This window comes from Pelodiscus sinensis, chromosome 15, assembly GCF_049634645.1.
Source record: "Pelodiscus sinensis isolate JC-2024 chromosome 15, ASM4963464v1, whole genome shotgun sequence".
Lineage (NCBI taxonomy): Eukaryota > Metazoa > Chordata > Testudines > Trionychidae > Pelodiscus > Pelodiscus sinensis.
The window spans coordinates 22723176-22784123 of NC_134725.1; the positions used below are offsets into that span (position 1 = coordinate 22723176).

A 60948-nucleotide genomic window follows, 5' to 3' on the forward strand; every position below is an offset into this window, starting at 1 on the left:
GAGGAACTGAGATTAGCGAATGGGGTAGCGGTAGTTTCCTCACTCTGGAAGGAAACGTGTGAAAATGCACCCAATCAGAGTGAAGGTAGCAATAGCCAGTCAGGCTGCAGAAGGACACTAGTGCTGACATCCGGATTAGCAAAGGAGAAAGAACTCAGTATGTGTAGGAGAGGAAACCAGCAGCGCCTTGGATAGAGATGTGCACGGCTGGCTGAGGGCAGCCAGAGAGAGACTCCTAGCACCTTTACTACAGCATAAAAGAATCTAGAAAAAGGAGGCTGCTATTTGCGAGCTTGAGAACGATTCCTGTGCTATCCCCATGCCTTAGCAAAATGCCCAAGCCAGTTAATGGCCAATAGGAGCTGAGAAATTTTGCTGAAGGGACAGTCATGACAGAAGCCTCACTCTGTCACCTCGCCTCCTGGCAGGCGGTGCAGCAGTCAGCCCTCGGTGTGCTGGAGCAGAGGCATGTGGAACAGCCCATATGACTGGAGTTTGCCTCGCTGCTGGATGGGCAGTGCTTAACCTTACTTAATTCTTTGACCCTGCACTCCAAATCCCTCCTTTATCCAAACCCTGTCGCAGCTCACACTGCCTCTTGCACGCCAGTCCTTTCTACCCAAGCTCGCATTTACACCCTAACCTCTGGCGCAGAACCGCCCCCCCCCCCCACCATGTGCCTTCCACAGATGTGTGGCCCCTGAACATTTATCAAATTCTAATTGTGGCTCTGGGCCCAGGATCCTGGTTGCTCGGACCAAGATTGTGCAACGGTCATGGGAATGTTGTCCAGCAATTAAAGGTAAAGTCGAGAAAAGGTGGGCAGGAACTAGCTGTGGCCATGCGGGTCCCTGAGTCAGGATCCATACATACACAGACACTTCCCTCTTGCATGAAAGAGCATGTCCCTTACAGACTTCAGCTTTCCCCTCAAACTAGGCCTGACGCCACTTTACCTGCCTTCCACCACCCTGCCCCCCCCCCCCCCACCATGGCAATTGCCCAGCCATCTGCCGTCCCTGCTATGCTGCTCCTCCCACCCCGTGCCATACCTGTGCTCCCTCGCGTCCCAATTCCCATCTCCCTTCTCCAAGTGAGGCCTGTGACCCCCTCTCTCCTGCTCTCACCCCCCCCCCCCGGCCAATCCTGACCCAGGTGAAGAGGCCCCTAGTGCCCAACACTTTCTGGTCCCCAAAACTGAATACGTCCCCGCAAGCAAGGCGGCAGAGCAGCCCACCCCCACTAAGCCTCTCAGTCCTGATCACATTCCCAGTTCAGACATTTCTCTCCCCCCCCCCCCCCCCGCCTATCCCGCCTCTTTTCGTTGATTAATAAAAACAAATGCATTTTATTTTCAAATCAAACATGTTTGTTTATTGGAAAGTGGAGAAAGGGGAGGGCGTGAGAGATCAAGAAAAGACCCTGTTAGGACGGTACTGGGCAAAATTACTGGCGGTGGGTGGGGGGGGCGGCTCTCCCTCAGGGCTTCCACGATGCGCAACTGATGGGCCTGCTGAAGTGCACTGAGCCAGCCTCTGACACCCACCACGGGATGATGGCCTCTGCCTTGCTCGCCAAAAGACTGCAGCCCACACAGCACACTGCAACCACCACAACGCTATTGCACTCCCTGACATACTACTGCGTGAGGAAGTAATGGGAGCCGTCCCTTGAGGTCCTCACTGTGATTCTAGTGGCTGGTGTAGCTTGCGCATGATGGGTATGCCACTTCCCCCACTAGTGACATTGGCATGGTCTGCTCACACACTGCAAAGCCCCGGAGAAAAAAGTTGCCCACCTCCAAACTCGGGCATCGTGTGCCCTCTCCTAGCACCTAGTTAAGTGGCCCCAGTAGGCCAATATGTCCTGTAGAACTCCTGAGCAACTAGGCCTTTCTGATGATAAATGATCACTACTTGTGCCAAGACTAGAATGGGGCAATACATGCCGTCGATAACTCGTGTGCAGTTGGGGCTACGAGGGTAGTAAATCGGCCCCTGATTGTATCCAGATCTTGGAATAGGACGACTATGCATAACAGCAAGGAGTTGATGTCACTGATGAACTGTAGAAGGAGACAAAAACACACATAGACCAGAGACTGAAAGCGGTGGAATGAGCTCTAGGGCGTGGCTATTCCCCCTCCCCCCCCCCCTCTGTCCTCCCAAATTTGCAGCTGCTGCTGGTCATCCCATCACTCCCTGCATGACCAGCTGGTTGCAAGACTCCAAACCCTTCTGTGGTGCGGCAGTAAGATTAGCGGAGCCGCAGCCATGCAGAGAGAGAGAGGAGGAGCCTTTCTCGGGCCAAAAAAAAAGCGATGCGCTTTTAGGGGTAGACAGGCTTCTTCCACAAAACTACTGCAGTGTAGAGGTAGGCGGAGAGAGAACATGCAAGCCTTTATGCTACAGGATGTTGGTTTGTATTTATTAGAGCTGCTATCTCGCTAAGCATTATACTGTTGTTAGTAGAGAATATCATGGAATCAGTAACTGTAAAATACATTTTCATTAGAAAAATATAGAATGACAACTTTTAAGACATGGAAAAATGCATTTAATGATGGTTGCTAAATTATGCATTAGTCAGAGTCTCACCCTCTCTCTCGCTCTCTCTGTCTAAGTCATAGCTACAGTATGGGATGTTTCTATACTGCCTGTGATGGGGTTTCTGCCCCACACTGGCCCTTTTTGGGTGCAAACCAGCCCTGGGAGGGTGATAAGAGCGCAACTTTGTCAGATAGCTAATTAGGGCCCAGATGGGGTTACATAAATAAGGGCGTAGATGGGACAGAGAGGACGAAAGACAGTAGATCTAGCTGGAGAGCAGGAGGGACTAGATGCCAAGACTCTGGGGGCTTCCTGGGACAGAACAGTGGTGGGGGAAAGGCAGACCATGGACCCGTGACTCATCCAGGAGTTCATGTCGCTGATGACATGATACAAGGCTTCAGCGGTTCAGGTCTGGGGTTCTGTGGCCAGCACTGCTGGAGCGAAGCGGCCACAGTGTACTGAGAGTAACACGGATCTGAGCCAGAGTGTGATGACACGCGCCAGAGGGAGGCGACGAAGAACGTATCTGGCAGGAAAATACGCGCTAATTACCAATGCTACCAGCTAGCAACACCGGGCATGAGTCCACCCTGAGATTCTGCCCCACAAATATGGAGCAACTCTCACCTGGAGGGAGTGGTCAGTTTGACGGTTCTAAGGGAAACATACATCTAGTCATTGAGCTTTCTGATTAGCGTATCAACAGAGTACCTTTAAGAATCGGTGTAGTTTTCTATAAGAGACACCACTGAAACAGACCTAGCAACAGACATCGACCGGTCCTGGGCAATGTCGTGGAGGGGTGGGGGGAGCTTAGCTCTAGCTTTGGGAGGAAGAATGCTGATGCTTGCTATAGTGTTTTACAAGGTGAGTTTGTTCAATTGGGTGACTGGCTGCCTCGCAAGCACTGGGTCTGAAGCCCCACCCCACCTCGGGCTCTGACACATGCCTGATGCTGGGCTTTCCGCTTTGAAACATGGCCCAGTATCAGGCTCCACATAGATATTCTGACAGATGCAGCAAGTGGGGAAAGAGGCAACTTCGTCTTTTCTTTGGCGGATAGTTGGCCACATCAATAATCGCAAGCGCCGTGCTACACGGTGCCCAGGGTCCCAGACCCTGTGACCTCACCACATAGTCCTGGACCATTTACCAAAATCATAGAGTGCCTCCACCCTGGTGTAGATATAGTTTACAGGGAACAGGCAGAAGAATCAGAAAGCCTCAAATAGTCCCTTATCCTCGTGAACTATGCTATGAAACTAGTAATAATACAAAAAAGTAGGGGAAAAAACGAATAACGTAGTAGCATTTAAAGCCTAACAAAACAAACAGATTGTGGTATGATGAGCTTTCTCCGGCGCAACCGCTTCTTCAGATGGCTTGTGCGCCAAAGGGCAGGAACAACACCTATCAAGATATTGCAGCAAAGCATGACATAAAGTTGCAAACTCAGGTTTCTCCTAAATGAAATGAACTTTTTTAATGATACTGTTAATTCAGCACAGTATTTTGTATATGGCCACTAGTGGCAGCGTTCCACACTGAGTTTTCCCTGAACTTGGGTTGACGGCAGCAAAAGCAAATGCTGAGCACACACCTACACCGCTAAAACCACTCCAGAACCACTAATTCCTTTCCCTGTGCATTAGTTTTCCATGAAATAAGAAGCAAAGAAGGTATTAAGTACTTCACCTTTTTATATATTTATCACTAGGCTACCGCCAAGGCCTACCACCACCACCGCGTGCCAGGTCTCAACCAATGTATGAATTGTACCTGGTAATATTTTTTAGCCATGTGCAGAATTAATTTAGCTATGTGCACCAAAGTATGTGTGGCTGTGTACCAGAAAGACACTCTGCTGAATTAACTAATTTGCCTCTATGCGTGAAACCTCTGAGTGGTGCAGCAATCTTTTGTAACGCCTCAAACAGGAAACTGGATGCCCCCTCAGGACAAGAGCCTCTGCTGAGGGATGGGAAGCTTGAGCTCCATTTTTCCCCAGCAGACTTACCGATGTAGTGCTCCGAGGACCATGACTTGCACATTATGATGCAAAGCTCTTATCAGAACGATATCATAATAATCTGAGCATTGGTGAAATAATAATTAGTTTTATATTTTTCTTTTCACATTGTGAGGACACTAGATGTATAAATTGCAGGAAAAATAGGCAACATTATTCGTCACACGAAACCATGCATATTATTTAAATATGTAGCAATTGCGTTTAAGGGGGGGAAAAACGAAAAAAACTTCTTAGCCTAAAATTCACATTAGACATCAATAATGAATTTTTTTAACACTCTGATTCAGGAATAAATAGCTAGCCCAGATTAAAGACCAATAAATTTTGTATATGGCCACTAGTGGCAGCGTTAAACACTGAGTTTTCCCTGAACTTGGATTGACGGCAGCAAAAGCAACTGCTGAGCACACACCTACTCCGCTAAAACCACTCCAGAACCACTAATTCCTTTCCCTGTGCATTAGTTTTCCATGAAATAAGAAGCGAAGAAGGTATTAAGTACTTCACCTTTTTATATATTTATCACTAGGCTACCGCCAAGGCCTAACTGCTTGTACAACCCGCTCGTTAACCTTCACATCCCTTGTTAGCTTCAATTCCAACCACACGTTCGCATTTTTGATAATTCCCCTGCATGCTGGAGCAATAGATTTATACTCCTCTCTGGTCAGTATGTTTCCACTTTTTTAAAGCTTCCGTTTGATGTTTAAGCTCACCAAGGATGTCCCCAGTAAGCCTACAACAGTTGCTTTTTTTGATTGTGCAGGGCTTTTGCCTTTTCACTTTAAAATACTGCCAGCTCTCCTTTCCAAGGGAATCCTGCCCATCAGTTCGCTGAGTGTGTCAAAGTCTGTGTATGTATTTTGCTACTCTCTTTGCTTCCTTTGGTCCGAGGACCTGAAATCTACCATCTCATGAGCACTGCTTCTCTGGTTGTGACCCACCACTACTTCCCCTGCTAGTTCCTCCCTGTTTGTGAGTAGACGGTCAAGATGAGCATGGCCCCGATCGGTTAGTTCAGCAGGTATACCAAGAGCTTATCCCCAGCATAATCCAAAATCTTCCTGTTTTCTCTGAATATTGGTCCCCCAACAGCTGTCAGGGTAACTAAAAACTGCCTTGAGAAACGGGGTCTGCGATCTGGAAGTTGCTGTCAGTTGTCCGCCTCATCCACCTGACCAGCCGGTTTACAGCACCAGACCGCAACAACATCAAACCTGTTGCATTAACCGCTGAACTAAACCCGTAGATTCGCAACAGGCTTTTTTTTTCCCTTCTAAATACTGAAGCTCTGAGTATCGTACCGGTACTGCAAAGACACCTTGTCTCCCTGAAGAAGTTAAATATTTCCATGAGTCTGCTGGAGTCATCCCATCAAGACTCCGTTATGCCAATTGAATTGTAGTTCTTTAACTGGGGACTAGAGGGCCAACATTTGGGGACTAGCGGGCCAACATTTGCCCTGGAGTGAGCTCAGCTGTACATAAAGGAATTGTAAAATGAGACTTGCCACTGCTGCAAGCCTCTTCCAACCTCCTCCCTCCCCTCCGCCCACCACCACCACCGCGTGCCAGGTCTCAACCAATGTATGAATTGTACCTGGTAATATTTTTTAGCCATGTGCAGAATTAATTTAGCTATGTGCACCAAAGTATGTGTGGCTGTGTACCAGAAAGACACTCTGCTGATTTACTAATTTGCCTCTATGCGTGAAACCTCCGAGTGGTGCAGCAATCCCTTGTAACGCCTGAAACAGGAAACTGGATGCCCCCTCAGGACAAGAGCTGCTGCTGAGGGATGGGAAGCTTGAGCTCCATTTTTCCCCAGCAGACTTACCGATGTAGTGCTCCGAGGACCATGACTTCCACATTATGATGCAAAGCTATTATCAGTACGGTATCATAGTAATCTGAGGTTTGGTGTAATAATAATTAGTTTTATATTTATTATTTTTTTCACATTGTGAGGACACTAGGTGTTTAAATTGTAGGACAAATAGGCAACATTATTCGTCACACGAAACCATGCATATTATTTAAATATGTAGCAATTGCGTTTAAGGGGGGAAAAAACGAAAAAAATCTTATCCTAAAATTTACATTAGACATCAATACTGAATTTTTTTCACACTCTGATTCAGGAATAAATAGCTAGCCCAGATTAAAGATCAATAAATTTTGTATATGGCCACTAGTGGCAGCGTTCCACACTGAGTTTTCCCTGAACTTGGGTTGACGGCAGCAAAAGCAAATGCTGAGCACACACCTACTCCGCTAAAACCACTCCAGAACCACTAATGCTTTTCCCTGTGCATTAGTTTTCCATGAAATAAGAAGCGAAGAAGGTATTAAGTACTTCACCTTTTTATATATTTATCACTAGGCTACCGCCAAGGCCTAACTGCTTGTACAACCCGCTCGTTAACCTTCAAATCCCTTGTTAGCTGCAATTCCAACCACACGTTCGCATTTTTGATAATTCCCCTGCATGCTGGAGTAATTGATTTATACTCCTCTCTGGTCAGTATGGTTCCACTTTTTTTAAGCTTCCGTTTGATGTTTAAGCTCACCAAGGATGTCGCCAGTAAGCCTACAACAGTTGCTTTTTTTGATTGTGCATGGGTTTTGCCTTTTCACTTTAAAATACTGCCAGCTCTCCTTTCCAAGGAAATCCTGCCCATCAGTTCGCTGAGTGTGTGAAAGTCTGTGTAAGTATTTTGCTACTCTCTTTGCTTCCTTTGGTCCGAGGACCTGAAATCTACCATCTCATGAGCACTGCTTCTCTGGTTGTGACCCACCACTACTTCCCCTGCTAGTTCCTCCCTGTTTGTGAGTAGACGGTCAAGATGAGCATGGCCCCGATCGGTTAGTTCAGCAGGTATACCAAGAGCTTATCCCCAGCATAATCCAAAATCTTCCTGTTTTCTCTGAATATTGGTCCCCCAACAGCTGTCAGGGTAACTAAAAACTGCCTTGAGAAACGGGGTCTGCGATCTGGAAGTTGCTGTCAGTTGTCCGCCTCATCCACCTGACCAGCCGGTTTACAGCACCAGACCGCAACAACATCAAACCTGTTGCATTAACCGCTGAACTAAACCCGTAGATTCGCAACAGGCTTTTTTTTTTCCCTTCTAAATACTGAAGCTCTGAGTATCGTACCGGTACTGCAAAGACACCTTGTCTCCCTGAAGAAGTTAAATATTTCCATGAGTCTGCTGGAGTCATCCCATCAAGACTCCGTTATGCCAATTGAATTGTAGTTCTTTAACTGGGGACTAGAGGGCCAACATTTGGGGACTAGCGGGCCAACATTTGCCCTGGAGTGAGCTCAGCTGTACATAAAGGAATTGTAAAATGAGACTTGCCACTGCTGCAAGCCTCCTCCAACCTCTCCTCCCCCCCAACCACCTGGTAATATTTTTTAGCCATGTGCAGAATTAATTTAGCTATGTGCTCCAAAGTATGTGTGGCTGTGTACCAGAAAGACACTCTGCTGATTTACTAGATGACATGATGCAACGTAGCTATAGTCTGAACCACTACCTCAACCATGCTTGTAGCTGCTTCCAACATTTCACCCTCATGTACAGACAATTTAGGTTCCAAAGTGATACAGAGTGACATTCTCGGAATTGTACTTAGATTCCAACTGAGTTGTGATGCTTATGTGCATTTAGAATTTACAGTTGCTGGACTGACATGCCTGGATACTCAACATCAGGGAGTTCAAGGCCAGAAGGGGCAACCAAATCATCCAATTTGAAGTCCTGTGTATCACAAGCCACAAGTCCTTCAAGCCCAGCCATCAGAATTAGACCTAAGTATTACAACCATCAGAAGCTTTAACTTTTAAACAAAGAATGGGGACCTCCCTCTGTTGTGCAGGTGCGCCATACTCACCTTGCTTCCGAAGAAAGGGGACCTCTGCGACCTTCGGAACTGGCGTCCCCTCTCGCTCCTCAGCACGGACTACCAGGTTGTAGCAAAAGCCATCTCGCTGCTGGCAGATGTGATCCATCCAGACCAGATCTACACCGTCCTGGGCAAATAGCATCCTTGATAATCTGTACTTGGTCCAGGATCTCCTGGAGCTTGGGTGTTGGGACAACTTGTTGTTTGCCCTCCTGTCGCTGGACCAGGTGAAGGCATTCAACAGGATGGACCACGGGTATTAAGTCAGTGTACCTGCATTGCTCAGGATGTGAATTTTTTACACCCCTGAGCAACAGTCATACCAATGTAAGTTTATACTTCAGTCCTGACCTTAGAAGCCAGAGAAGATTTTGCTTTTATTACATCACAGCTGGAAACAAGCAGCTCCTAGCAGCCCTTTGTTCATGGCCAGCCAGGATCCAGGGTCCACAGATGATGCTGTACAGAGATTTACCCTGTCCCTCAGTTCTAAGCAAATATAAAAGAAAACCAGCTGTCCATGAACTCCTTTTTGGATTTATGTTTTTATCACAGCTCAACACAATGCCAGTGTCTAGATTGAATAGCTCTCTCTTAGAGAGGAGTAGAGTGCCACAACTTGCAGCCTGCAGGGATCTGCAAAACACCATTTGGGAATTGCAGCTTCTTGAAAGCATAGCCTCCCTTTCCCAGCAAGTCACCCATCTCCAGCCAAGGAGGAGATAATGGAAATTTAAATCTCCACTTTGTCCTCTGTAAGGAATTGATTTAGGCAACAAAAGGGATGAACACTCACTTGCTATCTGGGAGATTGATTCTCATTCCTCTAAATGACAATTCAGAAATCTCCCTCACACCAGCCTAAACATTTGACAAAAATTAAAAACTGCCAGTGATCTATGCTTCTCCTGGCATAAGCATTTCAACCCCACTCTTGTGGTTCACACTCAGTGTTATTAAAGCACCAGTTATCTTTAGCTCAAGCTGCATTAGCAGAACAGTGGTCTGCTCCCTTTGATAAGGTTTTCTTTGTTGGTTTATCAATGGAGGAAAGGGTCCTGTACTTTTTAATTCAGTTAGGAGGGAGTTTGCTGTGAGGATCCAAGATCTTCATGTCCTTCAATGCACATACTTTAAATGAGATTGCACATTGTGAATGGTTGCAGTTTATTGCACGTGTGTCTGAGAGGGAAATACTGTTTTATATGGGGAATTCACACTTGTGGAAAAGGTTGGATGGGTAGAGAGGATAAAGGTAGCATGGAGAGTGACACTGAAGCTTTCTTCCTAGGGTTGAAGGCGCTACCCCCCACCCTCAGGCCAATCAGGGTCTGGGGGCGAAGGAGTTGTGCAAAGCTTCCTTTACCTGCCCCGGCCCTGCGAGGAGTGTGTGGCACATCAAAGTGCTACATGCTCCTCACAGGGCAGAAGGAGGCTTCGAGTGCTACCTTGCCCCCAAATCCTGGTTGGCCAGGGGGCTGAGGAAGCTCCCAAAGCCTCCTCTTGCCCTACCTCCACCCTGCGAAGAGCATGGGTACCTAGTAGGAGGGGGGAGGCAAAGTGGTTGGGGTAGCCCAGAAGCATCCTGGCCCCACCCCTTCTGGCTTAGGCCCCACCTCTTTCGGGCGGCCAATGGGCACTTCATAACTTTTTGAAGTGGCCTCCAACCAAAAATGATTGTGCACTAGGGGGTTTCATTAACAGACAACTAGTACTGCAAGGAGGGGAATTTGAGCAACCAACTCCTGCCAAAGACTTTCCCATCTAAACAAAGCATTTGTGGATCCCCAAAGTTGCTAGAGAGGAGGGAACACCACTCCCCACAGCTTGATCCTCACTCCACTTGAGACAAAGGACAGCAATATCAATGCCTCTGCACTGGGACACTGAGTCACACCCCACCAGCTGTCATGGCCCCTCAACTGCTTGAAGTGTTTCCCCTTTGGTTTATTGTTACTTTGCTTCACTTTCAGCAGCCAGCTCTGGGGACAGACCCACACTCTCCTCCTCAGTCTAAGGCTGTAATCTCCTTCAGTACTTGAGAGCTTACATGTTTTACTGCTGCAAAGACTGTCCCAAGGAGCTCTGAAGAAAAGCAAGTTTGTTTTTTTAAACAGACCCTTCATGAATTGCACACACCAACATCTGAATGATCATATATATAGCAGCCCAATGTCTGTGACTCTGTAATGCTGAAATGCTGGCTGTTCCCTCTCGGCAGTGCTGTTGCCTCCCAGGCTGTTCCCTTTGGGTGGCAATGTTGCCTGAGTCACGTCCTTCTCCTCCCACAGTGGCACTCGGCTGACTACTGCGCTGCTCAGCCAGGCCGCCGCGGGGGAGCAAGCGACGCAAGTGGCCGTTTGGGCGTCACGGTCCCCACGAAGCACGGGGGTGCTGCATGGTAAGCACGGGGCCCAAATGGCCACTTGCTCTGCTTGCTCTCCTGTGGCGGCCTGGCTGAGCAGCGCAGAAGTCAGCTGAGCACCACATCAGGAGGGGAAGAGGTGTGGGGTGATGACATACATGGCCAGGGGGTGGAGCCTGACTGTGTACGTCACTGCCCCCCCCACACACACCTCCCTTCGCCTCCTGCCGTGGCTCTCGGCTGACTTCTGCGCCACTCAGCCAGGCTGCCACAGGGAAGCCCAAACGGCCACTTGCTCTGCTTGCTCCCCCGTGGTGACCCGGCTGAGCGAAGCAGAAGTCAGCAGAGCACCACGGCGGGAGGTGAAGGGGGCAGGGCGGTGACATGCAGCATGACAGCAGCTCCAGGTCCCACACCCTGGCTGGGAATGTCACCGCTCCACCCCCTTTCGCCTCCCACAGTGGCACTTGGCTGACTTCTGCCCCAGTTAGCCGGGTCGCCGCAGGGGAGCAAGTGGCACAAGCGAGCATTTGGGCTCCACACTCCCCATACAGCACAGGAAGCACGAAGCCCAAATGGCCGTTTGGGCTCTGTGGTCCCCCGAGTGAGAAGCAGGAGAGGGAGGAGAAGAGAAAGAGAGAGAGAGAGAGGCAGGAGACAGAGAAGAGCTGAGAGAGAGTGGAGGAGAGGCAGTAGGAAGATGAGAGAGAGAGAGAGAGAGCCGGAGCTGGAGCCAGAGCCGGAGCCGGAGAGAGAGAGACCAGAAGCTCAGGAGAGAAGACTGATATGGAGGAGAGACCTGAAAATCCTGTCTTATGATGGGCTAATTGGCTAGTCAACAATAGTGACTCTTCAATACTAACAGATTTCAGTTAATGAATACTGATAACTGTGTTGGAAAAGGCAAGCACTCATTGAACTGAAGGTGGTCTCATATTCCCTATTTCTCTGGTTCACATTGTAAATTACCTCCGGTACAAATCTCGTCTTCAAGTATGTTTTGTGACATAGTGGTAAAAATGCAGGGAGGGCAGTGCTGAAAAACAGCTGTAAGCCCACTGTCAACTGATGAATTGCAATCCAGTTTTCTCCTAGTTTTATTGACAGAGCTCTTAGAACATGCTTGGACACTTAGTAGCTGACTGCTTATTTACAAATCCTGATTTCTGAATGTTGGGCATATGCAATCATTATTCATAGAAAGATAGAACTGGAAGGGACCTATCTAATCCAGTCCCCTGCACTCACAGCATGACTAACTTGTCTCTGGACAACCCAACATAATTCCAGCACCAGTTACTGTGCTTTTTTCGAGTTGGAAAACCATTGCTAATCAGAATATTAATCCCCACTTTCTAATGCATGTAATTATTCAACGGGCTCCTCCTTTGGAATGTGATCAATGTATGCATTTTTCCCTATCTTCCTTGCCAGTATACATAGCAAAACAAATCTAGCTGCCCCATAGCACCAGCTGCTATTTACACATTTCTGTCTATCCGTAGCTCTTAATGAAAAAAGAAAAATATTTTAAAAAATAACCCTCCCACCAAACTAGCACATTCAAATCCTCCCAGACCACTTGGATTTAAATAGCAAAACAGTAAAATCTCATCAAACTCTGGTAAACTACTCTCTCCCTTATCTGGAGCCTTATCTGGCTTTGATATTTATTGCCTGTAAATGAATAGAAGTGTATAAAAATAAACCAAAGGCATTATATTGACACAAAAGCTCACCTCCAGGAATGGGGAGTTTGACTGAAGTAGTGCTTTCATGAAGGTGCCTTTTATGCTATAATATCCCGTCCCCATATCTGATAAAAAACAAATAATAGCAGAAGTGATGTATGCCCCTCTCTGCCTGTACTTCAATCTTGCCTCCAGTTAATACAAAGTATGATTAAAACATCTCTCTAATCATTAGTTTGCAGTGACCTGTGGAATTGTAGCAGCAGCGGGTGTGCAGTCTGATAAGGTTTATTCTGTGAGAGCAGAAAGAGCAGCCAAAACTTAATATGTTGATTTTCTGATTTCCTCCCATGTGGGGGGGGGGGGGGGGAATTTAAAGATAAAAGCTGTTTGTAGGGTTGGAAGAATTCTTTTCAAGGACACGATGGTTTGTAGGTGGAGAAAGAACCTTTTTTTATACCAAAGTACTCAGTTTAAGAAAGCGCTCTAGGCAAGATAAGAAGCTTCAGGAGTAGCTGAATTAGTCTGTACAGGATAAACTTAAAAAACAGGAGGTCTGGTAGTACTTTATAGAGTAACAAAACACGTGAATGATATCATGAGCTTTTGTGGGCACAGCCCACTTCTTCAGGTGATCGGAGCTATGAGTTTAGGATGTGCAGACCCAAAATAAATAGGGGAGAAAGGAGGGGGAGGGGGGGAAGGAAAAAGAGATTGGGGCAGGAAACAAGGATCAGAGGGAATGAAAAAATCAAAAGGAAAAACAAAGTAGGCAGAGCTGGTGCCTATAAGCACCTGAAGATTGGATAGTTAAAAGGAAGCAGATAAAGATCAAAGGGAACTAACACAAGAATCCAGAGAACTGTTGGCACCTTCATTAAATGTTAAGTAGGTAATGTCCAAGTCGTACATTGTCCTGACTGAAGAGATGATAATCAGAGTGAGAAATGAATTTGTGGATGAATTGTAATTCCAGTGCCTCCCTCTGTATTTGACTAGTAGAACTGGTTTGTGACAAGACAGCCAGGCACTTGAACACAGAGATCGATACATTTAGAAAGATCATCGCACTATGAGGCAAGGACTCTGTTTTTATTCTATCTGTATGGCACCAAGAACAGTGGAGCCAGGAATAGGACCTTAAGCACCGTCATAATAATCTACTAACAAGATTTATTATTTTTGTCACATTAAAGCCATTTAAGCATATGCTCAAAATTAAACACATATGCTTCTTCTGAATCAGGTTTGGAAAAGGCAGTTGTGATGCCCCCTCCCACATTATGAAAACTGGCTTATGAATATGCATAACTTGAAGATGCTTAATCAAAACAGATCATGTAATGTATCAATTTTAGTTACAATCTGCTGAATCTATATAACATTTTTGTACATGTATCATTCTTGTGTGTAAAGTTAGAAATATGAAGTGTGGATCTGTTCATAGTCCTAAATATGTTAATGAGGGCCTGTAGTGAACAGGGTTGGCCACTCTCTGACCCTGAGGAAGAACCACTCCCCTCTGAGCCCAGGTGGGCTGAGCCAGAGCCTGCCCCTCTAAGTCCAAAGAGGCCTGAGAGAAGGACCATCCGGCCTAAGCCTTGAGAAGGAGACTTTTTTTTCTCTACGCCTAAACTTGGACTATGCAGAGCCTGCTGCTGCTGGAGAGCCAAGTACAAACTGAGGGGAGTCTGGAAGTGACCCAGGGGAAGTGCAGGATGGTCAGGTGGACCTGATAGCCCTTTAGTCTGCGTCAATGTGTTTCAGAGCCTGGGCCACCATTTTGACTTTGGGAACTGCTTGTTTGCCTGCCCGCTGACCCCAGTGACCACCAAGACTGCCACTGCTAGGGCCCTGGGCCAGGATGTGGTGGAGTAGGGTAGGCCTGCACCCTTCTGCCACCTCCATACTGGGTGGTAATCTCCCCCTTCCCGCTTGTGCTGTAAAAGCTGTTTGTTTACCTGCCAGGGGCAGCCCTAGACTAGCTGCCAGCAACTAGCGCCCTAGGCGAACCATGCAATTGGCATCCGTCTCCCCAACGGCAGATATCGACTGAGGGGTTTGGTTCTGTGCTGGGGAGAGGAGGGCTGGGGATGGCGTTCTATTGGCTGGTGCCAAGGGGCTGGGAATGGAGTTGGAATTCTGGGGCTGGGGGCCAGAGGGCTAGGGATGGAGTTCTGTGGCTGGTGACCGAGGGGCTAGGGATGGAGTTCTGGGGCGGGGAGCCGGGGAGAGGGAACAGGGTGCCAGTCGGGGGAGAGAGTCCCCTGCACCTATCTCCTCCCAAGAACCCATCGCTCCAGAGAGAAGCCGACATGCACCTCTCCTGGGGCGACCCCCCCCGCGTTCCTCTTCCTTTGGGGCTGACCTCCCCTCCCGCAGCTCAGGGGAACCCCCCCGCGATCCTCCTCCACCAGGGCCAACCCCCCCCTCCCGCGGCACAGGAGAAACCCCCCCACGTTCCTCCTCCCCCGGGGCCAACCCCCATGGCACAGGGGAAACCCCCCCACGCGCTGCATCTCTCAGGACTTACCCCACTCCTGGCCGCAGGGAAGCTGTGCTCCAGGTAAGGCACCAGAAAGGAAATGGGAAATGGAAGGGGCAGGGTTTGGAATTTGGCACCCCATGCAACTTGGCACCCTAGGTGACTGCCTAGTTTACCTATAGGCACTGGCCACCCCTGTTACCTGTTCCCCCACCCCCAGAACCAGGGCCTGGGCCACCATTTGACTTTAGGAACTGTTTGTTTGCCTTCCCTGCCCTGAACCAGGGTCTGAGCTGCCATTTGTCCTTGGGAACTGTTTGTTGCCTGCCTGCCTTCAGGGCCTTGGTCTTAAAGGGGCTGCCAGATGAGGAAGTACAGGCCTGAGCCCTGGACAAGTGCTCAGGACTGAGCAAGTTTGCTTACATGTGGTGGAGAAACCTGAGCATCAACCCAGCTCCTGAAGTGAAGGGTATAGGGACTATTGGGGTTCACACATAACCCCCCCCCCCCGTTAAAAACCTCCAGAAGATAGGTAAGTGGGAGATTTAAGATGGATCTGGATAAGTTCTTTAATTTTTTTTCTGAGAATCACCAACAGCAATATCAACAGATGCTGCAGCAAATGGGGGTGCAATATCAGCAGCAGCTGATGCAACAAATAGGGGAGCAGCAGCAGAGACTCCTGCAACAGCTAGTGAACCAGCAACAGGAGGTACAGCAGCAGTACTTTTGGCAGCTGGACAATCTCGATCCCCACCCTGGGAGTAACACCCTGCCCCTGGCCAGAGACTCCAGGATGGCCCTCACACCTGAGTGCCTCACCAAGATGGGAGTGAACGCTGCCCACGAGGTCTTCCTAGAAACAGGGGAATGGGTGGCTGGAGCAGCTGGGTGGGCTCCAGATCTCAGGGCTACCATAGTAGGCTCCACCTGCTGGCAGTCTGAAAGGGGGGCCCAGGAGGCATGGCATAGCTCCCCACCAGATGAACCTGCCCAATGGACTTGCCCAGAATTCGGGCCATTCTCTACCTGTGGGCGCAGGGGCCACCTACAACAGGAGTGCCCAGAACAGAGCTGTAGCTTTAGCCAGGTATGTAAGGCTGAGACCTGACCCACAACCAGCCCCACCCAAGCTGACCCACCAGGAAGGGGTGGGATCACAAGAAATTATTGCTCTTCTTGACTTGGGCTGCGGCCAGACTCTTGTAAGAAGGGGGGTGACACCTGACACCATAGAGATAGTTGGGGAGATCTCAGACTCCAATGTATACACAGGGATATCGAGACTTAGCCCAGTGCTAGAGTCTTCTTAACTGTAACTGGGGTCACTGAGGAGATGATAATAGGTGTGGCCTCTACTTTAGCTTACCCTATCATTCTTGGTTGGGACTGGCCCAGGTTCACTGAGCTGTGAGAGGCCAGCCTCTGAGGGCTGGGGCCCTGGAAGGAGAGCCCAGCCAGCTCCCAGACAGAGGACCTCCCCACAGAGAAGTTGAAGAGAGCTTCCTCCCTCCTCCCCCCACCCCATGATTGAAGGGCTGGAAAGACCAGAGGAGCCCCAAGAAAATCCTGGGGAGGAACCGGGAATTGCCAGCCAGGCCAACTTCCCCCAAGACCAGCAAGATGATCCAACACTGCAGTTCACCTATGACCAGGTAAACCATATTAATGGAGTGATGGTGGATCCTCAAAACCCTGAGCCCTGGCCTCACTTCACACTGGTAGCAGACTGTTTTCTTTGTGTCTCCCAAGATCCACAAACCCAGGAGATTCGATCTCAGTTCATGCTTCCCCTTTGTCACAGGAGGGCCATCCTGAAGCTAGCTCACGACATCCCAGCCGCCGGTCATCTGGGGCAGAATAAGACCTTGGTGTGAGTCCTCGGGTTTATTAGCCCGGGATTTATCAAGAAGTAAGGGACTACTGCCGCTCCTGCCCTGAATGTCAGCTAGTTTCAAATGCTGGGATCCAGAGAGCCCCACTGGTCCCCTTCCCCTTAGTAGAAACCCCCTCTGAACAGGTGGCTCTCAATTTTGTGGGCCCACTACCGCAAAGCCAAGCCGGGTATTGATGTGTTCTGGTCCTGGTAGATTATACAACCCGGTTCCCTGAGGCCATTCCCTTCCAAAATGTGGGAGCGCGTACCATCACTGTGGAGCTGGTGAAAATTTTTGCTCATGTAGGACTTCCCCAGGAGTTGTTAACTGACCAAGGAACCAATTTCACCTCCTGGCCTCTCCACCAAGAGTGTGCTCTATTAGGCATATGGAAATTACAGATATCAGTCTACCACCCCCAGACTGATGGGTTGGTTGAATGGTTTAATTGAACTTTGAAGGGGATGTTGAGAAAGTTCCCTCCTGCTAACATGCAGCATTGGGACCAACTCCTCTCACCTTTGTTACTTTGGTACCCTAAACTTCCACCCACTTCTCACCCTTCAAGCTGCTCTATGGGCGTCAACCCTGCGGGGTGCTTGATTTAATGTGAGAAGCCTGGGAAAAGACCCCCTCACCTTCCCAGGGCTTGCTGCAATATGTATTATAGGAATGGCTGGACCAGGTTGGAGCACTAGCTAGAGAAAAACCTTCAGGCCACCCAGGGGACCCAGGAGAAGTATTACAATCAGAAGGCCTGGGAAAGAACATTTGAACCAGGGGACCGGGTGCTTCTCCTTTTCCCCTCAAAGGAGTCAAAATTGATAGCCCAGTGTCAGGGCCCCTATAATGTCACCCATCAAGTGGGCCCAGTCACTTATGAGGTCCATCAGCTGGATCTGAAAAGGAAGCGGCAGATCTATCATGTTAACCTTCTGAAACCCTAACAAGCCCGGGAAGAATTACTCATTAACCCCTATACCCCGGAGCCAGCACTGGGACCCCAGGTTTTGGAGTTAGATGAGGAAGGACCCCAGCTGGAAGACACACTGTTGACACTCAACAGAAGCAGGCTCAAAAATTGATAGCAGCTTTCAAGAATACTTTTACCACCCTACCTGGCCGGCAAACAGTCATAACCCTCTCTGTTCATATACTTCTGGGCCAGATAGTGTGAGAAGGGACCCTCCCTGCTGAGATGGATGAGGGAGACCAGGGAGTGTGAGGTCCAAACTATACTTGACCTAGGGGTGATTGAAAGATCAACCAGTGAGCGGAGGAGTCTTCTGGTTCTTGTTCCAAAGTCGGATGGTAGTATATGCTTCTGCATCAACTTTCACAAAGTTAACGTGATATCAAATTTTGATGCCTACCAGATGCCGAGACCTGAGGAACTGCTCGATCCATAGTCACCAACTGGTCGATTGCAATCGACTGGTTGATTGTGAGGCCTCAACCAGTCGATCATGAGGCGTTCGGAACCCCCCTCCCTCATTTTCCTCCCATCCCCGAGAAGCTCCACTACCTACCTCCAGTGTAGTGCCGGCTTCCCATGGGATGGACGGAAGTCCTGCCTGCAGCTTTGCGCCACCTCTGGGAGTTCCGGAAGTGCACTGGCTGCTCCCCTTCCACAGCTCTGTGGTGTGCCGGGAGCGCTGTGGGAGGGAGCATCGGCCCCGAGGATTGCGGCAGCTTCCCTGTGCTGCAGGAGGGGTGAGTCGAGCGCAGGTGTTTCCCTGTGCCATGGGAGTGGGGGGTCGGCCCTCAGGCTGGCATGCACAGGGTTTTGGCTGCGCTGCAGGAGGGGGGTTTGGCCCATGGCAGGCACGTGCAGGGGTTTGGCTGCACCACGGGAAGGGGGGTTGGCCCCACGGCAGGCATGTGCGGGGATTTGGCTGCACCACGAGAAGGGGGCTTGGCCCCAGGGCAGGCGCATGTGGGAGGCACGCGCCAGCCCAGGGGGAGGTACACTGGCTTCCCTTGGGGGGGGAAGGGGAAAATCCTGGGAGCAGGCGGATGCAGGGGACTCTCTGCCCGCATTCCCTCTCCCCAGCCGCCTCTCCCCACTCCCCAGCCCGGTTCCTTCTCCTCACTCCCCTCTCCCCACTCCCCAGCACCCTGTTTCCTCACCCCTCTCCCCAGCTTCAGAAACTTGTCCCCACTGGAACTCTGTCCCCAGTCTCAGAAACCTGTCCCCACTGGCACCCTACCCCCTGTCCTCCGGGCCCCCTGTTCCCTCTCCCTTGTTCCCAGCCGCAGAAACTTGTCCCCACTGGCACCCTCTCCCCACTCCCCTGTTCCCTCTCCCCAGTCTCAGAAACCTGTCCCCACTGGCACCCTGTCTCCTGCTGAAGCACCCACAAGCACCCTTCCCCCGTACTATGTCCCCTGCTCCCACCAACACAGTTGGGACCACATTAGTGAAGCTTGAGGGGGGGCTGGAGGAGGGTTTTTTTGCATCTCACTTGTGTGGCCTCAACTGACTTTTCTGTGGGTCAGTGACCCCTAGTTCAAAAAAGGTTCCCTGCCCTTCTCAGAAATAAAGACAATGCAGAAACTTTTTGGCTGTGTCTAGACTGGCAAGTTTTTCCACAAAATCATCTGCTTTTGCAGAAAAACTTACCAGCTGTCTACACTGGCCGCTTGAATTTCCGCAAAAGCACTGACGATCTCATGTAAGATTGTCAGTGCTTTTGTGGAAATACTATGCTGCTTCTGTTCAGGCAAAAGTCTTTTTCTGAAAGACTTTTGCGCAAAAGGGCCAGTGTAGACAGCAGAGATTTCTTTTCTGGAAAAAAAGCCCTGATTGCGAAAATGGCGATTGGGGCTTTTTTGCGGAAAAGTGCGTCTAGATTGGCCACGGTCGCTTTTCTGCAAAAAGTGCTTTTGCGGAAAAGCATCCTGCCAATCTAGACGTGCTTTTCCGAAAATGCTTTTAATGGAAAAGTTTTCCATTAAAAGCATTTCCGGAAAATCATGCCAGTGTAGACGTAGCCTTTGTGTTTGACATAGTATTTTATTTAAAAATGAAGCCTGGCCAACAAACCCCCAATTGGGGCCAAGCCCCCATCTAGTCACAACCACTCCTGCACTCCTCTTTCCCCCAGACCCTACATCTGAGCCTATCATACACTGGAACCCCCTGCCCTGAGCCCCTCACATACCCCAACCCAAACTCCTGAACCCTCACTTCTAGAAGACTGTGGCTTGCATAGTACCTTAACCCTACATCTGACACCAACACTGCCTGGCCTGGAGCCCCCTCCCCGAGCCAGTGTTCCCTTCTCCACCTCCTCCTGCATCCAGATTTTCTCCCAGAGCTTGCACCTCTCACCCCTTCCCATACCCAAATCCCTCTTTCCCACCCCAGAGCCTACACATCCTGTCTCAACCCAGTGAGGGTACAGCTAGACTGCAGGAGTTTTTCAGGATTCCGGAGATATCCCAGAAAAACTCTTCTGCATCCAGGGATGCATTTGTTCTTTCATTTCTTTTAGTGGAAAAGCAAACATGATCTTTCGGTCATCCCTATATTCCTCTTTCTACGAGGAATAAGGGGGCTTCCAAAAGAAGGGGTTTTTCTGACATTTGGTCCAATCTAGACAGGCCAAATGTTGGAAAAACTTCTTCCTACAGAAGAATTGGGGGGAAAAGCAGCAGCATAAAGGTTGGGGGTAGCAAGTGATGGAAAGGAGGAGAATAGAGAGGGAGGGGCTTCAAGGAAGGGACCGGTGGTAGATCTTGGCTTGTTCTGTCATTTAAAAAGTGATCTTGGATGTAAAAAGGTTGGAGACCACTGTGCTAGACTGTCTGGGCACAGCACAACACCTGACCACCCTGGACCTATCAAAGGGTTATTGGCAGACCCCTTTGGAGCAGGAGTCCTGGGAGAAAACAGCATTCTTCACCCCTGTAGGCCTGTTCCATTTCGTCTGGATGCCTTTTGGCCTTCATGGGGCCCCGGCCACCTTCCAGAGGATGATGGACCGACTAAGCCTCCATGCAGCTTACACGGTAATCTACAGCCGAGACTGGGAGGAGCATTTGCTATAAGTGGCAGCCGTCCTGCGAACCCTTCAGGATGCCAGCCTCATAGCCAATCCCAAAAAATGCCATATTGGATAGAAGGAGACTACCTACCTGAGGTACAGGTTGGGGCGGAGATTGGTGTGCCCTATCATATGTAAGATAAAAAAAGTTCAGGAGTATGCCACACCTACCTCAAAACATAAGGTGTGGCAGTTCCTTGGGCTGGTTAGTGACTACCGTCACTTCGTGCTCCACTTTTCAGCTATTGCAGCACCCCTTACAAGCATTTGGCATTAAAGTAATTTGGCATTAACTAAAAATAGCCCACAACAGGTACGGTGGTCACAGGAATGTGAAGCAGCCTTCCCGCTCCTGAAGGACGCTGTCATGATCATGAGAGATGGCTGGCAGACTGGAGACTAAGGGGTTAACTACACCTAGCCAGGTGTAGTGGCCAATCGGAATGTAGGTAGGAATTTCAAACTAGGACAAAGGAATTTTTGTTTTTTCCCTCTTTTCTGGTTTTTCTCTCCAACTATTGAAGGGGACAGGCTGTCTCCCCCTAAGAAAATACTCTTCATAGTCTGTAAGGAGGATAAAGTTTAGATACATCTGTTAGATTTTTATTGTTTTATGGTTTGGGAAATGGGATCTGGTCTGTGCATTTAAAAATAGGTTTTGCACTCCTTTATAAGTTCCAGGCCCATGGTAAATTTCTCCTTCACAAGTATATTATTTTGTTACTGTTCCATCTAGTCATTATGCTTGCAACAGGACTATTGTGGTGATGATAAAAGTTCTCTTTTCTTTTTATTAACCTGGTATTGGTTAATTTTTGTGTCCTGGTTTGTACTTTAGGAGTGAGATTTCCCAAGTAGTCTCTCCCTGATTGCTTTATTAATATTTGGGTGGTGGTAGCGGAGATTTTATCCCCAAATCTAGGTTGTTAAAATTTTGGGGGGCAAGTTTTATGCCAAAGCCTGGTAGATAAGGTTTTGGGGAACTTTTGCTGGCCCCCACTCCTGCATTTATCATGCCAGAGTGGGGAAAGAGCCATAACAGATGCACTGTGCAGGGAAGCAGTTCTATTCAGACCTGACTTCGACCAGCCCTTTATTGTACAGGCGGATGTGTTGGAGGGTGGGCTGGGGATGGTACTTTTACAGAACATGGATGGGGAGGAACATCCCATCCTTTATATCATCTGAAAGCTTTTCCTTCGAGAGCAGGATTACTTTGTCACTGAAAAAGAGGCTCTGGGCATTAAATGGGCAGTCGAAGCCCTATGCTATTACCTCCTAGGGGACTCGTTTACACCAATTACAGACCACGCACCCTTAAGTAGCTGCACAATATGAAGAATGCTACCACCAGGCTGATGCGATGGTATCTTATCCTGCAGCAGTATGCATTTACTGTACAGCACCGAGCAGGGAAGGAAAACAACAAAACTGACTGCCTATCCCAGGGGAAGGAGGACCAAGCACCTCATCCCATAGACTGGGGATGAACTTAAGCGGGGGACATGGAATGAGCAGAGTTGACCTCTCACTAACCCTGAGGAAGAAGAACCCCCCTCTAAGCCTGGGTGGGCTGAGCCAGAGCGTGCCCCTTTATGTCCACAGAGGCCTGGGGGGAGGGGCAGGGGCAGGAAGTATAAAAGCTAGGCCCAGAAGCTCAACAAGGGGTCTACCTTGAACCCTCCTTTACGCCAGGAAGACCCAGAGGAGCTGGCCGAGGCCAACAACTGGCTTGGGCCACCCAGCCCAGGAACTGAGGAGACTTTTTTTCTCTATGCCTAAACTTGGACTATGCAGACACTGTGAGCCTGCCGTTGGTGGGGAGCCAGGTACAAACTGAGGGGGAGTTCAGAAGTGGCCCAGGGGAAACGGAGGATGATCAGGTGGACCTAATAGCCCTTTTAATGTGCGTTAGCATGTTAGAGTGGATTTCCTGCTGACCCCAAGGCTGCCACTACTAGGGCCCTGGGCTGGGACATGATGGAGTAGGGTGGGCCCACATCACCCCGTCATCCGCCATACTGGGAGGTAGTCTCCCCCTTACCGCTTGTGCTGTGAAAGCTGTTTGTTTGCTTGACCCGCCCTGAACCAGGGTCTCCACTGACATTTTGACCTTGGGAACTGTTTGTTACCTGCCCGCCTTCAGGACCTGGTCTTAAAGGGGCTGCCGGACAAGGAAATAGGGGCCTGAGCACTGGACAGGGCCTGAGGACTAAGCAAGTTCACTTACAGGGTCATTAGTGATACTTCGGGTATCTAGACTAGCGAATGGTCATGTTTGTCCTCTAAGCTTAAACTGTGGTTGATCATACTACCTAATACTGGATTCTATCTTGAACCTGGTATTTTTTCATGGGGATGAGGGATGCTAAACAAAGGGTTCCCACCCTGGGGGAAAATCTATTTAAGCAATGGGAAGCCATCAGTCCTTTGTCTTCAAATGGCCTTTGAAGAGGTTACCTGATAAGAGCATGGAAAAACTGGAGACCCAAGCCAGAGTAAATAAACTCCAAAGCTTTTTACCTGAGATAAGAACAGCTGTTTAGGATAAGAATTTGCATGTAACAAATTTCTTAGTGTATTAGAGGGGTGGCCAACCTGTTCCGGACGAAGAGCCACAATATGGTGACAGTATGAAGAATCAGGGCAAAGTTGTTGAGCCAAAGGGGGGGGGGGGGGAGGGAGGCAGGGCCATGAAGACCTGGGGTTGCTTTTTTTGGGGAGAGGGGGTTAACTTTTCCCCTGGTCTTTGTGGCTCTGCCTTTTTTTTTTGGCTTGTTGAGCCAAACTTTGCTCTTCACGCTGTCTCCACTGCTATTGTGGCTCACAAAAAAGCACTGGGAAGGAGTGAGAGGTGCAAGCTCTGGGAGGGAATTCGAGTGCAGGAGGAAGTAGAGAAGAGGATGCTGGCCCAGGGAGGGTGTTGCAGGCTGCAGAGTGTTGGGGTCAGGTGGAAAGTTGGGATGCTGGGGCTGTGAGGGTGCAGGAGTTTGGGCTAGGGGGGCATGAAGGGCTCAGGGCAGGGAGGCTGGGAGCATGAGGGGCTCAGAACAGATTTGCTGTGTGTGGATGGTGCAGGAGTGTTGTGGCAGAAGACTGGGTATGTGGGGGTGCAGAAGTCTGGGGATGTGAGAGGCTCAGGACCGGGGGGTCCAGGGGCTCAGGTTTGGAGCCTGGGGGATTCAGGAATGTTATGATGCTGTGGCCAGATGTGGGGGTGGCCACAATCGGGGACTTGTTGGCCAGGCTTCATTTTTAAATAAAATATTATGTCAAACACAAAATGTTTCAGCGTAGTCTTATTTATGGGAGGGATGGGGAACCTGTTTTGAGTCGGGGTCACTGACCCACAGAAAAGTCAGTCGGGGCCACACAAGTGAGATACAGAAAAACAACCCCTCCAAAACCCCCAAGCCTCACTAATATGGCCCCAACTGTGCTGGTGGGGGTAGTGGACAGGGTGCTGGAGGAGAGTACTCATGGTGGGGTGGTCTAGCTAGGGGGAGGGGACAGAGACAGCTGGGGCCAGTACCTAGGGATCCCAGGTCTCAGGAAGCGTGTGGGCTGCTCTCCCCCCCAAACAGCTGGCACACTTCCTGAAATGCCCAGTTTGTCGCTCCGCCAGGGACTTCCTTCCTCCCTGCTGCCTGCCTGCATAGGGTGTGTGCGTGTAGGAGTCCCAGGACTGCATGATAGCTCCAATGTCTCAGGAAGTGCGTGCTCTTCCTCTGCTCCCCACGACAGCCACATGCTTCCTGAGAAGTTGGAATTGGCATGCAGTCCCGGGATTTCTCCTCCCTCCCCCTGGTGCAAGAAAGCGGCAGGAAGAAAAGTCCCCGGTGGTGCAACAGACCCAACATTTCAGGAAGTGTGCCAGCTGTGATGGGGATGGGAAGACCAGCCTGCTCTAACCCAGACCCCCTCCCATTCCCCAGAGCCAGGCAACCCCCCGCCCCGCCCCAATCCCCCTCTCCTCCCCTTCCCCAGAGTCAGGCACACCCCCCTCCTCCTATCCAATCCTTCACCCCCCCCCTCTAACCTATACCTTGGGTCCTGGAGCCACTGCTACAGCTGTGTATCTCCCTTAAGGTGCTGGGTCACTTGCGCTGAGCAGCCGGCTTTGAGCATGAGCTGGCCAGGATGCAGTGCACAACCCAATCCTCCTTCCCTTCCTCTCCCCTTCCCCAGAGCCAAACACCTCTCCTCCCTGGCTGTAACCTAATCTACCCTCCTCCCCCAACCTTATGCTTGGGTCCTGAAGCCGCTGTGCTGCCTCCAGGATGCCACACTCACCGCCTGATCCCCCTTCCCTCCCCGCCTCTCCTCCAGAGCCAGGCACCTACCCCCTCCCTTCCTCCCACCCCACAACCTTATGCCCAGGTCCCGGAGCTGCTGCCTGTGCTCAGCAACCGGCTGCTAGCACATGCTGGCTGGGATGCTGTGTGTGACTTGGCCTACATGTGCAGGATATGATGCAGTGTGCTGGGTGCTGTGAGCACCCATGTGGCTCACAGTGGCCCAGCCATGAGAGCAGCTGACCTGAGCAGTTCCGTGTTCTGTCAGGATCCACAATTTTTTTCTTCATAAGATGCATGCGTCTTATGAGCCTTGGGTTAGCCACTCCTGGGCTGTGTCTACACTGGCATGAATTTCCGGAAATGCTTAAAACGGAATACTATTCCGTTTTCAGTTTTTCCGGAAAAGCGTCTGTGGCCAATGTAGACGCGCTTTTCCAGAAAAGAGCCCCGATTGCCATTTTCACGATCGGGGCTTTTTTCTGGAAAAGGCTACTGGGCTGTCTACACTGGCCCTTTTCTGGAACAGTGTTCCGGAATAAGGACTTATGCCCGAGCGGGAGCAGAATAGTTTTTCCGGAATAGCGGCTGATTTTGTACAGTAGAGCATCGTTGCTTTTCCAGAAATTCAAGGGCCAGTGTAGACAGCTCGCAGCTCATTCCGGAAAAGCGGCTGATTTTCCAGAATAAGTGGCCCAGTGTAGACACAGCCCTGGTGTATTAGAATTAAGCATGTTTAACTAACTTCAAAATATGTTACTAAATTAATGTTTTTACTTGCAACCACTTAAATCCCATTTTTATACTTAATAAAACCACTTTTATTTATTATCACACCCCATATAAATAATTGTTACCAGGGAAGAAAGGGGAAGCAACCACTGTCCTTCACTCTTTCATTGATAAAGAGGGCTGCCCTGACCTTATGAGCTTTCCCTCTGTAGCTTTTCATAGCATAAGACTGTTTTGTTTGGAGTTTTAGTCTCCCAGGCTCTTGGGTGCCGAGTTTTCCCAAAGCTAAACTGGTTCAATGTTTGTGCTGCTCTGTAAACCCAATTGTAAACCCAATTCTGTGCCTTATCTGGGGGAGACCAGAGAATCTGGCCAAGGAGGGCAGGGCGGTGTTGAGCCCCAAGGGCAGAAAGGCAGATGTCAATAGCATGCTCAGCACACCAGGTGACAACACAAGGAGACTTCTAATATTTCAACCCATCGTGGTTCAATAAAACTGTGTTTTCAGCAGAGCTTCTATTGCAAAAGTAACTTCATGTGTCAGGCTAACAGTAGCGTTAAGGGTAGTGTGCTCTTTAGAGCACAAAGGCCCCAAACTCTCCACTGTGGTAAATGTAGAGGGAGCATTTTCCAGAATTGCTTCCATTTTCTGCAGTCATCAAAGGTACAACTTACCAAATCTTATTTCTCTTGTTCCAATTCTCACCATTGTGAATACTAGAGAAAACCATAAAACCTTCTCCAAGTTCATTTGGCACTGGTGACACCCAAGAGAAGCAGTAGGCTAAATTGTGAACAACAATCCTTCCACAGCCATTACATCCACATCCTCAGAAAAATTAACTAAATTCTTCAAAATTTGTCAAAACTAGCGCTCCTAGGCTATGCTTCTGGCTGATAGAATTCATACTGTCTCTAAGCACTAGCTACTCTTTTCATTATATACAGGCTACAAACAAGAGTGAGCATTCAGAGCTGGCATAGCACTAGACATCTCTCCCAGATCGTGAAAAAAACATGTGGGGGTGAAATGCACCCACATATTCCTTAAATCACACAGAATCCCTTTGAAGATTCAGCAGTGCCCCTTCATCAGGATGACTGCATAAGGCATCTATTTGCTCCTAGCAGACCCTCCTGGCTTCCGGGCACACAGTTCCTTAATGTGTAAGAGGAGTGTAACTCTCCCATACAACCTTCCAAATATTGGTGGTATTAACCTGACTGGTAAGAAACTCTGCTTCTCTCCTTGCCCAAGTGTTTGTGTCTCATGTAACACCAGATGTTCCTTTCCTAGTAGGAATCATAGAATACTACAACTGGAAGAGACCTCAACAGATCATCAAGTCCAGTCCCCTGCCCTCACAGCAGAACCAAGCACCATCAAGATCATTCCTGATAGATGTCTATCCAACCCGCTCTTAAATTTCTCCAGTGATGGAGATTCCAGAACCTCCCTAGGCAATTTATTCCAGTGTTTAACCACCCTGACAGGAAGTTTTTCCTAATGTCCAACTGAAACCTCCCTTGCTGCAATTTTAGCTTATTGCTTCTCGTCCTATCCTCAGAGGCCAAGGAAAACAATTTTTCTTCCTTCTCTTTGTAACACCCTTTTAGATATTTGATAACTGCTGTCTTCCCTCTGTTTTCTCTTTTCTAAACTAAACAAGCCCAGTTCTTTCAATTTTCCCTCATAGGCCATGTTTTTTAGACCTTTCATCATTTTTGTTTTCTTTGAACCTTCAATTTCTCATCTTTCTTGAAATGTGGTGCCCAGAACTGGACCCAATACTTCAACTGAGGCCTAATCAGTACAAAGTACTGCAGAAAAATCACTTTTCGTGTTTTGCTCACAACACTCCTGTTAATGAAGCTGTGGTGGCATATGCATACCCTGTCTCTTAGAGGAAAGTATACCAGGGTGCAGATGCTACCTAGCTGGCACAAATCTTTGGCACTATCGCTGTCCCTCTCTCTGTCTAGGAGCACCAACCTTTGGTCCAGGGTTGCACTGTCTAAAAGCTAGAGTCAATGAGGAGCAGCCCACTAACTCAGGGCAGCCTGGCCTAGTAGCCAAAATCAGTAGGGGTTGTTGGCCCTTTAACTTAGGTCGGTACAGCTTGGTAGCCAAAGTCAATAGTGGCTGGCCCTTTACCTCAGGACAACATGGAACAGTAGCCAAAGTCTGCAGAGGATGGCCCTTTAACTCAAGACAGGATGGCCTGGTGGCTAAAATCAATAGGGGTAGGCCCTTTAACTCAGGGCAGCATGGCTTGGTAGCCAAAGCCCGTAGTGGTCAGCCCGTAGTGGCAATATGGCTTAATGGCCAGAGTCAGTTATCATCAGAACCTATCTCGAGGTAGTACAGCCTACTGGCTAGAGTCAATAGGATTTGGAAGCAATGGCTATGGTAGGGGGACCCGGGCTCATGCTTCTCCACTGGGTCCCTACTACCTAGGGCCCTGTGAGCAGCAGAGCCCTTTGCGAGGAATCTGGCTGAAACATACTGACTTTACTTGGGTGGGAGAGGCCGCTCCTACACCTTCCCTGGATCACTTCCCAGCAGTGCTGGTGGGTCGGTGTCCCATGTGGTCACTGGGTCCTCTGGTTCCCCGGCAACCGCTTCTCCCTGGAGCTGCGTACCAGTGGTCTTCTGGGGTTCTGGTTCCTGTTGTCAGGGTCGTTGGCTGGTAGGCCCTGGAGTGCCTGCTAGAAGTCCTTCTCCTTCCACCATCTGCCCAGACTGAACTGTTCTCTTGTATGCTGCCCCAGCATTTGGAGCATGCCCAGTCTGAGTGGAGGGGGTGGGACTTCCTCTGCCCAGAGTTTTAACCCTAGCTGCTTCAGTGTAGGGTATGTACACCTTGTCACAATATCCCAGAATCATGTTTGCGCTTTTTTTGTGGGGGGGAAGGGGGGGGCAACAGTATCACACTGACTCATTTAGCTTGTGGGCCTCTGACTTCAGTGACCATATTTTCCTGAACCAAAAATAGGGACACATTAGCCACATCCTCAAACCCATGTAGCCATGCCCCAACCTGCCATCGGAAGTCCCACCTCTAGGGTAGTGCTTTCAAGATTGAGATGGGCACATGACCGAAAGTACATGGTGCATCTCAGAACAGAGAAAACAATCATTTAATTGGTCATTTGTCTCACCTGATAGAATGAGTTCAAGAACTTTCACATTACTCTAGTACTTCCATGAAAATATCTTACTAAGACATGAACAAACTTTTGATCTTTCTGAGACACCCAGTGAGACACCAAATTTCACCTAATTCCTGTTGCAAAATCTTTTGGAGCAAGAACGTTTTTCACAATTAGTTCACTTTTCATTTGTGCTGATGAAAATTTAGGCCCAAACAATGTAGAAATTAATTAAGCAGTGCAAGCTAAAGATCTGAAACTATGATTGTGTTTTACAGTCATGATTTGCAACTACTGCTTCCTTTGCAACTACTACTATGATTTGCAACTACTGCTTCCTTTGCCCCAAACTTCATTTTCACATAATAATCTTCTATAATACAAAGGAGGGTGCAGGAGTGAGCTGGGAGTGTGGGGTCTTGGTGGAGGATGTATGTGAAAGGGGGAAAGAGGTATGGGGTGGTGAATGAGTGAGCTGGCGGTGCAGGCAAGGAACCATCTAGTTCAGTGGTCTCCAGCCTTTTTACACCCAAGATCACTTTTTAAATGTCGGGGCAAGCCAAGATCTACTGCCCCATCCTTCCCCCAAGACCCCACCCCTTCCTTAAGGTCTCACCCTCTCCATTCCCCTCATCTCCATCATTTGCTGTCCCCAGCCCTCACTCAGTCTCACTGGGCTGAAACAGGAGGTGCAAGCTCTGGGGTGGGAATGAGGGATAGGGTGTGGGAAGGAGTGAGAGGTGCAAGCTCTGAAAGAGAATTTGAGTGCAGAAGGAGGAAGGGGGCTCTGGGCTGGAGCTGAGAAAGCCACAGGCTTGTGGAGGTGGGGGTGCCAGAGTTTGGGTTGGGGTGTGTGAGGGGCACAAGGCAGGGGGGTTGGGAGTATGATGGGCTCAGGGCAGAGGTCTGGGATATGTGGATGGTGCAGGAGTTTGGGGATGTGAAGAGCTCAGGGCAGGAGGTTCAGGTGTATGATAGGCTCAGGTTTGCGGTCGGGGGGTGCAGGAGTATTATGATGCTGCAGCCAGATAGAGACTTGGCACCAATTGGGGGCTTGTTGGCCAGGCTTCATTTTTAAATACAATATTATATCCAACACAAAATGTATCAGTATTGTCTTTATTTATGGCAGGGACAGGGCACCTGTTTTGGGTCAGGCCCTCTGGAGGAGCCACACAAGTGAGATGCAACCCCCCCCCCCCCCATAAAACCTCCTAAGCCTCACTGGTGTGGCCTCAACTGAGACGCCTCACTCCCCTGGCACTCTAGCCTCATGGCAGGAGGGAGAGGGTAGGTAGGACTGAGGTTCAAGGCCTCAGGCCAGATTAACTCTTCCAGGTTCCAAGGTTAGTGGATTTTGTGTTCCCCTCTACACTCGGAGGTGGGGCCAAAAACGAGGGATCTAGTGTATGGGACAGGGCTGCCAGTGAGTGGGATAGGGATGAGGGTGCAGAATCTGGGTGGAAAGTAGGGTAACAGGGGGTAGTTGTCTGGCCAGGAGGCAGGAGTAGGGTGCTGGTGGGGAGTCTGGCCAAGGGGAAGAAGTGAGGCAGTAGAGTGCTGATGGGGTTCTGGCCAGGGAGTAGCAGCAGGGTCCAGGTAGTGGTCTGGCCAGAGGACAGGGCGATAGGGGTTTGGCCAGGGGACAGGGTGATGGTGGGAGGTCTGGCCAGGGAGCAGGAGCAGGCTATTGGTGGGGGTCTGGCCAGGGAATAGTGGGCAGGAATAGCTCAGCCAGTACCTGGGAGTCTCAGCTGGCACCGTCCTATGCAACTCTGCCTTTTAAATCTGAGACCCACATGATCTTACTAGGTTTAAAATGTAGAGGGAATCAGCTGATTCCCAGTCCGCTTGCTGCTCTTCCCTTTAAACTTAGCAAAAGCCACACCAGTCATCTTAAATTTAAAAGGCAGAGCCAGGTGGGAGGGCTCCATCTGTGCTGGGAATCAGCTGATCCCAGTTTGTGCAGAGTGTAAGAAGCTGCTTGGCTCTTACTCAATTTAAAAGGAAGAGCCAGCACTGTGCATAAACCAGGACCAGCTGATTCCCAGCTCAACTGGCCCCATCCCGCGGCTCTGCCTTTTAAATCGAAGACCACCAGCATGGCTCTTACTAAGTTTAAAGGGAAGTGAGGTTTGTGGAGGGGGCTGAGAGCGCAAGGGAGCTACTTACCTTCTGCTACTTTACCGGTGGCTCCCAAAAGAACTACCTGCCGGCTACAGCAACAGAGGGCTAGGAATCAGGCACTACCTCCCACTGCTCTTATTGGCTGGGTTCCAATGTAGCAGGAAAAATCTGAAGGCGGTGTCTGCACACCTGTGTTCCCCTGGAAGGAGGTGGTGGGGAAACAGCAGCATGTAGCGCTTCTAGCTCTGCTGCTGTTTCCGGAACATTTTTAGTGTTTTTCGGGGCACCAGGACAGGAGACTGAAATCCAGGACTGTCCCTGATTTTTGGGGCTGTATGGTCACCATATCTATGACTCCTAGATCCCCTTCTGCAGTACTCCTTCCTACACAGTTGCTTCTCATTCTGTATGTGCAGGTATCATCATTCTAATTGTCCCATCTGTGGTCACACTAACGGCTTGTCTACACACAGTAGTTGTACTGATACAGCATACATGTATTATCATAATGTCTCATGGACCAGGCCACATTCTGTCAGGTACTGCTCATACCCTCTCTGCTGCAGACGCAATCCTATGGGTAGAAGAGTGCTTAGAGTGGTATAGCTCCTCCTGCACAAGAAAAGGAATAAACTCTCCGGGTTTGAAGCATCTTTAGCTCCACACCAGTGTTCCCTCTAGCAATTTCTATCCTTGGGCAGATTTAATTTTCTTTTGGGCACGTTGAAATTTCTTATATGCAACACAATATTGAGTTGGTATGTGGATGTGCTCCACCAATACAAACAAAATCTCAAGCTAGTTAATACACCAAAAGGCATATTCTTTTGGGCGGGTTGACATTCTTATATGCAACGCAATATTGAGTTGGTATGTGGATGTGCTCCACCAATACAAACAAAATCTCAAGCTAGTTAACACACCAAAAGGCATATTATTCACACGTAGCTCAGCTTTAAGATACTAAAAAAAAATCTATGAGTCAACTAGAAATAGTATTTGCAAGGAAAGCATGACTAATACTGACACAGGAAAGGAGAGTAAAAGGCACTCACTAAATCTTATACAGTTTCTCAGGGGAATGTTAAGGGTCCATGCTATATAAGAACAAGTCAAAGAGAACTGCAAAACAGATACAAATTCTCCTGTTTGAAACTTCACCTTCTGTGCGTCACCAAATAAAAGAGTAGAAACACCAGAACAAATTAACACATGGCTTCAGAGTTTGTAGACAAATAGATGTTTCAAAGAGCCTGAAAATAAGGTTTCATCCTTCAAAACAATTAGCATCACGGGTAGTACTTGCTACTTCTGACTCTCAAGGGCCAGAACTCTACCACATAGCAAAGATCTAGCCTTAATGCAATACAGATTTTAAAAAATCGTTAAGATCAGAGTTTTAGATATCTGCAACACTCCAAAAAAATTAAAAGAATCTTTTTTTTCTTACCTTAAGCCATTAACACTTATGTAAACTGTCTGAAATATAATCGTGCAAATGTTCTAGCACACATACACCCTCCTTGCAGCCTGCTTTCCATGCCTCTCCTCCAACACAGACCGAGGAGTACAGCAAGCGAGTCAGGACACCCCAAACAAACTCCCCCTCATGCCTCCACCTCAATGCAGATGCCAGCACCCAACCACCTTCTTTTCCCCACCTATCCCTGTGCAATCTGCTCCCCACAGTCCATCCAGCGGCTGGGATAAAATCCTGCTTCCCAAACTTGCATGCACAAACAGCCTATAGTACACAGAGCACAAACTTGCCATCCTTCCCTCACTTCACCCTGGGACACACAGCACAAACTCCCACAGCCTCCACCTTACCCCAATGTCAGCACCACCTCCTTTTCCCTCCCACATTTCCCATGCAGTCAGCCCCTTATCTCCCCCTTTCCAGCCCTAGAGGCTTGAGGAGAGTGTTGCATTTCTGTCTCTGCTTCTCTCTCTTTGCACAGATGGGACTATCAAACTCCCCTCCACTATGACTCTCCCCCCAGCCAATTACTCCCTCCTTCCCTCATCTTCCCCCTAGCCAGTTATTCCCTCCTTATCTCCCCTTCCTTACCTGCTCTCAAAGCTCCTCTGTTTCAAGTATGCAGCAGCTGTGTTTGCGCAGCCATGCAGCTTACAGGAAACTTTGCTCCACACTTGCAGTTATATCAGCATACCACTCTTAACTAAGTTCTGCATATAACACACCTTCAGGTTTCTTACACAGAATTAATGGGAAGCAAACTGGTATTAACTGTGCAGCAAAATTCAAACCACTGTGCCTCACTCATCTTCATGTGAACATCTGTCAAACCAAAGTCAGGTGGGAAGGGGATGTGACAGAGATCAGACTCCACAGGAAGGCCTCATTTTAACAGGGTCAACAGCACGAGGGCAGAGTAGCAAAGGTCACACATTTCAGGAAACACAACTAAGGCACAGCGGGTTAAAAATCCAACTCATGTTTATTCAAGAATATCTTAGGTCCTTACATGGCACCTGTAACTATCATGTCTGAGCATCTCATAATCTTTAATGAGCCTCACAACATCCCGGTGAGGTAGGGCTGTGTTAGCACTCCCGTTTTACAGCTAAGGAAGTGAAGCCTGACGCCAAGACTTCCAAGGGACTGGCTAGTGTCACAACCACAGCATCACCCTTCCATTCATAGCAGAAGACAGAGAAGAGAGAAAAGACCAGCTGAGACCACAGTCCTGTGAGAGACGCAATAACGAAGGCAGGAACTTCCAAGGGAACTGAAGGAAGTTAGGTGTCCTGTTCTTACTGAAATTTAACTAGACTTCAGCACCTACCTCCCTAAAGATCCCTTAAATATCCCAGCCAAACTTTTTGGAAGTTTATCTGAACTGAAAATAGTGGAGGTGCCAAAGGGCAAACAGCCTAGGAGAGAAGTTGAGCACTGCACTATGGGAAGTAGGATAACAACTCCCTGAGCCACTAGTAGAAATTGTCTATTTAATTGCTTGTAGATGGCCCTTGGTAATTTGTTATGTGTTCCACTCTTAATAGCCTGGAGAACATGTAACGATGGACACTGTTAGAAGACACTGTCGTAGGATATATTCTGCCCCAACTTCTGCAGAATTTCTACTTGTGTCCTCTCACCCCTTTCCAAAATCAGGTCTCTACCATCTTTTACCTGCTTCTTTCAGAGGATGAACACATTTTTTATGTTCAAAATGCTGAAAGACAAAGCTAAAAATTAACTGGACAGGAGAAATTTGTGAAAGACCATTGGATCCCACTGATTTAAAAGAGACTACTCTTGTGCTTAAAATTAAGCATGTATTTAGCTGGATTTCTGGCTGTACACTCAACATTTTGCAAGATTCAAACCTAAATCAACAGCAAAGGAAATTTCGGCATGGCTTCTGGAAATCTAGGTCCGGGGCTTTATCAAACTGTTCAACTTAGCTGCATCAAACAGTGGAAAGGTACTATTTAAAGCCTGACTGGTATTCAGGCTTCCACTGGCTCATCCTCCTCCTCCAAGGTGTAAGCGGAACTATGTTTAACCAACTCATTATTCCACAGATAAATCCAAGATCAGCACAGGATCAAACGAGGAGTTTAGTCTCAGTAAGCCTGTGGTAATGTTCTAATGCAACTTTGTACCAACTGACTGATATGTATGCAAAAATTTGATCCTATTGACACCACATTAGATGTAGTCAGTTGTAAAAGTTATTAATACTTCTTGGATTAAATTAGTTTATTCCTATCTGAAGTTTGTCAACTATACACAGACAATGATGGTTACAGTGTCATTACCTGATACCAATTTACAAGCCATCTATTGAGATTCACTAGAAGAGCATCAACTCCTACACTACAAGAGGAGTGAAACCTGGGCAGGACTCAGGCTTAATGGGCTGATGTGGCTACCAAACCCATCGCTTCCACAGATGGCCAGACATGATGAATGTGTTTCCAGGGCTGATCAGGTCCATCCAGCCCTGCATCCAATCAATGACAATAACCAACAACAGATGCTTCATAGGAAGGTGCAAGAACCCACCAGTGAATAATTATGGATTAACTGTCTATAGAGAAAATCTCTTACTAACCCCAAGCAGGAGATGAAAATAAAATGCAAAAGGGAGCAACTGAAAAACAAGAAATTTGTTATGGAAATGAGGAGGAAGATTCCATTTACAGAAGCTGGCAAAGACCACAGGAGCATCTCACCTAGTCTATCAACTTCATAGCCAAAACAGTTAGTTGTGTCTTCCACAGTCAGTCACAGAGAACCATTTATTATCAAAAGGCAGTATCATTCTAACGCAAAATGCTCCACGAAGAGATCGTTCTTCTTGCCAAACAATCCTTTCATGTGTTCAAACTCCAGGGGCACGGTGGTGGCTTTTTTCTTTATTTCTCTATCAAAAAGCTATTAAAAAAAAAAAGTTTTTTTTGGCAATACAAATCTCAGTCATGCCAAGTAAGACTTCTATCCCCACACCCAAAGCAGGAAAGAAGAAAGCCAAGAATGCTTTAGGCCTTTTCAGTGATGTCACAATGGGGGAAGCCATTTTAAAAAGGCGGCATCGCACAAGCAGATGGAGTTAAAGTAAAGATGTTAAATAATGATTAATTTACTAGTTGAGTAATTGATGACATTTCCATTGACTACTCGACTACTCAATAGGCACTTCCATATTCCTTCTTTGAAATATGCATTTTAAAATTGGAACTCCATTTGCAGCCCAGGGCCAGCAGGAAGTCCTGAGGACTACGGGCTGCACTCAGTGTCTCAGCTTTGAAAAGTACAAGAGTCCCCTGTGGGGGCTCTTGTGCATTTCAAAGTGGCAGCAGCCGTATGGAGCCCCCATGGAGTTGACCCTGGGTTCCATGTGGCACTGCTGCTTTGAAATGCCACGCGGAACCCAGGACTGATCCCAAGCTCTGTGCAGCATTTCCCCAGAACCCAGGATCAGCTGGGGACTCCCCAGCTGATGCTGAGCTCTGCACACTTTCAAATGCTGAGCTGGAGCCTGGGATCAGCTGGAGAATCCCCAGATGATCCTGTGTTCCGTGGAAATGCCGCGTGGAGCCTGGGGTCAGCTGGAGACTGATTCCAGGCTCTGCACTGCATTTTGATGAAACCTGGTGTCAGCTGGGGACTCCCCAGCTGATCCCGGGCTCCAGCATGGCATTTCAAAGTGGCAGCACTGCACGGAGCCCAAGATCAGCTGGGGAGTCCCCAGTTTCCTCCAGGTTCCATGGAAATGCTGCAGGGAGCCCGGAGTCAGCTAGGGAGTCCACAGCTGATCTCGGGCTTCACATGGCGCTGCCACTTTGAAATGCTGCGGTAGCATTTCAAATGCCGCGCTGAAACCCAGGATCAACTTTGCTGTAGTGGTGAAATGCTGAGGTGGCATTTCAAAGCGGCAGCGCTGCATGGAGACCAGGGTATGGGCTCTGTGCGGCGTTGCCAAATTGAAGTACCCCCTCCCCCCCCCCGCCTTTTGCTGCCTCTGTCTGATAGAGCCAGCAAGGGTGGGCGTGGGGAGGGGGGAGGATTGACTAGTCGACTTGACTATCCAATAAGCATTTGCTTATCGGATAATTGACTAGTCATCTATTCCTTAACATCCTTAGGTTAAAGGCAACTGCACCCTTTATCCTACCAACAGGGAACAATGTCAACAGGCAGCATCAAGCAATGCATGGAAGGGAAAATTCCACCTCCCCAGCACAAATCCCCTGTCAGCCCTAACAGAGGGCTTATGTGGCGCTCAGAACTCTTGGCGGCTCCTCTGCCTCTCAGTGGCTGCAGCAGCATGCTCCAATATAAGAAGCTGGGAGGGGAATATTTTAGCTGCTGTGATTTCTCTAGGACAAACCAGAGCTGGCAAATTAGTATGAAACAAGCAACAAACTGGCTGCAGTAATCAAGCCAGTTGCTGCCATAGCCTCCCAGCTCTCACTCCTATAACCTCCCAATTTGGCAAACAGATCATAGCTTAGCTCCTTGCAGAGCTTGGCTACCACTTCAACCTGGACAGGAGGTGGCACAGCTGAGCAGCCCATGGCTCGCCCCTGCAGAACCTGATCCTAACCTGAGTACCCAGCTATTACTAGTGTTAACATACACCCAGAGCAAACCTACCTCATAGGCAGATAGCTCCAGGAGCTCCGATATATCATCTTCTAGTTCAGACAGTGACTGGTTCACAACAGCAGCTGCTTGGGCCACATCAGGGTGATAGTGGCTCTGAAGGGCCTGAAGCACCAAGAAGAATGGTATGTTTAATAATAAATTCATTAGGCTTTCCCACCCTGACTGCTGGAATGCAACTCTCTGCACCAGCTAACACTGCAAGAATCTAATGCCTATATCCTCAAAAGTATTTACGTGATGTGCCAAGTGCCCATGGGAATTAGGCACTAAAATACCCTGAAAGACGGGGGCCTTACCGCCTGAGCAACATTGGGTGGATCTACTATTCTTCCCATTTTACCAATGATGCAGCATAATCCAACCTCTTGACATGTGCCATGCAGTTAGCAGCCCCTTAATCTAGGACACAATTTAGGGAGACACTGTGTAGGAACACTAGGCAGCATAGGCGGAGACTGACTGGAGAGAACTCCAGTGCACTGTCTACCTCCACCACAACTGAGGTCTGGCTCCTTCCCTGCCCAGAGGCATATTACAGTGCCAAGGGCTGCAAACGGTTCTACAACATAGCTTCGTGCAGGCTTCCTCCCTTATGCAAAAGTCCCAGGGTAAGCATTACAGCCATGAGGTAGAATGTAATATATTCTCCTCCTTCTATGAATCCATCAGAGACAGAGCTAGCAAATATATTCTATCTAGCAGTGCAAGTTGTGATGATTAGTGCAGGTAATATTTCAATCATTAGCTGGTGCTATAACCCCCAGAAAAATGTTAAACTGTTACTCTATGCATTGTAGTGCTATATAGTTGTTATTGCTAAATTCCAAAAGCGATCTACAAAAGGAGTTCAACCTAACTGATTATCTCCTAGGAGCTGGAAGATTATATAAGAATAAGTTGCCTTGGGATGTTGTGGAATCTCCATCTCTAGAGATATTTAACAGCAGGTTAGACAGATGTCTATCAGGGATGGTATGAGTATCTTAGGGTTACTCGAGAGAAGTCTGGGGGGGTACATCAACGCAACAAATTTGGAGAAAACTGAATTTTTGTTTTAAGTTTTATAGCTCTTATTTTTGTACTTTTTACACCCAAAAATGTCATCACCCGCCTGGCTACGATTAAGTTGTTTAAACAAATGTGTTGCAATGATAGAAAAAAAATGGTATCTGAAAACTGGGGGTACTTTTTTTTTTTTTGTTAGCTTTTAAAAAAAAAAAGGTTGAGAAACACTGGTCTAGACGGTAGTGGGTCCTGGCCTGAGGGCAGGGGACTGGACTTGATCTCTCGAGGTCCCTTCCAATTCTAGTGTTCTATGATTCTAGAGACTCCCACAAGAGGATTCGAATTTAATTATCTTCTATTGGCTTTCAGTTCTTTGGAGCCCAACTGGATGCATCCGAATTAAACTCCACAAGGTTTTAGCGGAATCATTTTTTACCTCTGACCCTAGTGTTTTGCTTATTCACTAGAGAATATTTGCTATTCTCAGCACTATGCTTCGCAAGTAACAATGTGATTTTCTGACTGCGTGGCCAGACAGACTAACACTCAGGTCATTTACTCCACAGAACTACAGCCCAGCTCTTGTGCATGTGAAATTATTTGCCTCTTGCTTTTGGTTCCTACTGCAATGCAAGACAGACAATGGCCAGGAAGGCATCTGATTTTCAGCGATGTTCCTTAAAGTGACTCCTCCCCTTGTAAGATCATGGCGTGGAGTGGTAGGAGAATGGGCAGGAAGCAAAAATGGGAGTGGAGAGTAGGAGGGGGTCTCTGTGTCCTGCACTAGTCTCTTACTGAAGGACTTACCTTCAGCTCCCAGAGGGAGCTCTCCAAAGCCCTGCTTTCAGATGGCTCTTCCTCATCCATAATGTATGGATCTTCTGACAGATCTGAGTGAAAGAGATGTTAATAGGAATATTTAATAGCCTCCCTGAATGGGACACACAGTCCATGAGGGATGCATGGCAGCAGCAGAGAACAACAGGCACAGCTACTCTGGGACAAGAAAACATCTGACATGCCTGCAGATAAAAACTAAGCCCACAATGATATGACCTGGCAGATCTCAGAGCTGCTCGCACTCCAAATCAGGGCTTGCTCTGCTGAATGAAGCACACTGCCATGAGCACAGGAGGTGACTGGGGGAATTGGAGGCAACATGTCAAAATGGTCTGAAGTGAAGACCAGAGTCTCAAATGGTCCCATCTTGTCACTCATTGTGCAGGACCATCTACCACCAGTTCATAGAAAAGGCAATAAAGATACTGGGGGCTAATAAGCCAAACTTGGAAGGAGAAATCCTGGGAACCAAGGAAAGCCCGAGCTTATCTATTCGTATCCAAACAAATGTTTCATTCTTTATATTGAGCACAATAAAGTCTGCCCCAGGGCATCCCAGAAATAGATTGAAACAACTTAAAATACCTGCAGACATTGAGTATCATTATGTCAGTACAGTGCCATTAGCAGAGTGAGACAAGGCATTTGGTATGTGGATGTATTAGTCCTTGAGCCCATTCACAGCTGTCATTGCAGGTTCACATACTTGCCTCTAGTCATGGGCACTGCAGACAGCCTCAAACAGGGCATCCTGCCTCTAAGACAGAAGAGCAGATAGGGAGTCCTACCATCAGGGAAGGACTCTACAGGAGCTCTCTGCCTCTACTGGGTAGAAAGACTAAGAGAAAGACACCAGCAAGAAACAAAAACTGGCAGGAAAGAATCGGGGACCTTCAGTAGATGGACTATGTCATCCTACAAACAAATAAGGGACAGTAAGAATATTCTGAATCTTGGTTAATAAAACCCCAAGAAGGGACCTGGAGCTAGGATTTCACTTCCCCAGCTCACCAATCAGCCCATGTGTGAACACTTATAGAGCACTGCAAGTCCCCTGTCTGTTCCCGTTACCTTCAGGCCCGTCAGGTCTGTGCACAAGAACCTTGCAAGCTGGGTGCCTCCGGAAAAGATTGCAGATGAAGGGAATGACCATCAGCAAAGCCTGGGGAGGAGCAGTGAGGGCCAACCTGGCGAGGCGCTTTATGAATGCTGCCACCAGGTAAGCTGGCAAATGCCTGTTGGAAGATATCCAAGTGTCAAAGCCTTTGCAAGGGACCCAGCATTTGGGGGTTAGAGAGGCTTTGGGTTAGTTATGATCATGATGCCCCATGATCCTGATCAATTCCTCATGCCACCCACTCATAAGGCTAGTGCTGGCCCCTGCAAACAGTGATGACCCCCTCCTCACCATGCCACCCTCAGCTCTGTACTGCTGCGGGCAATGGTGTTGCCTTCCAAGCTAGGCACCTATGAGAAGATGACACGTTACACTCTCTAGCTGCCCAGAGGGAAAGATAGCAATACCACAACTCCCCTACAATAGCCAGATTTCATGGTCAAGAGCAGATCCCAAGGTCAAGAGCATACTCACACTCTGCAATGTGTTTTTCATGGGCATGAATTTGGTAGGACCCCTACTAATAAACTCTTATGTGGCCCCCTCATCTTTGAGCTGCATCTGTGGCTCCTCTTTATGGACATTTCTGGCAGAGACTGACTTGCAGCTTTGTACATGCTAATTTGCACAGGAAACCTTAAGTCTGGCATTTGCTAATTTGTTAGTGCTTGACTTTATGGAAGTTACAAAGTTCTTTAAATAAAGTTGTTTGTGTGTGAGAGAGATAAATGTATGTGACACTTTTCCTTATTTTTACTAATCAATTCCATTTTAAAGAATCCATCAGCCAATCTAGGCACTTCATCTGGATCATAGGAGCAAAGATTAAGGATGCTGCATTATAGCTACTCAGCCTTCTGATTTAATCCATGCCCTGCAATGCTTGACAAAGTCATCCAGAAATGCATTGCTTGCAATACCATATTACTCACCAAAAAAGATGCAAAAATCTTAAAACACAGAAATTCAGACTGATTTTCTAGTAGTAAGTCACACACAATGTTGCTCTGGGTTTATTGCATTACTGAAGTGTAATAGAAATGTAGCCTCAAATTAGTAGGTTGTTTATCTAGCTTCTGCCTACCATACACTGAACGGATAGCATTAAGAGAGGATGCTATCTGTGAAAAGCCAGAAACTTCTCAATGGCTTTGCAGGTCTGCGAAATTCTGCAAAGTGCTCTGTAGGCTACTCTTGCATACTTGCTACTAAAGCCATAGAGAGAATATATTTGCTCACTGTTTCTAGTTACCTGTTTAAAACAGCAGCAAAACTGAGCTTGCAGAACAGCGTTAGCTCATAAAGGACTTCAGATAACTGAATTTTTACCTTTTTAACCTATTCAAGCATATGAAAAATCTTCAAAAATGAAATAGCAAAATGTACTTATTGACACACATAGGGAATTGCTCGAGGACTGTCTTGGGTTGGATAGAAATGCAGGGGGAAAGAACCGATCATATATTACAAAACTGGCACTTACGATGACGACAAAAATAAATCGGCTAAATGGAAAAACCGGGCTCGGTACTTCACATGGTATATGGAAGGATCTAAGAGGCTGTACAGCTTCTTGTAGAAGTCAGGGTATTCCCTGTTAGAAAAAGCAAACAGATACTGCAAATTCTTGACTTAGAAGCACAGTGTCACTATGTGGCCAAGTTATATAGCGTTCCTCATAACCTACATTTAGACCCCATCCTTCTCCAGGGCACCCTCATTTGGCCTCCTATAATTCAGTTGCCAGATAGAGGCTCCTCTCCTCAGCCACCACCTTGTAAAATAAACTGGTGAGTTTTGTGCATGGCCAGCTGTGTCATGTGGAGTTCCCACTGGCTTCAGCTATAACCCCTGAAGTCAACAGCAAAACTCCCATTAATGACAATGGCTTCAGATCACTGACAGAGGCAATGCAAGCTCCCACCCACTGCAAACGTATCTTCACCTTTTTCTGGAAGGGCAGTTAAGTTTTCCTGTCCATTCACCCTTTGCCGAAACTGCTGACAAGGTAATGGTGGTTTTGCAATGGGGACCCCTGTTCACTGGAAAGTGGACTGAGATGGCATAAGTCACCAAGGGATGAAGACAGGAGTTGTGAAACAAAAAGCTCCAAAAAGCAAAGTGAACTCATTGATGGAGCAGCAGGGGGTGGGGATGAGAAGTGGTTGGCAGAAGGGCTGGTGCCTATTAAGTAGTGATATACAACCATAGAGAACACACAATAAAACAAGTGCTGAGCAAATTTACCCCATCCTACAACACACATAGGTGGTAATCTCCTTTTCTCCCCCTCTCAGGGATCGAGTCACAACTGGCATCTTTTCAGCTCAAGTCCATACAATGAGTACTATTTCACAATACATTGGGATACGTGTCCCAGATCTTACCACAACCAGCTCCGAAGCATGTGATACACACCTTACTAAAATATACTCCAATATTTTGTAATAACAGCCTCAAATCTTGCAGCATTTTGCACAAATGGGGCTAGATTTTCAAGTGCTCCACACTCATTTTCAGATGGGTTTAGGTTTTGCTTCGGCATTTAAAGTTAAGGGCTAAATTATCAAAAGGGCACAACACTCAATGGACTGGGTCCTAGTGCAGTACTTAGCTTTTTAATGAGGGAATTACAGAGCACAGGAAACTGGGGAATCTATGTCAGTATCTTTTATATGTAAGGGAAGAATTGCAAAACTCTTCCCAAACAAAGCACTTCCACCTTTAAACAAGATTTTTTTTTACTTACAGGTTATGCTGATGAATCAGAACAAATAACCCATTTAAGGCTAGGAGACTGATTGCTCCACCTATAAAAGAGCAAAGTGGTACAAGAGAATTGAGCAAAGCTGGCAATGCATCGCTGGTTTCTGCAGCAAATGTTAAGGACACAAAATCCAGAGCACTTGAAACTAAAGCAATTAACCTATGTGAACCCCTCCCACTGTACTGATTGGCTGTAAAATTCAAGGGATGTAAATTCAACTAATGGTTTCCAGAGACTCACAAATTACTTAAACAACTTTTTTTGCTACGGACTGATTTTAGCTATTGCTAAAGGACATGACCACAAAAAGGAGCTGAAACAAGCACAATGGCCTAATTCTGTCCCTCCCACCCACACACCAGGGCAATGTCTGGAGACAAAGATTTCCTCTGAATTAACAATTCAGCAGGAACAATGTGCATCTTATATTTGAACACAGCCAAGATGGAAGCTTTATTTGTTTTACAAGAGCATTAGTTTAGGAGATCTTTTTTATATATGCTTCGATTGATCTATGGCTCTGAGCAGAATCTTCTTACGTACAAAGAACCAGAATAAAAAAATATTTATTTTCAGACCCCCAACAGGTATTGGTTTATTTCTCTTTACCTCACTCTCAAGGGTCCTGAAGTTTCACCTACTTTCCCCAAGGCTGGTGAAAGGAAAGGCTGCTTTCCTTCCAGCCAAAAGTAAACACATCTCTATTGAATCAGCCAGATGTGTTTCTCTTTTAAATCATCCCCAGAAAAGTCTGAGGGGATGCTACCGTCCCAGTCCACCCATACAATAAAGAGAGATGCAGTAGCACGGTTCACAGAATCCTCTTTCTTTACCCACCTATGTCATAGGCGACTGTCAGGAAGTCTATCATGAGAGTAGGTTCATTCAAGTGAGGCAGGATAGAATCATGCAAAATTACAAGAACCTTTTTGTAAAGGCTGGTAGGTAGCTGTGAAGGAGAAAACATCATATTAAACCACGAGAAAAGTCATGAGGTTATTACATGGAGGGTGTGAGCTGTCAGCTAGGGATGTAAAATTTCTGTAATTGGTTAACCACTTAAACATATAGAGGGGGAGCTTTGCTGGTCCTGTACAGCTGTTCCCAAATACCAGTTAAAAGGTGATGCTTACTGGGCAACAGTTAAGGGGTATGCTTACCTGTTCACATCCCTAATGTCAGCCTCTACCCCCAAACTCTGATTCACCTCCAGCATTTATAAGTGTTATTAATGTATAAAGGGTTGTGTTCAGAGGCTTGCTGTGTGAAAAGGGTCACCAATATAAAAGTTTGAGAACTGCATTAAACAACTGTTCCAGAGAACAATTCAGAGAGAAGAAACAATTTAATTAACGAATAGAAGGTTTGACAAGGGAGAAAATTGTAATGTTCTGGACAGATTTAGCATAGTTTAGAGACAAAGGTCCCGATCCTGTGCCTATAGAGGCCCCTGTGAAATCAATGATATTCTGTGCACAGTTCTGCTCCCATGAAGTTACTTGCCAGGACAAGGTCCATAGGGAGAGCTGATTTTCATTCTTTTAAGGGTATAGGTATCAAATAGCAAGGCTAACTCTTTAGCGTGACATGAGGCTGATATTAAAGAAATGAAAAATATCAAGAGGGGTTTATAAGTAGGTGGTTGGTGCAATGCAACATTAACTCAGCATCTGAACCCAAATCACAAGCAGAAGTGAATGCAGCTGCTCTTATCCAGTCCTAGAGGACATCTGTTCATACTGCCAAGTGTTGTGAGCTGCGTGGACAATTTGCAGATAGTCCCAGGACTAGAAGAGCAGCAAGGATTAGATAAGGCTAAATTAAATTAACGAACACCAGCCCACCTTGTGTTTAAGAAATCCAAGCCACATCCTTTCAAAGGCCCGTTTATGCTCCTGAAAATGAAAACAAACACTGAGCCAAACATACTGAGAAAGAGAAAGTTCAATTCTACCAAGCTGAATGAAGTGTTACCTTTAACTTCAATACCTTCCATTCTTCTTGGTTAGCTATTTTAAGGGAAAAAGGCAAGACAAATAGTTCACTTGAAATGACCAAAAAAACGAACCCTTTTAAATAAATAAATAAATAAATAAATAAATAAATAAATAAATAAATAAATAAATATCAGTTAGTCAAGCATAACCGAGTGAAGTTTTATTTCAGGTTGAATCTACATGGAGCAGTGGACATTTGAAAAGCTTTTCACTTCAGAAAGCACTAATCAAATTTTTCTTGTGCAGATTTAAACAGAGAGAGAAATTAAACACAGTGGTTGTGTCTAGACCGGCCAGTTTTTCCGGAAAATCAGCCGCTTTTCTGGAAAAACTTGCCAGTTGTCTACACTGGCCATTTGAATTTCCGCAAAAGCACTGACGATCTCATGTAAGATTGTCAGTGTTTTTGTGGAAATACTATGCTGCTCCCGTTCGGGCAAAAGTCCTTTTGCGCAAAACTTTTGCACAAAAGGGCCAGTGTAGACAGCCCAGATTTATTTTCCTCAAAAAAGCCCCGATCGCGAAAATGGCGATTGGGGCTTTTTTGCGGAAAAGCGTCCGTGCCAATATAGACGCTCTGTTCTGAAAATGCTTTTAACGGAAAACTTTTCCATTAAAAGCATTTCCGGAATATCATGCCAGTCTAGATGTAGCCAGTATGATTTTCTCATGTCATTGCAGTTTGATCTAAAATACAAAAGCAACAAACTTCTTTCATTTCTGATATAAAGAGAATGTAGGCTTAAAAGCTCAAAAGTGGTCTTAAAAATGGACTGTAGTCTTTTCTTCAATGCATGATCACAAGTGTGTATAATACTCAATTTTAAATTCTGATTTACTGAATTTGGATTTTGTTATGTTTGGTGCCATTCTAATTACTTTGGTAAGTTCTAACAAGCAAACACTCTTAAGTTTTCTTTCATATGCCATCACATGAAGTTAATATTGACACAACAAAGTCTACTAACCTTGCTTTACCATAAAATGGACCACCTCATTCTCTTTGCTTGGCATGCTAATTGATGAAATGAGGGAAAATACATTCTGCTGGTAAATTGGAAGCAGAACCTGGAGAGAGGGTGAGGAAGCACATGCATAGAGAATCAGTAACTTGGACATCAGTCCATTTTACATGCAATTATAGCATTTAACTAAAAAGACCCAACACATTAAAACAAAGCTCTGGATGTTAGAATCAAAGACAGATTAACATCAGAATCATTCTTACAAACTCTCCCATTCTTAAATTATTCAGGTTTATCTAATATAAAACCTGGATCTGAATGAACCTTGGTTTCATAAAAGGAAAACTTGGCTGCTGCTAGGAAAAACAAACAAACAAAAAACAAAGAGAGAGGCTTCTGTTTGCCTACTAGAGAATGAAGCAAAAATCAAAACCTTCTCTCTGAGCTCTCCAGATTACTGAGGTTTGGAAAAATCAGAATCCAGTACCCACGTAAAGAGACTATGCAAAACCAGAGAAGAATTTCTTTTGGTCCATGTTTAGTGTGCAGCTTTCTGCAAACCTAGCATAAAAAGAAAATAGGAAAGAGCTCACTGCATGGAAAGGAGCACATGTATCTCTCTAGGTCTCGGACACTAACACTGGAACCAAGTAAGGCATTCCAGGTAACTTCACATGCAAGTTATTTCTTCCAAATGGAGATATATTCAGACTTTGACTATAATATTCTAAGTACCTCTTTAGTCTTCTGCATGACTTGTCCAATATTTTCAGTGACAGCCTTCATTACAAAGTACCGAACATCATCATACTCTAGGTATTCTTGGAAACGTGAAATCAGGAGTGAAGAGTCCTCTTCACAAGGGATTAAGTTCTCCACAACTAACTAGCAAGGAGTTTTGGAAAAGAAACCAGAAAGTCAATACACATTATATACTAACAGTAAAAGATATTTTTGTAGCCAAGAGGTACTCCAGACCTCTGTTATATCAGAAAGTCAGCATCCAATTATCAACAGAGCGATGTCCAAGTTTCGTACATGACACAGAACAGTTGACAGCAACAACTTTAAAATTCTGCCACTCACTTTTAAAAACTCACAAGGGAAAATGAAACTCCCCTTCCATTCTGCTTTGACCAAAGGGTATTTCCCTTCCAACTCAACAAACTTCATAAGTGTTAAGAGTGACAATTCCTTTAAAGGAGACAAAAGAAAGATTAAAAAAGCAATATACATTACTTCTTAAAGATGTCACTCTCATTAGGATATGATAATAGGAGAACAACAGAGGTCTGAGCTATATAACAAAGCCTGAGATTGTGGGTTCGAGCCACACCTCCTGCTCCCCAAAGGCAGGAGCATCAGCACCATCCTCCTGCTAATGGGGAGAAAAAGTCCCCAAGGGAATGGCAGAGCACAGACACATTGCCTGGAGGCTTCCCCTGCTACTTCCCCATCCTTTCATGTTCACATTTGAGGGAGGAAGGCAGGAGTCTTTATGGAGCAGGAAGAATGTGCTACAACACAAACAATTAGTTTACTAGGCAGCACAGAAATTGTTGCAGGGCTTCATATTGCTTACACGTCTCATCCAAAAAACAGCACTTCCAGCAGCATAGTGCCCCTCTTCCATCCGCCACATTGGGATGCGGATTCAAGATTCATTTGGAGAATCACCCACTGAAGTAAATATTTTCCCTCGTGTTCACCTCAAAAACTTCCCAACTACATACTGTCCCACCCTTGCTTGCTAACAGCTTACCTTGACCTGAAAAGACTCATGGCTCATCAGCTCCACCAAACAGTTGACACAACTATTATAACGATGCCTCATCCATATTTTGTACTTATCTTCTGCACTGTAATTATCTGAAGGGCAAAATACAAAGAGAGAGGCTTCTGAACATTGAAAGACAAAATGAAATGGAGCAAATTGTGTAAGTTGGTGTTGTTTCTGATAGTCCTGATCACCGAGGGAAGCAATCTAAGGGTTACAGCTGGTAACAGCATTATGAGGCTCATCCCATCATCTATTTAGAAACTAACTCAATATGTGTGCTTGGGCAAGTTACCACAACTGCTCTAGGCCTAGAATCTATCATTTGTAAAACACGAAACTCTGGCATCTTCCATCTGAGGATTTCAAAATGAATTAATGTTAAGCCTCAGTCTACACTGTCATATAAAGAAGACTTAGCCCCATTTAGTGAGCAAGCTACAGTGTAGGTAGGGGAAGTGACTTGCCCAAGATTGCACAGGAAAGTCTGTGGCAGAGCCACAAACAGAACCCACTTCTCCTAACACCTAGTTCAAAGTCATGTGCTTTTGCTACAAGTGCATCCTTTTCAAATGGTGACAAAGACTTAGGACTTATACTTTACTGATACCTAGTACTGATTTCACAATGATTTAGTTACGTTAGTGCTGATACCTATGTAGTAGGACTGCATCCACTCTAGGGGAATGCACTGGATTCATGACATTTCTAAGACTGGTCTAGGCAATGCTACATTAAATCAGGCATGTGAAAAATGCCACTTTTCTGACCTTCACAGTTCTGCTGATCAAATCTGTGTTGACATAGCTAGCATCGGGGAAATGGTGTTTCCTGCACTGTATGCTGCATCTACAGTCAAGTCTTGTGTACACTAGGCCAAAGACCAATTTTAGTCACATAAAGGTCCATTTTCCAGGGATTAAGCCAGGCTCTGTAATACAGATATTCCCTACTTAAACATGAAGACCCCTTTTACCATCATCAGTATTGGGAGATTTTACCCTGCTCTGATGAAAGTGCAAATTACTGAGGTTAGCACAGGATAATGTTGGGAACTTGGGCCATGCACATGTATCAAGCATGTGACCAGGGTTTTCAGAAATGCTACAGAGACCAACCAACCAGACACTGTCTTTCCTGTGAGAAAGGTATCTTCTTCCAGCAGCTGGCCTACAAACAGTTCCCCCCTCTCCAGGAGTGCTCCAAAAAGCCGACTGCAAGTTCGGATGGCGCAAAGGATTACATCCTCCTTGTCCGCCTGGGGTTGAGCAACAAGGTCAGCAAGTGCGTCCACAGGAAGAGAGAGAGGTGCTTGAAGGGGAGACAGAGACAACAGGAAACCTACCCATTAGGGCTTCTGGGGCTGACTAAACATGTCCACAAGATCGCTCCCTTCCCCCACACAGCTGTCTGCAAAGCTACCTGCCATATCCCTGCCATCAGTGATTCCTAGTCCCACTCTCAGCCCACCTCAGTCCCCCATTCCCTTTGCCACTGACCTAACCAATATAATCAACTACCCCCAGATTTCCTCAGTTGCCCCAGCTCATACCCTCTCCCATTGCTACCGACCCCCCTTCACCACCTCTCCCCACACTGCTACCACGACCCCCAGTTCAGCCCCTCTCCCACTGCTAGAGACCCCCCCTTGTCCACCCCTCCCCACACTGCTACCCACCCTCTGACTCCTAGTTTAGCCGCTCCCCCATTGCTACCGAACTCCCCTTCTCCACCCCTCCCTACACCACTACCCCCCCCGATCCCCAGTTCAGCCCCTCCGGCACGGCCGGACCCCCTGACCTGCAATAGCTCCAGGATCTCAAAGACGCGGTTGGCGCCGCCCCGGCTCTGCAGCACCGACTCCAGGCTGGCTGCCAGCGCGGCGGCCGCATTGTGCCCAGAGAGCGCCATGTCGGGCCGTCCCACGTGTGTCGATGGGCGGAGCAGCAGCAAGCCACGGCAGCTGGGGCGGGGGAGCGCCGCCCGGAAGCCGAAACTTAGGCAGGGCCGCGCAGATCCCGCGCCCCTGTGCACTCCCCCATTCCCCTTGGACTCCGCACCCCACGCTTGTGCACCCTCCGCGCCTGGTGGCAGCCCCCCCATTCCCATTGTACTGCAAACCCTGCCCCGGCAGCAGCTCTAGCCACACCCCCTAGCAGCATGCTCCCTTGCATTCCGGACAGCATCTTCCACTTCCTGGCAGCCCTATCCCAGCAACAGGGTCAGCACTGCTAGTGCTTTTTGTATTTCTTATTACACTGATTTCCTTAAAAGCCCCACAACCTGGAGTCAAGTAAATATGGGGTGGTTTCAACGTTGTTGGTGTTTTGTAAAGTAAGTTCCTAGGCCTGTAGCTGTGGAGAAAGCTTCAAAATGTAAACCCAAAGTAAAGGCAAATTAGAAAAAAACGGTTACTTTACCTAGTAACTGTTCTTCAAGATGTGTTTTTTATGTACATTCCACTAAGGTGTGTGCACCCCCTGAGCACAGGTTCTGAAAGCTTTTTACCCTTAGCAGTACCTGTTCAGCCAGCCAGGGAGCCCATTCCCATGTATAACAGTGCAATCCCCTACTGGCCTCTCATGCCCTCAGTTCCTCCTTGCCAGACATTCCGACCAAGGGGAGATGGACAGGATTGGAATGGACATAAGCAATAAAGCTCAAAGAACAACAGTTACGAGATAAGTAACCGTTTTTTCTTTTTCAAGTGCTTGCTCGTGTCCATTCCACTTAGGATTCTGACCCCGCCTCCACGGGTATTGCTTGGGAATCACCTAAGAGGAAACAGACTGCAACACTGCTCTGCCAACAGCAGCATCCTGTCTAGCCTGTTGCATAATGGTTAGTAAAAGTATGGACCGACAACCATATGGCCACTCTTCAAATGTCTAAGATCGGCACCTGCGCCAAAAATGTCGTTGAGAAGGCCTAGGCCCTGGTAGAGTGGGCTGTAAGAGGCGGGACCGATCTCCTCTTTAGGTCATAACACACCCTGATATATGCCACGATCCATGAGGACAGGCACTGAGCTGACACTGAGAGGCCCTTTGTTTTGTCTGCTATCGAGACAAAAGAGCTGAGTAGACCTACGAAACTGTCTTGTTCTTTCTAAATAAAAGGCTAGAGCCCTCCTAACATCTAGTGTCTGTAGTGCCGGCTTTGGATAGAAAACCGGCAGGAAAGATCTCCTGGGACATATGGAACAAGGGATACTACTTTAGGGGTGCAGATATACGGTCAATTTATCCTTAGAAAACACCATGTACGGTGGCTCGGAAGAAAGAGCCCGCAACTCAGATGATGGTGATGACTTCTGAGGTGATATCCACCAAAAAAGCCACCTTCCAGGATGTGTGTGTGTGAGAGAGCACACATGTAACCAACAGCTCAAGGAGGGGCTGGCGTAAGTCCTCAAAGCACTAAGTTTAGGTCCCACTGTGGGACGGGCTGCCTAATCTGGAGGTAGAGCCTATCCAAACCTTCAGAAAACACTTGCTGATGGCATGGGTGAAGATGGAGCTCCCTCCTTTCCCTTGGTGAAAGGCCGTGATGGCTGCCAGGTGTACCCTTACTAAGGAGGTGGACAACTCCTGCTGCTTGAGGTTGAGGAGGTAATCTAAGATTAGGGGAATGAGGGCTCGCATGGGGTCCCCACTTTTCTGTATGGCCATGCTGAAAACTTCCTCCACTTGCCCCGATAGGTCTTACTGGGTCAAAGCAGAGGAGCTCCCTGCCTCACAGCCATGAGATGGAGAGACTGCGGATTCAGGTGTTACACAAGGCCCTAGTTGAGCTCTTGTGTCAATAGGTCCGGGACAAGACGGAGGTCAAGGAGATCCTCCACTGATAGCGATATTAGCATGGTGTACCAGTTTTGGCGGGGCGAGGCAGGGGCTATGAGAAGAGGAAATTACTCATTGTGGTGCAGTAATGATGGCTCTTCGAGATGCGTTCCCCAGTGGGTGCTCCATTGTAGGTGTCAGGTCATCCTGGTGCCGCAGATCGGAGTTTTCACGAGCAGTGGTCAGCCGGACCGTGCATGCACGGCATGCACCTCACACCATTCGTGCCTTTTGATCTCACTTGGTCCGGCTCCCGTCAATTACTCGAGTCCGCTCCGGTGTCTTAAAGATATAACAAGAGACTCCGAAGTGGGGAAAAGGCAGGTAGTGGAGCATTCACGGGGACACACATCTCGAAGAACCATTGTTACTCCACCAAGGTAACTTCCTCTTCTTTAAGTAGCATCCTCATGGGTGCTCCACTGTAGAGTACTGCTACACAGTCATCTAATATAAGGACAGCAGGTAACGGAGTCACTGCTTATTCACAGTCAAAAGCACTGCAGCTTTTACAGCGGTGTTAGTGGATAGTTTGAGAAATTGCATAATGCTTCATGAAAGTATTAGTGGATCACATTGCTGCACTACAAGTATCTTTTAGAGGAACCCCAGTAAGGAAAACTGTAGAGGTTTGCTACAACCCTGGTAGAATGGGCTGTCTGGTAATGGTTCGTTGCATATAGCATAGCACTTTTTAATGCAGATAATAAGGTTTGAAACTCATTGCAATGAGATAGGTTGACCTTTACTATGTTCTGGTAGTGAAATTAGCAGTTCTGAGTTCTTTTCAAAATAGAATGCAAGCGATCTTCTCACATCTAGTGAATGAAGCATGGTCTCATGAACGCTCCTGTGTGGCTTGGGGTAGAAAGATGGGAGTACGACTGGCTCATTTATATGGAAGTCTGAGCAGGCCTTTGGAAGAAAGGATGGGTGTGGACGTAACGTGACTTTATCGTTGCTGAAGATTGTGTATGGTGGAACCACCATCAAGGCTGGTATCTCTCCAGCTCTGCGAGCAGAAGTAATAGCTAGCAGAAATGTAACTTTAAGTATCATCATTGTAAGTGGAACAGTTGTCATCGGCTCAAAGGGAGCATGGGCTAGAGTGTCCAAAACTAGCTCCAAGTTCTACGCAGGTTGTAGTAACCTTTGCGGAGGATATAAGCTGGAGAGATCCTTCAGGAACCTATGTGTAGTAGGATGTGCAAATACCGAAGAATTGTCCACTGAGGTGTGGAATGCGGTGATAGCTGCTACATGTACTTTCAAAGATGCTAGAGCTAACCCTGTTTCTTTTAATTGTAGGATGTAGTCCAAGAAGCATGCAAAAGGTCAGTATGTTGATCCAGCTTCCTAATCGTGCACCAAGATAAGAATCTGCACCACTTCTGCGGGTAAGTGGATTGAGTGGACAGCTTTCTACTATAATAAAACATTTCTCACTTCCTCTTAACATTGGAGTTCATGTTCTTGGAACCAGTTATAAGCCAGGCTGTCAACCATAGCATGTGGGGTTGAGGATGAATTAGAATCCCACTGTGCTGAGGTAAGAGATTGGGATACGTGGGAAGGTGATAAGGTGAATGAGGAGGCATCCGATAAAGATAAGGGAACCATGTTTGCTGTGCCCAGAATGGGGCTATGAGAATCACTGCTGCGCCATCTCTGTTGATCTTCTTGAGAACCTGCAGATGAATGGGTACGAGGAAAAGCATTTAAGAGGAGCCATCCCCCCACCCCCAGTGGAGGAGAAAGGCATCCCCTAGAGATCCTTGACCTATGCCAACTCTGGAACAATAATGCTGGCATTTTGCATTCTTATATGAGGCAAAGAGATCTATATGTGGGTGACCCCAATGATCAAAATCGCTTGGAGGATGTGTGGATGGATCTCCCATTTGTAGTCTGGTGCAAAATGAATGCTGAGCGAGTCCGCTAACACATAATTGGCTCCTGGTAAGTAGGAAGCTGTTAGTGTAACCACATTGCAGATGCACCAGTTCCACAGTCCAGTCGCCTCGGTGCACAGGAAGCCCCCTTGACGGTTTATAGAATACATTGTGGCGATGTTGTCGGTAAGTATCCTTACTGTGGTTCTTTGGATGTGCGGCAGGAAATGTTTGCATGCATTTGCAACTGCCCTGAGTTCTAGTAAGTTGATGTGCAAGGTAGATTCCTTGGTCATCCATAGATCTTGAACCATATCTCCCATATGAGCTCCCCATGTCATGAGGGAGGCATCGGTAGTTATCTGTGTGGTGAGTTGGTCTTGATGGAATGGAACGCCTGCCATAAATTTCTTAGTTGAGGCCACCACTTCAGAGATGTTATGACATCGTCAGATGGGGACACCTATCCACATATGTCCTGCTTCCTGTGAGATTAGATGGAAGCTAGCCAAAGTTGAAGGCAACAAAAATGGAGCCTTGCATGAGCAACCATGTAAGTTATAGCCACCATATGCCCCATGAGTTGAAGACAGGTAAATATTGAAACTCTGGGGCTGTCTGTGATGATAAAAACAAGGTCTTGGATTGCTTGGAATTGTTGCATTGGTAGGTACACCCTTGCTATGGTTGAATCTATATGGGCTCCAATGATGTCTAAGGTTTTTGCAGGCAGAAGTGTTGACTTCTGTATGTTGAGAACAAGGCCAAGGAATTCGAATGTGCACCTGGTTATGGATATCATGTATAGAGTATCTGTCTCTGAAGGCCCTTTTATTAGACAGTTGTTTAAATAGGGATAAATCATAACTCTTTGGCGACGTAAGTATGTCACTACGACAGTGAGCGTCTTGGAAAACACTCTAGGCACCCATGACAGGCCGAAGGGTAGGACACGGTACTGATATTGATCCGATCTGACCACAAAGTGTAGGAACTGTCTGTGTGCCAGATGTATAGTAATATGAAAGTAGGCATTTTGCAGGTTGAGAAACCAGTCCCCTAGTTCCAATGCTGGAATGATGGAAACTAGAAACACTATCTTGAAGCGTTGGTTTCACAGGTATTGTTTCAGCTTGTGAAGGTCTAAAATGGATCTCCATCCACCCGTCTTTTTTATTGTAAGAAAGCAGCGGGATTAGAATCCCCTGCCCTGAAGGTCTTCTGGCACCTACTCTACTGCCCCGACATCTAAGAGGCGAAGGACCTCTGTTCTGAGTAGATCCTCGTGGGAAGGATCCCTGAAAAGGGACGGTGATGGTGGGAAGTAGTGTCAGGAAGGGCATGATGTAGGAGATTGACATGAGACATTCGAACATGCAGAAAGCCTAATCGTCCATTCCATCTCAGAACTAAATTTTCACAAAATCTATACATTTCATCAAGTCCTCTCCTAAATGAAGTTATTTGGAGACATTTTTCAACTCATTCTAGGGTGTTTGAATTCATGTGCTTTAGATATCTTTGCTTAAATCAGTGGTAATCAACCAGTAGATCAGGATCTGCCAGTAGATCTTGGGAGCCTCTGACAGATGATCCTGACTGGTTTGGCTGGGAAGCTATCAAGTGCTGGCACTTCAGTTGCATTTCTGCCTCCCCCCCATCATCCTGCTGCTCCTGCTCTCTGCCATGAAGCTGCCCCTTGGGAGCCTCCTGCTTGCAGTACAGGGTGTGGGAGAGAGAACGGGAGGTGATGATGTCAGGGTGTCCCTCCTCTCTCCCCCACTCCTGTACAGAGAGAAGGGGACAGAGGGAGCTTGGCAATGAAAAGCTTTGTTATTCTCAGTGTGTGGCTGTCATTCTCTTTCACACACACTGTCCTTCACTCTCATCTCCTGACCCAACACATACATGAGGGGTTGTTACTACTTTTCCTGCTTGCAAAGTGGGTTCTTTTTAGTGTTTGACTGGTCTGTGCATTTCATAACTTTCATTTCTCTCTTATGCTTAAATTTAATTCTTGGAGTAGTGAGTTATAAAATGCTGAGCCTGTCATGGCTGAGTAATTAATTATCTCTGTGGCAATTGTGCTCCTGGAGGTGGCTGGCATGTCCCTGCAGCCCCTGAGATGGTCAGAGCATGGGTGGGGTGGGGGGGTCTCCTTGCCTACAAACATTGCTCCTGCAGCATCCATTGATCAATAATGGAGAACCATGGTCAGTGGCAGCTGTAGGGGTTGGTGCTTGTAGATTAGGGCAGCACATGGAGTCATTGCTGTACGTGCCAGCTGCTTTCGGGGGTGGTTCAGGTTTGTGGCAGGAGTGGGCCTACCTTGGCTCTGCTGCTCCATCCCTGGGACAGCTATCTGGCCACTTCCTGGGTGAGACTTGAACCCACAATCCTGCACAATCCTGCCCTTCTCAGGCAGGTGCCCTATGCCGCTCAAGAATCCACCCCACCTTCAGAGGTGCCCTTATCCTTCTTTCCTAATGCAGGAGCCAGCTCCATCTCTGGGGCAGCCTGTGTTGGCTGCCCAGCCACTGCCTAGGTGGGTGGGATCAAGCCACCACCACCACCCTGTTCTCCAGAGACCAATGCCCTGTCCCTGAGTTCACCAGAGATTCCCACCCTCCCCTCCTTCAGCAGGTCCTTTTCACAAATGCAGGAGCCAGCTCCATGCCTAGGGCAGCCTGCATTCACTGTCCAGCCCCTCCCAGGGTGGACAGGGCTCAAGCCCACGCCCCTGTGCTTCCCAGGCAAATGTCCTATCCCCTAGTCCACTCGGGCACCCACCCCACAGTCAGGGCATCCCTTATCTTGCCTAACTGATATGGGAGGTAGCTTGATCCCTGAGGCAGCCTGTCCGGCTACTCCCTGGATGGGTGGAGTGGGGGCTAGGGACTCTAGTCCACCACCCTGTGCTTCAGATGCTGATGCTCTATCCCATAGGCTACTCCAGAGCTCACTCCACCTCCTGAGGGACCCTTATCCTGTGCTGGCTGTCTGGTGGGTGGAGGGGGATGGAACTCAAACTCACCATCCTGTGCTCCCCAGGCAAATGGCCTATCCGCTAGTCCACCTCTCTTCTTTCAGCAGGTCCCTTATCCTGCCTTCCTAAGGTAAGCACCAGCTCCATCCCTGGGGCAGCCTGTGTTGGCTGTCTGGCCGCTCCCAGGGTGGATGGAGTGGGGACAGGCCCCTAATCTTGCACTCCTCAGGCAAATGCCTTATCCCGATGGCCACTCCAGAACCCATCCCACCTCACTACCTGTAGGGTGTCCCCTTCCACACACCAAGCCCAAGACCAGAACCTGCCCCCCAACACCCTCCCCCAGCCTGGTAAAAGTGAATGAGATTCGAGGGAAGGGGGATGGAGTGAGCAGGGTCAGACCTCAGAGAAGTGGAAGGGGGAAGGAAGCCGGGGAAGGGTATTTAGACTAGAGATAGATCTTACATTGTACTTAAACTGAAAAAGTGATCTTGTGGTTAAAAAGGTTGGAGACCACTGATGTAGCCTGATGACAGTCTCTAGGACCCAGTGATCTGACCCACCCGATGACCTCAAACAATTCCAGGAACTTTTTAAGAGGGTCACTGCCAGCCAAGAAATAAAGCTCACTGAGGTCCAAGAGAAACAACATTGTCTTCTTAACAATCTTTGGCCTTGGCAGTGTGCAAAAATAGCCATCCCTGTAGATGAGGCTATTATGCAGGCTGCTGACAAGATATAGCAGACCCTGGCATCAGTAACCCCAACTAACTAATTGGCAGATAAAAAGTACTTTGTCCCATCCAGTCCAATTGGCTTGGTGCCGACTTGGGTGTTGAAGCGAAAGGTGGTGCTGCCTCCCGTCTGGCTGTGCAAGACAAGGCTGGTGGTGCAGCCTGTCTTGCTGGTGTCATAGCTATTGGTGCCGCAGATCTTATGTGTCGAGTTTTTGGCACTGAGGCCATTTTAAGGTGTGATTTTGTGATGCCATATGTTCCTGGCTTCTCTCCAGTACTTATTCTGCTTGTGGAGGCGGGTGGTAAAGAGCATGCTGGTGAAGCCTTTTTATGAGTGGGAGCAGCTGTAGGAGGAGAAGCTCTCCGTTTTTCTCTCTTCAGCGAGTCAGAATCTGAGGGTCACAGGGCCTTATCTAACAAGAACATCCTCAGCCTCATTTACCTATCACGCTGCACTCACACAGTCGGTTTTGCGCAGCGTGTGCACTTTTGAGGCACATGAGATTCACCCAGACATTTAATACAGTCTGAGTGACCGTTGGAGGCTGACATAGGCTCTCGACATGTGGCACACTTTTTAAACCCTGGCAAACCCAGCATGGTTGAGGAGCTGGTCACCACTGCCTTGATAGTGGACAAGCAGACTTTAGCTTACTTTTCTTTTTGATTTATGTAGTGTTATATCTTCCTTCTTTTTTTTTTTTTTTTTTTTTACACATTTAACACAGAACAGAAAAAAAAATGTTTTAAATGCAGTAACTCTGTTCTGCAGCGATGGGATGATCTGACACTTACCGGGGGCTAACGTCATCATTCTGAATAGTAATAGAGATGTAGCCATATTAGTCTGGTGTTGCTGAAACAAAAGACAGGACACCTTGATTTCCTTATGAAGGCGTAGGATGGGGCGAAGGCCTCCTTTGGATTTTGGAATGAGCAAGTAAAGGGAATAGAACCCCTTTCTCCTGAACGCAAGGGGAACTTCTTCTACCACCCCCAAAGATAGCAGCAAAGAGATCTCCTGACGAAGAAGGAACTCATGAGGGGGGTCCTTGAAGAGGGATGGGGAAGAGTGGTTGGAAGGAGGAGAAAGGAATGGGATAGAATATCCCCTTGCACTGTATCAAGGACCCATTGGTCCAAAGTGATGGAGCACCAGGAACAATGGAAAGGAGACAGCCTGTCTGTGATGGGGGGGATCTAGTACTGGGGCTGGTACTCCCATCCTCAGATGCACCTTCAAAAGTCCAACCTCGGGCCCTGGGATTTATTAGGGGGCCTTGGTTCTGGTCAGAGGCAGATCAAGAGCCCTTCCTGGGGCCTCTGGTATTATTCCCTCTACTCCTCCATCTGCTGTCAAACCTGGAGCCTTGTTGGTACCCCCTCTGCGGTCTCAGGTTCAGCGAGTGACCTAGCGGGAATGGGGGTATGAATACTCAGGGACGTCAATGTTGCCCTAGAATCCTTAAGACTGTGCAACTTGCTATTAGTCTGTTCTGAAAAAAGCCTTGACCCCTCAAAGGGCAGTCTTGAAGCTTTGTCTGTACTTCAGGGAGAATGCCAGAGACCTGAAGCCACGAGCTTCTGTGCATAACTATGCCCATGGCTGTTGATTGTGCCACCGAATCTGCTGCATCCAGTGCAGCCTGAAGGGCCATCCTAGAGACCACCTTCCCCTCCTCTGTCAGCACAGCAAAATCCTGTTGGCACTTCTGCGGGACTTGGGCTTTAAACTTATCAATGGCCACCCAAGAATTTTATGGGTGTCTGCTGAGCACTGCCTGTTGGTTTGCAATTCTCAGCTGCCGTCTCATAAGCCTTTCATCCTAAGAAATCAAGTTTTTTAGCTTCCTTACTCTTAGGGGTGGGACCCAGTTGTCCCTGCCTTTCCTTTAGGAAGGCAGCCTGCACCACCGAGCCGGGGGTGGATGGACGAATAGATGTTCATGCCCGGCCTGTGGCACAAAGTACTGCCTCTCGACCCCTTTTTGAGTTGGCGGAATGGAGGCTGGTGTCTGCCAGAGGCTTTTTGTGATTTTTGCTACTGTCATTGAGAGGGAGGGCGATCCTCACTGGTGCATCAGCTGTAAGTATGTCCACCATTGGATCCTCATCCTCCTTGACCTTCACAGTTTGCACCCCCAAATTCTTGGCCTGCCACCTGAGGAGGTCCTGATGCGTTCGCATGTCCATGGCCAGCATAGCCGGGACTGGATCTGCCAAGGCTTCGTCTAGTGACAAGGATGAGGTGTCCCTCTGTGGTGGTGGCCCTTCTGCAGGCACAGTTGGAAAGGTTTGAGTAGGCTGCATCTGGGTAGAGCCCAATGAGGGTGGTTGCTGAGGAGGATGTGCAAAGTCCCCACCCCGACCCCGGGGGGCTGGCTCTGCTCTCTGACCCAGGGCCTCTCATCAGTGGGGTAATTGAGGGGGTAGCCCTATGGCACAAGTATGACGAGGCTACCACAGATCCTAAGCTTGAAGGGCCCTGGCACTGGGATTGGTGGTATGCCCAGGGAGTCCAAAAGGGCCACTGAGAAGACGGCTGCCATTGTGGGGGCCATGACTGCACCATAGTCGGACTGGTCCTCCTTGAGCGGTGCCACAAATGGGACTGGCATCAAGACTAGGATCGGTGCTGGGATCTCAACCTGTGTGTGGACCCTGATCTCCGTGACCTGATAGAGCAACGGAACGAGGCCCTAGACAACAAGGATTCCACATCTGACTCCGAGAAGTATTCCGATACAGACCATGGCGCTGGTGTCAGTGCTGGTGGGGGCATAGACGACTCCAGTGCTGAGAGATTTGGTGCCAGCGGCACCCAGGGGGCAACTATCCTTACCCACACCGGATTCTGCACCAGTGCTGGACCTGATTCACGTCCTGGTGACAGGGGAGTGGCACCGAAGGTGGTGCTGGAGCTGCCCTAAGCCCCTGGTATTCTTGGCCCATGTGCACCTCTGTACCGCACGGTGCCAGCCCCGAGGAAGATGTGGCTCAATCAGGTCCCAGGCTGCCAGAAATTTATCCGGGATTGACGGCTCTGGGACCTCCCTCCACACACAGATCTTGGGCTTCCAGGATACTTGCCTGTGCACAGCTCAGCCTGCATCGATGGTGCGCTGAAAATGAAGGGCGCACTCTGTGCTGGGGACTGGGATCAGTGACTTGGCACCAGCAGGTGCCCCAACACTGTGGAGTACTTTGACATATGTCCGACATCTCAGATTGACCCCAGTGCGCCTCTCACTGATGGTGCTGACTCCAGTGCTGGGGGTGGGAGTGTCAACTCCATCAGGAGGAGCTTGAGTCTAGAGTCGTGTTTTTCTTTTAGTCCTCAGCTTAAAGGATTTACAGATCTTACAGAAGTTCATCAAATGGCCTTCTCCCAGGCACTTTAGGCACTCCTTGTGTGGGTCACTGCAGGGAATAAGATTAGAGCAGTGTAGGCCAGGTTTGAAGTCCTGAGTTCCTGGCATACCACCCAAGGAGGGGGACAATGGGAACCAACTATTTTCTAACTACTTTAACAACAGAAACTCAACAACAATGAAGAATTATTTACAGGAGATAAGGGTACTAAGGGCACACTTGCTAAAGCAAGCCAAGCGT

At 47.7% G+C, this 60948-nt stretch overlaps 1 protein-coding gene across 2 annotated transcripts; it reads right to left on the minus strand.

The window, feature by feature from the left end:
* Positions 1–33712: 33712 nt before the first annotated feature.
* Positions 33713–49984, minus strand: NOC4L (nucleolar complex associated 4 homolog). 2 transcript variants are annotated; one of them, XM_075898400.1, is made up of 15 exons: positions 49680–49984; positions 48998–49137; positions 47865–47971; positions 47189–47296; positions 46838–46987; positions 46106–46205; positions 45115–45149; positions 44985–45035; positions 43978–44089; positions 43123–43183; positions 41857–41967; positions 40328–40491; positions 39224–39306; positions 37400–37513; positions 33713–35677 (listed from the first exon to the last, which is right to left on the minus strand). In XM_075898400.1, the coding sequence occupies exons 3-15, from the start codon at positions 47934–47936 to the stop codon at positions 35561–35563; spliced, it is 1278 nt and encodes a 425-aa protein (XP_075754515.1). In that variant the 5' UTR covers positions 47937–47971; positions 48998–49137; positions 49680–49984; the 3' UTR covers positions 33713–35560. The 2 variants fall into 2 exon arrangements, with proteins under 2 accessions (XP_075754515.1, XP_075754514.1); XM_075898399.1 differs by having other exon boundaries at positions 49002–49137; positions 49680–49982.
* Positions 49985–60948: the final 10964 nt, after the last annotated feature.

Bases quoted from the DNA above. Each gene is read 5' to 3' on its own strand.
- NOC4L (XM_075898399.1), bottom strand. From the start codon at position 49,982: ATGGGGGGGCTGCCACCAGGCGCGGAGGGTGCACAAGCGTGGGGTGCG. The intron at 43,184-43,977 runs GTGGGTAAAGAA...GCTCTTTTATAG, and splicing joins GACAGTCGCCTATGACATAG to GTGGAGCAATCAGTCTCCTA. The intron at 35,678-37,399 runs GTAGGTTTGCTC...TTTTTTTAATAG, and splicing joins TGGAGCTATCTGCCTATGAG to CTTTTTGATAGAGAAATAAA.